At 40.8% G+C, this 72,089-nt stretch overlaps 1 protein-coding gene and 3 long non-coding RNA genes across 10 annotated transcripts in view; 2 read left to right on the top strand and 2 right to left on the bottom strand.

Annotated features, from left to right (window-relative positions):
* bahcc1b (BAH domain and coiled-coil containing 1b) overlaps window positions 1-14,472 on the bottom strand; it is a 248,555-nt gene extending 234,083 nt beyond the window's left edge. For 4 of the 6 annotated variants that reach the window (XM_043714775.1, XM_043714769.1, XM_043714772.1 and 1 more), the window contains exons 1-2: window positions 5,649-6,198; window positions 3,575-3,896 (exon numbers count right to left, since the gene is read on the bottom strand). In XM_043714775.1, coding sequence (XP_043570710.1) covers window positions 3,575-3,773 — 199 coding nt within the window. In that variant the 5' untranslated portion in view covers window positions 3,774-3,896; window positions 5,649-6,198. Of the gene's footprint in view, window positions 1-3,574; window positions 3,897-4,902; window positions 5,027-5,648; window positions 6,199-13,370 lie in introns of those variants that run through there. The other 2 variants (XM_043714770.1, XM_043714771.1) reach the window with 2 other exon arrangements.
* On the top strand, window positions 6,412-15,046 carry LOC122562164. 2 transcript variants are annotated; one of them, XR_006315255.1, is made up of 3 exons: window positions 6,412-6,740; window positions 6,932-10,610; window positions 14,838-15,046. It is a non-coding gene; the product is annotated as an uncharacterized LOC122562164 (long non-coding RNA). The 2 variants fall into 2 exon arrangements; XR_006315254.1 differs by lacking the exon at window positions 14,838-15,046 and adding an exon at window positions 12,805-12,862.
* Window positions 15,047-27,830: 12,784 nt separating this feature from the next.
* LOC122561926 lies at window positions 27,831-28,904 on the bottom strand. The gene is made up of 3 exons (XR_006315153.1): window positions 28,784-28,904; window positions 28,327-28,417; window positions 27,831-28,225 (listed from the first exon to the last, which is right to left on the bottom strand). It is a non-coding gene; the product is annotated as an uncharacterized LOC122561926 (long non-coding RNA).
* A 13,894-nt stretch (window positions 28,905-42,798) lies between these two features.
* LOC122561927 lies at window positions 42,799-70,596 on the top strand. The gene is made up of 2 exons (XR_006315154.1): window positions 42,799-42,917; window positions 70,394-70,596. It is a non-coding gene; the product is annotated as an uncharacterized LOC122561927 (long non-coding RNA).
* Window positions 70,597-72,089: the final 1,493 nt, after the last annotated feature.

Genomic DNA, 72,089 nt, shown 5'->3' with positions numbered 1-72,089 from the left:
TTTCTGCTGGATCTAAAAAAATGAATCGTTAGTGTTGTGTACATATCTCTCTGCTAAGTGCAACACACAGATCTAGCTGCATCTCGCCATTATCTGTTTCATCTGATAAACGTAATAAATCAACTCGTCTATCGACTTGTCTGTCCAATAAATCTATTTGACTAATAAAACTATCTAAATATTGATCTACTTTTCTATTGACAGGCAATTTCACAAATAAAGTAAGAAACCGGTGCAAGTGGGCAATGTGTTGTGGACCATTGAGAAACAGAAAGAGAATTCGACAACAGAGGTTAAAAAAAACCCCAGCAGGGTAACTGACTGAAGCAGACTGGAAATGCAAAACGCAGGAGAGAGGTGAAAAATGAGATTCTTTGTATCGACTGGCGGGGACATTAACAAAATAAAAGCACCGAAATCGTCAAAGACAGAAAGAGTGAAATTGTACTCGGATGAAGCAGACACGATCCAAGTTCTTTCTGTGATCTGTTTATCAAGGAAACGGGGGCTTGCCTGTTTTAACCGCCAGTCCCTTTGACACGGAATTCAAAAATGGGGCATTTGAACGTTTAGTTTAATTCTCGAAAAACTTCACTTGTGATCTTTAAATTGAACCAGTGATAGGAAAAATATACATTTCCAGCTTCAACCGGTGGTCCTTGTCTAACAGAAAGAAAGAAATTAAAGAAAGTGCCGTGAACGTCGGCCCGCCATCTAACCAGCGGACCGTCCCACTGTTTCCATTTTGGAAAGAGCTCCATGTGAAACTGTATCAGTATATTCACACAAAGCAAGTCTCTGAACTCAGCCATTACTACCATTGTACCAAATGTACACAAATGGCAAAATTTCTAGACCCTGGAAATCAGTCAGATACTCAGATCTGGGTTTCTGGGTGAATGCGGACACAGAACTGACCCCTTGAGCAGGTAGCTAGCTGCAAACAATTTCGACTAAGATAATCCAGTCATGGCATAACTTTTTTCTGCTGTTTCGCCCATTTATATTTTATTGGCTACATGAGCCCGTGGGCTGCAGGCCAGGATCAAATTCTAGGACATTCTGGGCCCATGGTACTGTACTTAATAGCCTTTAGTAAAGTATTTAAATAGGAAAACTACCATCGACATTAGTTGAGCTAAGCTCCCTGAGCAATTGGACAATAGGAATATCGCTTTCTAAGACAGTGTTCACTGTTATATTTTAACTGCCTTAAGTTTTAAAGCTGTGAAGACAGTACACCCATTCACATTAAGTCACTTTTGGATATATACATGACAACCTATTATGAGGCAATATGACACGAAAGATTTGTACATATAATTCAAATAAATTTGGTTAATTTTTATACAATAGCAGTTTGTTAAAATGGAAGAATGTGTTTACTCTAAGCGCTTTATTTGCTTTAATGTGATTATTGTTTATCAATACAAGGGTCAATTACTAGTTGAAAACCTGAACAAAGGGATATCTACAAATTCATAACTCTTTAACATTTTTGGTATACCTCGCGTATACAGAGCGTACATTGGCCAAAAAGGACAAAGCTGTTTGACTTTAATCAATGGCGAGCGCTGGGTCACTTCAGCAAAAATGTAGAGGCTGCCTGCTTCGATTGGTTTATATTGTAGTCAGATTAATAAAACGTCTTGACTCAGTGCCAAGTGCATCAAGCGAAACGTTAAAAAAACACACACACATTACAGTACTCGGTCTATTCAGAATGCGTGTCAGCGTTCTCAAACATGGTCGTGGTTTCAATCTTCTTCACAAACTTGTCATCTTGCTGGTCAAATCCCCTGATGAAAGTTGTTTTATTCGCAATTGGGATTTTAATCCACAAATTTGGCCATTTCCGAAGACAAATTTGCCGCCGCATTAGGTATAACTTGCATCCATCCATACGCTATTAAATATTGTTTAACACTGATATATCAATCCAAACATTACTAAGTAATAACCTTCCTTTCATTTGACTAATGCAATACCTGCTCACCATTTGCCTCCAAGCAAAACTAGCATGGGATCCAGAATGATTTGTTTTAATATATATCGTGTGGAAATGTATTTCTTGAAACCCATGTGGTTTACAGTAAGTCTGCAATTTACTGAGAGCCTCAGCGCAGTCGGTGACCGGGCTTTTAAGGCAGTATCTCAAAAATGGCAATTTAAGCGTTTTCCGGGTGTAACACGTGAAGAATCGCGCCCTCGTATTTTGCGCTTCGAAAACCCACCAAACGTGTTATTTATCTGCCCAACTTGTCAATGCACGCAGAGGTGTGCAGTTCTGAGGATTGGGGGGTGGGAGGGGAGAGAGAGAAGGGGGTGAGCGTCTGCTTGTTGAGGCGGGAGCTCACTGACTATTCTCGATGGTGACACTGAAGCGATATTGGATTTTTAAAACACCCCCTCCCTACCGAAATATCGCCCGGATCCGCCGATGCACTACGAGAAACGCGGCTGTGTGTGTGTGCGCGCTCCTCTTGTTTTAAGATGAAATTTGATCCAAACTATAGACTTAGAAACCATCGCTGAAAAAAAATCAGAAACACCGGCATTCACAACATCTGCTCTGACAAAAAAAAAGCCCATGAACTGACAAGCTCGATAATGTTGTTATTGCTGTGACTATAGGGGACTGCAGAGAATCCACTTTTGTGAAGGACCGTCAGGTTTGAATCTGAATGTACAGTTTAGATAAAGGAGTTTGGAAACTGCAATGGGAGCCTGTGCCTGGATAAGGCTGTGCCTTCCACAGTAATGTGGCAAATCTATGACGAAGTGTATTAAACCATATCTTCAGAGTGCGGTCTATTTCAGGGACATTGCGTGCGTTTGTACACCAAACTCAAGTGAACATTGGGCTCCTCTCTAAACCAGGCGGCAGAATAGTTTCTTTTCGCTCTAACGCCTGCGCTGTATTTGTTTAACAGAATACCAGAAACACTTGACCAAGGCTCTGAATGTCGAGTGAACCCATTTTCGCCCTCACACTTCGCAAACCATTTGAGAAGGCGGAATTTCGACCATTACACAGCCCGGAGACAGACACACTGCCACTCGGCCTCACACTAAACGTGATGGGTGAACTCTCCCGTCTTTCATTTTGAATGGTTCCATTCAGTATCGCTTTGCACGATTACATTTCTGCAGAATGTGCAGAAACGTAACGGTCAGAATTTTCCTATTGCCATACACTGTATCAAAATACACATCTCGTGTGAACAGTCCCAGTATTCAACGTGTCTCTCTATATTGTAGAACAGCATTGGAGTCTGAGATGTGCTCTCTACTCCTAGACAGCATGTAAGGTGCTTATCAGCATGTTTAGCGATATAAAGCAATGTTATTCAAACTAAGCATTATCCCGGGTCCATTTTAGATATTTTATGTTGAAAAAGCCTCGATTCCCTTTTTGTTAGTGCTACTTCCTGCGACATTAATGCATATTAACAAAAGACTATACGAGACCATCTTTTGCGTATATTTCCAAAGCGATTTGCAAAATTATTTATTGCGATTAAGCAGCTTGCATTTCCACCCACACACGCAGCTTGTGTAGGGTGACACTGACCTGAATGTGTAGCCATGGGGAGCGGAGATGGGAAGTATTTTGCAGGTTGAAAGTGAGCCGGGTGCGGTGCGGTGCTGTGGCCGGTCGAGGCGATCCGTCCGACGGCTCGGTGCGCCAAGGCGCCGCGCTCCCTCGCTGCCTCCACGCCGAGCGCATGAGACAGGAGGTGGGGAGGAGGAGCGAATTCCCTGCCGTCCATAACGGAGCCGAGATCACCCCCAGTGTAAAGATCCACAAAGCCGGGCGGGTCTCCGGGAGGGATTCAGGCTGATCTGAGCTCATCTGAGTGTCCGCTTGCACAGCCAGCCGAGCCTGCCATCCTCTAGAAAGAATGGGAGAAACATTGATCAGTCAAACGTCTTATTTCAGACCTGGGGCAGAGAAACTTTGCCGTGCTCGCTGAGCCGCCATACTGCAGTCACCAGTACAATAACAGCAGCGGAATAGTCCGAACAGCCTTGTTCATTCAAACCCCCTCCATTTCCAACTAATGACAGGGAACAGTGGATCCAAGATAAACTCAAAGTCACGGACCAGAAGAACCAACGCCCGAGACCATTTTAATAATACATATACCTGGGAAAAAAAACACTCTTATAAATCACACCAATTTACCTTAACACTTCGTAGCTTCAACAATGAGAGAAAAATTAAAGCAAATATCTACACTTACAGAGGCTGCATTTAGCACACGGCACCCGGGGACATAAATTACTCATGACATTCAGAGGATTAAACAATGAAATGTTTATTAAAGACGGCCCCGTTTCTAAGACGAATTGGTTTGTGCAACAGAACTTGTGCGGCATTTTTTTCCCCCTTTCTTTACCATTCTGTCCCCTTCGATGTCCGAGATGTATTGACACCCCCCGCTTTGGGGCGAGCGCGCACCCGGTCTGCACGAACAATTTAATGCAGGAGGCTATCGTTCATTCACTCGCCCGTCTTTGGTCTTTCATCCCTCTCCCCTATTTCTCAGCATTCCTCCCTCCCTTCCCTCCTCTCTTCCTCTACTTCCATCTGACATTAATTTTTGCCACAACACACTCGAATTTACAGAGAGTTATGAGGAATAGTTTAAAATACTAAACAGAGACGTTCATATGAAGGAAATCTACGGTAACAGCACCACCCCACCCTGCAATACCCCATTTCTCAATCAATTTCCTAATCTCAAAAGTCAGTTTTATTTATAAAACCACCGAATATATAGAAACCCACACAAAGTAGACTACAATGCGTCCTACAGTTGAAGCTATCGCATACTCTCACGCAGATCGCGATTAAAGTATTCTGCACGAAGATAGAGCAATTAATCGAGAGGCTACCATTAACATTTTGAAAATAGTTGGAATCCGATGAAGTAAAATACCCGTTTTTTCCCCTAATGTGCGGAGTCCGGTTATCAATTCACAGCACAATATGACTACCGTTTCCTTCTGTGCTCCGTCTCATTATCTAACACTGCTGTGCTTTCAAATTAAAATCCAGGCGTTTATTTTCTCGCCGACAACACACCGGTGGAATTATTACTCATCCTTATGGCTTTTAGGGTTTTCTGAGATGATACGCTCTTTCCAAATTCTGAACAGGAACGGGACATTTCGCCTCATTGCAGTGCAATAAGAGCTAAGACCGCTCCCTCTCAATGACGACTTGATAAAAGCAAACGGCATAGCGGCCGTTATAAATACTTCGCATTGTTATATAAATATATATATATAAATTTATATTGCAAATTAGGACGACATTTCAGAAGGTGTATTGAGTGGAAGTACATGAATGAGCGCACTGTCTTCAAGAAACCAACCGGGCGAGACAGCATAGAGAGCGGGCACATAAGCTCAGCCGTCCCGCTTGGGAGCTGGAGCTGCGGGTTTTTTGCACAGACGGAATTGGTATTTTACAGCAAAAAGAAGGAAGGGGGATAAAACGGTTTTTTGATTACATTTCTTTAATAACAAACAAAGACGGAAATACATTAATTTACACTGAAAAGTAACAAATATTTTAATTTTTATCATGTTTGTATTTTGACTTTTCTTGTATATATGTAGCAAAAATGTGTACTTACTGCAATTCCGAGTATACACTGCCTTATTGTGAAAAAAGCAAAAAAGAAAGACTAATTTTTAATTATCTGGACGCTATGTGACATGCTACACTTCTGAAAAGGTTGCAGTTGAGCACGAGCACTAAAAGATTTCTTTGCTTCAACAACTTGTCTGTACAATGAGGCACGCACAGCGAGCAATCCTGGGCTCTTGTCAATCAAACTGTGTAAACAAGACCCCCATTGGCTGGCGGCCCGCCAGATCCATGTCAATCAAACTGTGTAAACAAGCCTCTGATTGGCTGGCGGCCAGCCCGCGCCGGGCTGCATGAAAAGCAATTAGGGCGCGGCGACGGTTTCGGGGCACCCCTCGCGCCGAGTTGAAGGAGAGCTGGTATAAAGGGAAGTGACGGTTTCGCGGCCGCCTCCACAGAGACCCAAATGGCCTAGGAGCAGAAAAGGGAGAAGAGTGAAAGAGTGGAAGTTGTAAGTGCAGGAGGAAGGTGATCTTCGCAGAGAAATATTGAGTGAAGGGAGAACTGCAGTTGCACACAACAGAGAAAGAGAGAGAAAACAGAGGAAACGCCAGGCAGCAGAATTTGCAGAACAGAGCCAGAGAGAGAAAGCAACGTGGAAGAGCTGGACAGACTGGGACAGAACAATTGCAAGGCAAAAAGTAGTGCTGTGAAAGGAAACAGGAAGAGTGATGGAACAGACTTTTCCAACACCAGGAAGGAGCCACGAAGATCATTGCGACAGAACCAGAGAAGCAGCAAAGAGATTTTAAACTTATTTAACATGTGTAAGCGTGAGTGTCAGAAAGATAAAGCAGGGACAATTGTGTCCAAAGGGATAATTGTGATTTCAAAGTTTACTGAGGAAAAGAGTTCAAAAAGAAAGGGAAATATGTGAGATCCGAACAAGCTGGAAGAATAAGCAGTTGTACGCGATATGGGGTGAAGAAATTTAATGCACAATGCCTGGCGCGATGAGGAAGTTTGGAAAGCTCTGTGCTTTGCTGAAAACACATGGTGTGTGTGTGCTTACATCCGCCTAGGCAGACTTCATTCTGCAATGCAGCAGTTTCAAGAAAAGGGAAGAATACAGATCGAGGTGGGTTTAAAAATAATTTTTCTAATTCAATTTCTGCGTTGCCATGACTTCCAAAACTAGACCAGTCTCTTGTATATTTATACACGTGTGTGTGAACTTGCTCACCTCTAGATCTCCTACACTCTTTTCTCTAACTTGTAATTCTCTCCTTTTTCCCTTCTCTCTCTCTCTCTCTCATTTTACACCAACAGAGGAGGCCTGTTAAAGCCTGGAGGACCAGTGGATAGGATAATTAATGCAAAATGACTGATGGCTGTTGAAGAAGGCAAGTCCTGCAAAGAGGATTGTGCGTGATCAATGAAGCATCACTGACTGACAGTTTCCTTCGATCTTACACCCAGATCCAACTACCGGAACGAGGATTTGTCACCAGAGGCCGGAGGCTACTCCATGCATATTTGCAATGCAAGGCAAAAAGCTGAAAGGAAAAAGAAACAGGGGAAGAAAGAGAAACAAGACGTTTCTTTTTACAAAAAAAGTTAAATAAAAAAGCAGCTCGGGAAGAAAGGATAGGTATTAAAAAATCAGATAAATTTGAGAATGGAAATGATAGTTGCAGATGTATATAATGTGTCTATTTAAACTTTCCAATACCGTATAAATGTTTTGCCTCGGCTCTCGTTTTGTGAGCTCGTGTGCGGATTGACCACATAGGTCTGAGCTACAGAGGTAACTACGCATTAAACTTGTTAACATCTACAGTCTAGCATCAAGTCGTCGTTTCCCACCCCCCATCCCATTTCCGTCATGAATTGTCAATTTTAGGCCGGCTTCACAAATTCAAAACCAACCAACCAGTGGTCTTTGGGCTTTGGATCTTGATTCGGAAGCATGACCGTCAGAAAGCAGCTTCATGCAATAAAATGGCAATGTGTTTCAGAGAGGAAATAGCGCCTTTTTCTTTCTGAAGTGACTGAAATTCAAACAAGCAAGGCACCGGGCTGTTCCTTTGCTGTATGATTTCAGGATGGGTTGTAAAAGAGTCTCGGAAAGAGAGAGACTGTTACTTTAATCCACGGAGCTTTGAGCGAATGTGAGAAATCTCTCTAATAGGGCACTGCATCTGTGTTGCATTATAAGCTGTTGAGGTCACCCTCGTAAATGCAAGAAGCTATTGGCACGGCTGCTTCATTACGATGCATTTTATTGAAGAAAAACGTAAAAGTAAACGGGGCTCGAAAGGACTGAAAAGCAGTCTGCAGTCTGTGAATGTTTCAGTCCGTGTAATTTTTTTTGCGTTTTCTTAATCGGGTGTTGAAGAGAAATTTGCGAAGATATTATCTGGACAGATCACGTTTCAAACTGCAGCATTTTTTTGTGGGGAGGGTAGTGGAGTGGGAAAAAAGGATCTGGTTTTAGCTTTAATAAATTAGAACCTACCGATAGGCGTAACGGCTACTTTTAAACATCAATTAGGAGAAAGTGTTCCAAAGGTAAACTTAGTATGAACATTCTAAGTGACTGTAACGGCAAATCAAAGAAACGTATCAAAACCGAAATACCTCATAAGGTCAGACATTTCCTTCTTTAGGCTCGAACAGCTTTTATCAACAACAAAAAAATACATTTTGCACAAAGGGCCTTTATTGTGCGATGGCGCTCTCACACGGTATCACAAAGTTACTCATACTCACACACAATCCCATGAAGGAAACTTGCCAAAATGATTGAAAATAAAGATAGCAAATCTCCTTTCACGGCTGCGAAGCCTCTCTTCTGGCGTCTGTGAAGCCACTTTGTGCTAAACCTTTCTTTTTATTTATTTTACAAATGAATCTGTAACCACGCCACAATTTACTAAAACCGAAGGGGGGGTTTATTATCAACCATCTGACCAGCTAAATTTTAAAACAGACTGCTTCGACTAGGGAGGGAATCAAGGGGCCGGTGTGACCACACTGAATGAATTCCACTTGAACTCTGGTTTGTGTCCAGTTAACCTTTCTACCGCAATCTCTTCATTTTCTGCCTAGTTTTCACCAAAAGAAAAGTTACCACGTTAAAGAGCAGCGTATGTGGATGTGTGAATTATTTTATATATAATTCCCAATAGCTTGGGCATTACGTGATGTATTCCCCCGGCACGGGAATTTTTGTTGGTTGATTTGTTTTTGTTCTATAAAGTGCAGCACAGACGCTGGTTAGATGGTCTTTGAAAGTGCGAACTGAAGAGAGTTCGAGATGAACTCGACGGTAGAAAGCTTTCAAATCAACTGGAGAAGGAGAGATTCCCTTCCCAGCACGTTCTGGTTTATTTATGTACTGCAAACCAACAAGGAGATGCTGTGCTGACAATATCCAACTCGGTATCTGTGCTGGTGGGTTTTTAAAAATGATCTGGTTTCGAATCCCGATTCTCTCGCCACACGTTTAGAATATTATATGGAAAATTAAACAGATCTGATATGCACAGTCAGAACTCGCACCTTCACCAAAAAGTTTCATTATTGAGAATGTGCGGAGGGTGTGTTATGTGATAAATCGCGCTGCCTTCAGTTCGTCAATTAGACGCGGACCCCTCGAAACAAAATATCAGCTCTGCTTTAACGTCAGGATTGTACAGCAGCTCAGAAATGGTCAAGCTCCTAAGAACCAGCTTTTGTCACGCGTTTATACGATATACCCATTTACAATTGTTGATCACTTGAACAGGTTCCTTTTTTTAAAATGCCCATTTATAAATTTTCATATTCCACTAAATGAGAAGTGGGCGGCCCAGGAAATTCGAAAGAGTGCCCATCATTTTCGTGTTGTAAATATTAGTCGAGGGTTTTTTTTGAAAGAAATAGATTTGGCGTTTTCTAAATAAATCTTTGTATAACATACAGCAAGATTCGCCCTTTACCAATGTGTAGAGGAGGTGGGAATAAAATCTAGCTAGAGATGCACGCTTTTTTAAATGAATCCAAATTAAATATTGTTTTACAATTGAGCAACAATTTTCGGAGCTTATTTTTCTGACGGTCTGTCAATTTTTGATGTTGAAATGGACGTTAGACAAGCCCCTTTCTTTGCTTACGGTTTTCTACAACCGAGTGAGCCTGTCACATCAATAGTTTTAAAACAGGGAAAGTGAATTTGAGCGTTCATCACTCAAAACTTATCCAAGGGCTTAGTGCCCCTGCTACATGCATGTTGTGGATATTCATGGCTGTTAATTATCAATTTACTATTCAGCAACATGCTGAAAACACAAAAACGATGTTCACGATGTTAGGGTGGTTATTACCAATCGCTATCTGTGATGAATTTATGTATTGTAATGAATTTAATTACCGATGTAAATAAATGTTGTACGCTGTATGGAGATGGGCTGTTTTAATATTGTGTGGGGTGTCCACGCGTTGACTCTGCCTGCCCGAGGCTGCTGAAGCGTTTCGAAGAGGGAATGGTGGACGCAGTTCAAACTGCAGCCCGAGCTATCTGCTAGGGATAGGCTCCCTTCCTCCGCGCTTTCCCTGGAAGATTGAGGGGCGCCTCATGTTCGATGGTAGTCACCGTCAGTGTGTGTGTGTGGGGAGGGGGGGTTGTGAGCGCACGTTAGTTGAACCCTCCCTAAAGAGTGTGAAAATTAACGCTGTTGAAAATCTTTATCAACGGTCTCCTTGTCGAATTACAAACCCCTACTCCAACGAACACCACCCGGCTCGAGGAGTGATATCTCCCAAGAAATTGTAAATTGGGGATTTACAGGTCATTTTCGGATTCTCCCCACGGAAACTCGGTGGCGGCTGGGTGTAAATGTGCAGAACGGGACAGCGACGTTAAACTGCCGGGCGCAGGAACTGCCTCCGAGAGAATACTTTCGGTTTCATACCTCAGCAATGGGAAGCCCTACAGACTGTGGCTGGGAGTTTGCAATATATCAAAGTAAAATGCTTTTATTTGATACAATAGTCCGCAATGAGACTACGGGCCGGGGTGGGGGGCGGGGAGGGGTTCGACAGGGGACAAGGGCAAAAAGACAAAAGGAAAAACTAATTTACATCTGACAAAAAAAAGAGTCCAACGATTAAACTGGGACGAGCGATACTCAGACCGTTTTCTGCGCCGACAGCGGTAATTTAGCAAAAAAAAACATAGTGTCTCACTGAGCTATGAGGAGTTAATTTTTTTTGGTGGGTGGCGGAACGGGAATAAGATCCATGCATCTTTGGAGCTAATATTTCACCGAATGCAAGCTCATTTGCCTGCTAAGTAATACTATTGAGCCCGCTATTGGAGTGAAGATAAAAGTCAGCGCATCCACAGTGATCTCTCCCCCTCTCTCTCTCTCTCGCTGCGTGCTCTCTGCAACACTCGCTTTGCACATATTGAAACATTACACAACCCCCCGAGCTCAGTGCCTCAGTTTCTGTGTGGCGCTTGACATAGAAGTCTATTTTCTTTCCACAGTTGTCGAGGTTGGTGCCGATAGGCCGGAGCTTCTTTCATTGCCATCTATTTGGGAGAGTGAATGCAAAATGGCGCAAATGCAGCATTCCCTGTTTGCAGTCGATGAGCCCTCAGATTTACATTATAAGCAGATCCTCGTGATGTTTGATCTCAGAGAGCGGCGCTGGGGAAGATTTGAGGGTATTTGTGCTTCAGGCAACACACTGCAGACTCTGTCCGCTGCCAGTGTGATCCGAATCGGTTACTCACAGGAGAATTCACCCAACGTCACATGGAAAGAGCAGAAACCCTAGAATAAAACTGAAAACAGACACATGCACTCACACACTCGGCAAAACTCTGCTCTCTTCATTTCAAACACACACATACCTGAGATACTAATATTAAAGCCCCGGGACCGACCTGCAAGTGTTCTGGGAAACCCCCACACGTGTTGCAATGATTTTTTTTGTGTTCAAACTGTAATGATACTGAGGTGAAACTTATTGCACACATTTACCTCAAAGGCTTGCAGTGCACCTCATGCTAAAGTACTTCCATCGTTTACATCTGCAGAAATGCATCGAGTCCCCTTTCATACTCATGACGACACCGTCTTTTTAAAATAATTTCACCCAAATAGGCGCTAAAATGTTCGACCTTGCCTAGCAGAGCTACTCTTGTTTTGTTTTCACCTCCCCCTCCCACCCGACTGCATTTTAAGGAGATAATTAGCAACCTAGCCTTTAGTCAGCAGAGTACAATAAGATTATAACCAACCCCCCATCACAAACAGTTCCCCAACCGCGGGGTTCCCTTTCAAATTGCTTTTCTTCCTCCTCTTTTGTGGTTTAAAGACACAATACGCAGTAAAATAAATAATTGAAAAGCGTAAAGATGTTCTGCTGTTACACCCCGACCCTTTTCCCCAGTAATCAAGATTGGGTTTTATTCCATCAATGTTAGCCTTAAAAAGGGGGGGGGGGGGGGAATTCAGCAGATAGAAGAAGGGATTACAGCGTTCTGCATGATTTAACTTCCTCCATGCCAACAGAGACTATCTGTTCATCGCCAAAGAAAATACTCAAATTTCTGCTATAATTTGATTAAAAAACAATAGACGTTTGAGGTCCTAAATGTGCTGCAGCTGAAAAGAGTTTAATCTATTTGCTCTAAACCTGCAAAACAAGATCTAATTGGCAACGTATTAGTAATCCAGCAACTGAAGCTCTTGTCAGTTTTTTAAAAAAATAACTAAAACAGAAGGATTTATCAAACAGGGAAAAGAATGTGCTCGCTGAATGGAACGGTACCAAGTGACAACTTTGGACAGAACCTGAGTTAAAACAACATGCTGCTTGTCTTGTAAATGTGGCACAATTGTGTGAATCGTATTAACTACATTTTCGCCGGCTTCGGATTTATATTTATGAATACGATATAAATCACCAGACGTTGTGTGCTGCACCAATTTATTACGGGTCCATTTTCGCCTTGATTCCCGATGCATCAACCCCCCCCCCCCAATTAACAATCATGCAACGGCAGAAATATATATATATATGTCGCCGGTGGAACAATCCTTACAAATTAGCAAAACAACAAAATCACCCATAAATGAAAAATCGCGCATTTGCTTCAGAATTTCCCTAAACGAACAGTTGACACGTCCCTTCTTTTCTCTCCCCAGCACAACCCAAACCATCGCTCTGTGGATCTGAAGATGAATCGTAGGGAGCTCATGAAGCGAAAATAAAAATCCGCGGGTCTCCGCCATTCCACCCACACGCACCTCCCAAACCCTGATGGAAATCAAACCAACTTCTATATGAAATATAGCGTTCACTTCAAAACCCAGTTAAAATTGCACGTCTTTTTTTTGGTCTAGATTTCCAGGAAATTAAATATCTATCTTGTCCCCTTTCACCTGGGTTTGATTTGCCTGCTCGTTTTACACTATAGCACAGCTTTGAATTGGACAGCCAAAAAAAAGTTATTTTCAAATAAAATGAATCGCCGACCCCCACATTCCTTTGCAGTGTAAAAGGCGAGCCGAAGACTAAAGCTCAGCTTGTTTATTCTCTAGAAGACAGTGTGGACAATGGTTATAGGACATTCTTATCATTTAACTGTTCACATACACTGTGGTCCCTTTCTTTGCTGTTATAGTTCCCTTTCGCCCGCTTATACGTTGTGTATATTTATAAACCGCTGACGGGGGAGAAAAAAGATTTCTTTTTTTAAAAAATGACATACCAAGGCGGTCGATGCAGGCGGCAGATCGAGCCTGTTTCCTAGAGAAAGCCCAGTTGTAAATATCTGCACGGTTTGTATTTTGTCCCGGGTTGCCTCTGTTTTGTTAAGGATTGGTGTGCAAACAGGATTCTACCTGTCTCCATACAGTAAAAGAGGGAATGAACTCGGTCAAACAGATGCGTTCTGCGCTGCCACTCCGCTCTCAAATTTATGGCTGGCTGACGTGCCTCTTCTCCCACAATGGAGCCGCTTGACATTAACCATAAAATTGATGAGAGAGAAGCGAAATCTAATCTCTTTTCCAGATCCTCTCCGCTTTTTCCCGGTTCCAGTATCCCACTTTGAGCAGGCAGCCCCACTCCCTTTGTCTCAAACCCGGCGCTTCCGCCACTATTTTTTTTTGCTGCTGTTGGGAATTTTTTTTTAAACGGGAGGTGGGTGGGCGGAGAATTTCTTTTTTTTTGGTGGCGGGGGTGAAGGTAAAAATCCTAATAGTGCGAACGGAAAAAGAAAGGAGCTACAAATTCTGCGAACTTCCTAAACTCGGCTATTGTTGGGTCCACAGTGTTTGGAACTGTGCTCAAGGCACGACTCTTCAAGTGAACCTGGTCAACACAGCAATTTCCACCGCACCATCGCCCCCCCCCCCCCCGTGATATACGACTCAGCCCTTTTAAGAGAGAAACCGCACATTTAAAGAATGGAGTACACATATACACACTGAGCTACGACTTATTCTAATTGGGACTCACTATTGTTTTGCTTCTTATAAAAAAAGAAAAAAAGCTCATCTGTGACCTCTGCTTCTTTCATGTTGGTTAGATTGACGATAGCAATGCTTCCCGCATTGATATGTGATGGGGAGACAGAGAGAGAGAGAGAGAGAGAGACCAAAGGGGCCAGCGCGCTGGAGGAGACAGCTCTCCCCGGACCCAGAGATCCTTGTCCTGAACTGCCTGCTGAGGTCACAGCCCTGGGAAATACACTGACGTCATTCTGGGACCCCCAGATGACGCCACACAGGCAGGGCAACGTGACATCACACACATGACGTCACCGTCCATTGAACCCCCCCCCCCATCCGCCCTCCCTCTCCCACACCCAACCAGGAAATCGAATGGCCTGAATGTTTTAACCCCTTGCACGTTTTAAATTTGCAGTCCAACCTTTTCCCGGAAGCTCGTTGAGTGTAACTATCAAATGTCTCCACTGAAAGGCCGCCTGCATTTTCACTGCTTCGTTCTTCCCCTCTTGTTGTTGGCTCGTTGTTTATTGGCATCAACATCGACAGTCCACCCTCCGCGCCCCCCAACTCTAGCCTCCCTACGCTCGGTGACTGCATGGTTCCCATTTTCAAAGTCCCGGGATGACGCCAGCACAAGTGACATGATAGTGCAGGGTCTAGACAACCTAGACATTGACTTTCTTCTCTCTCTCTCTCTTTCCCCACCCAACCCTACATCATAGCCTGGATGAGCGAGAATGGTGGGAAATGGTGCTGCAAATGGGTACAGCTGTCAGTCAGCAACTACGCAGATACAGAGACAAGTGGAGTGCTGCTATGATAGACCCAAGCACCCTTAGCCTTTCCAGACATGTGACTTCAATTTGGATAAAAGCAAAATCGAAAGAAAGTACGCCAGTAGGACTACACGGGGATAATACATTGATCAACGTTTTCTTGAAGTTATCCTATAAATGCATCATTTCGTATTTATAGTCAATTATTAGCATACTTTTAAATTTCAATTAGTAAACTATTGATTCCTTAGATAACGTTTGTCAAATGAAAACAAAACAATTAAACATTTCTTCTTTTCTAACAACATTGTCCACCCATTTATCATACTGGTTCATTTGTGTTTGCGGAATGTGATATTCCCATCAAATTCATGAGCAATTAAACAAAAGTTTAATTTTTCCTGATTTTCTGCTTTCATTGACATATTCAAAATTAGATAAGAAACAATGCTATCCTACAAATAATTAATTATTTAAACTGTCATATTGTCACAATTAGAAAAAAAAACAAGTAATTGAGAACTTTTAAAAATTCTTAATGTACATACAACCTGAAGATTTTTTTGTTAGTTTTGCATTATCCTATTGGTTTGCTAACAGTTTGAGAGAATAACAATGGAAATAACTTTCTACATCACCAGGTTAAAAGTAACCTGGCAGGTTAAATCTCTTCCAGTTCTGTAAAGAACTTGGAACAAAAAAAAAACTGTCTGGACTGTATGGAACATGGACCATAAGTAGACTTTTTTTAACTTAACTCTTTCTCCAGACAGATGTTATTGCACAGTTAATTTAGCTATGGAATAATAGTTCACTCTGTATTTCTATCAAACCATTTTTTTTCAGTCTATAAATGTATTACTGAGTTTCTTCCTAATTTGAACAAGTGGGACAAGCAACATTTAAAACATCAGTTATCCAAAGTCTACTATATTAGCATTGTGCCTTCCTAACATTCACCCCCAATCCTATTCAGTAGTCATGCATATAGTGTCTAGGTACCAGATTGGTGGCTATCGGTATGGAGATCATCCAACAGCATAAATGTCTGAATTCCATGTGACTGTTGCAGGAAGACTATTTAGGGGCATCAGCCATATGTACCTAAATGACTGTAAACAGCAGTGTTACTGGCACTGTGGTATGTTTACACAACATTTCATATGTGGTCGTTCCAAAACATTGCCAAGATACATCTTGCACACTATAGCTCAAACTGAGACCGCATCAAAGCAATGAAAGCAATATACTGCCAGTTGCTTTGTGAGGTGGTTGTACAGACATTTTGGTTAAGATTTGAATTTCATGGTACTGCCTACTGGAGAAGTATTTCCATAACGCATTCCACACGAGGTGCAAATTAAGTGTGCTAGTAACTTTTCTTGTATGTATCATTTTTGTCTGACAGCAGATTTCTTAGATACCTTAAACTCCCCCTCAGATAATATTTGGTCATTCAAAATTCTTATTTCAGTGATTTTATTGGCTCAATATAGGAAATATTATCTGAAATCCTACGTGACAGTTTTTCCCAGTAGATGAATTTTCTAAATATATTTTAAAACTAAATAAGAGGCCCTCTTCTGTCAGCACACTATAGAGTAATTAAGAAGAAGGATGCTGTTGGATTACTTGGTGATTCAGCACATGCTGCACTCACAGATGGTACATTTCAAATTCATAAAAGGGACTGCCTACCAAACAAGATTTGCTATGTCAGTTGTCCAGTGTGGGATGTTACAAAGCAGAAGCCTGGAATTATCCAATTGGAAGGGAAAAGGGAAGATAACTCACTGTGGGCTACTTTTGACTGTCTTTTAGTAACAGGCTAATCAATAATAAACAAAAAGTGGACATCCCAAACATTTTGCAGCTAATAAATTTATTTGTAAGGTAGTGAAATGCAATGTCCAATTTGCATACCACAAGGTTCCACAAACTGACCACTTTGTCTACTGCAATGGTGTTGATTGAGAAATGTGCCGTACAGGACTTGTGGAGAACTCCCCTGCTCTTCTTCACATTATGCCATGGGAACATTTACATGTGAATAGCCAGATGGGTCTCTCTTTAAAATTTCATCTGAAAGATGGCAATTCTGGCAATGCAGCACTCCCTGCCCACTGCACTGATGTGTCAGCTTACATTGTGCGTCAAGGAGGGGGATTTGAAATCACAATTTTATGACAGAGATGAGAGTGCTTCAAACTGTGCCAAGCCAGTACATTAGCAGATGTCTGGGACCAAGAAGCAGACACTTTGCCTTAGGAGATTGTGAGAATACATACAATGCTTTCTTAATATAAATCAATGGAGGTATGGGATACTTTGCTTGCTTTCAAAATATGCTAAAGGCACTGTCTATCTAATCAAGAAATTCTCTTTTTGTGATTCAGCAATTCTACTTTCACACTACTATCAATTATCATGATTAAAATGCTGTTGACATTCATCACTGAAAAATTTCCAGAGTATGATCTTCATGTTACGTCACTATTGTGGAAATTGTCTCAAAATCACATTTTACCTGCCACCTTTGATCTTACTCAACAAAGACAATTCATAAATTAGCAAATGACTATAGTTACTTCCTGTGCCTCCACTTAAATTGAATGATGGAAGGGATATCACACAATCTACTAATCTCAACATGGACCAAGCTCTTTTGAAGAAAACAATTGCCTTCAAATCATGATTTCACCATTTATTTCTGACTTTTCTTTGAGAAGACCACACAGTTGCAAATAATCACTATAACGTTTATGAGAAAATAAACTATTGAAGGCAATAAAACTTGGGGAATGTCAGATCCTTTGGCATACCCAGTTGTCCTCACTAATATCTGACAACTGGCATATGATTTGACAGACCAGTTCAGAGATGCAGGATCATACTCACAGGATCATATCCAACATTCATCCAATACTATTCTTGGGTGTGCCCTCATGCACCATAAAGCATTGACTGCAATCAAATGAAGGACATTAGTGAACCATCTGGTAACATTACTGAATTATATTTCTGCTATTAGCCCACAATGATATATTTCCTACAAATTGTTATTATGGATTTAGAACTGATGATTTCCACCAGTATAAATATAGAATATGATTTTTGTATTATATACTTTCCTTAAGTGTGAAACAACATGACATCAAATTGCTTTAGACATTTTCTGTATAACTTGAGAAGGAGTGTAGCAGAAAAGACAGGACCACACCATGCTGACCAAGTCTGGGTAACATGAAAAGGCCAAATCTTCTTGTGGATGGAGTCCTCTGGAATTTTAAAACAGTTAAGACCACTCAGCTCAATAAGACCGAGCTTTATGAGTTAACCTCTTACAACTTACTATTGGATCTTGAGCTGCCACATTATCTAGATGAGAGTGAGAATCATGCAAACTTACATGTGAACACATGAACTTGGAGCGAAAGTTGCCTTTAGCCCCTCAAGGGTTCTTTACCATTCAAGAAGATAGTGGCTGATCTTTTTCTGTTCTGAATTCAAATTTCCATCTACCCCCTGTAATCTTTGATATCATTGTCTAACAAAATTCAATCTGCCTCATTAAAAATATTCAGAAACCTCACCCCCTTCAATGCCTTCTGAGGCAAAGTTGCCCAAGATTCATAAAACTCTTGAGAAAAAAAAAACATCTCTCCATGTCTGTCCAAAAAGGGTGATTCCTGACCTTATAACAGTGTAATAAAGTCTCTGTTGGAGTCTCCATTCTAGGCTCATCAACAAGAGAAAACATAATTTCCATGCCCACCATCTCAAGAACATGCAGGATCTTATATAGTTCAGTAAACTCACTCACCACTCTTCTAAATTCCAGTGGAAACAAACCAGTCTGTCCAATCTCTTTTCATAAGACAACCCACTTACTCCAGGTATCAATTTAGTAAATCTCCTCTGAACCACCTCCTACACATTTCCATCCTTCCTTAAATAAGGAGGCCAAAACTGTACATAGTATTCAAGATTTGTCTCAACAATGCCCTGCAAAACTGAAGCATAATATCATTATTATAAGACAAACCAAACAGAAAAGTAAAGGATAGTATTCCACTAGCCTCCATAATTATTTGTTATACCTATATATTACATTTTTGAGGCTTGTGTTCGAATGCATAAAGATATTTCTGCACTTTAGAATTCTGCGGTCATTTTCCATTCAGGTAATACTCTGCTTTTTTATTCTTCCTATAAAAGTGAACAATTTCACATGTTCCTACACTATTCTCCACTTGGCAGATTTTGTCCACTCACTCAACCTACCTATAACCATCTGCCACCTCCTTTTAGAGTCATACAGTATTTCAGCATAGAAACAGACTCTTCGGTCCATGCCGACCAGAATCCCAAATTAAAGTAGTCCATCTGCCTGCACTTGGCATTGAAATAGATATCAAAAATCATCCAGTTCAGAGATCTTCAGCTAATTCTACTTCTTGCTTTTTGCTTCATTACCATACGCTGTCACTTGCTGTATTTGCCAGTCAATCCCTTTGCCTCATTAATATTGGTGTGTGGTCTCTCTCTCTCTCTCTCTGTGCTCAACAGTGTCTGATGGACTTTTCCTTAACTTTCCCCGTCTCAGCCTTTGTGTGTTTGATGCTGAATTGTGGGACACAAGTTGTAGAAGGAGGAGGGATGGAGATTGGGGGGGGGATGGGGAGTGGAGATGTCCTGTTAACAACACAATTTCATACTTCTCTTCGTGTCATCTGCAAATTTTGCAAACATGGCTTCACTCCACTCATTTAAGTTATTGATATAAATTTTAAAAGGCCAAGGCCCTAGTACAGATCCCAGTCATCATATTCTACCAGGGAGAGAAAGGCCGATCTATGCATAACCTCTGCTGGCCAATCTCCTGTAGGTATGCTTAAATAATGTGTTCAGAGTTACTATTTCATACCTCTGGAATGGGTGAGATTGGAACCCAGACCTTCAGGTCCAAGCTAATCCCCTGTAGAAATTTTCCTAATCAATCTGCTCAGAGATGTTATGACACGCCCCGGAGCATGTGGGTCTTGAACCAGGCCTTATGCTCTGGAGATCGGAACACGACAACTGCACCACAAGAATCCTACTAATATTTGATATATACTATAGGTTACCCCTACATATGAGCTTATAACTACCAATTATTGTTTATGTTTTAAAGTCTTATCAATTACTTAACAAGTTGGTTAACCATTAATAGAGTAACAAAGTACTGCAGACCTAATTGGCTCAGTAATCTGGTTGTTAAGTTTCCCACAGAGTAATAATTCAGTTCTAATCTTCCATTATCTCCATGGAAGCATTGTGAGACTAACGGGTCTCTACTGAAAATCCACCCCAATAAAATAGTTAGTGATTGGCCTTTGGACAAGTTGACAAATCCAAATTTGAAAAAAAAGCAGAAGTTGATGGAAAAACTCAGACATCTGGTAGCATCTGTGGAGAGAAAGAGCTAAAAATGTGTTGCTGGAAAAGCACAGCAGGTCAGGCAGCATCCTGAAGAAGGGCTCATGCCCGAAACGTCGATTCTCCTGTTCCTTGGATGCTGCCTGATCTGCTGTGCTTTTCCAGCAACACATTTTCAGCTCTGATCTCCAGCATCTGCAGTCCTCGCTTTCTCCTCTGTGGAGAGAAAGCAAAGTTAACTTTTCAGATCCAGTGACATTTCTTCACAACCAGGTTAAATGTTAACTCTGCTTTCTCTCCACAAATCCTGCCAGACCTGTTGAGATTTTTCAGAAATTTCTGATATTTTTTCTGATTTCCAGCAAACGCAGTTCTTTGGATTTTTATTTTAACACAGATTTGAGCCTTTCTCAACTCTTATAAACATTCGATTCACCAATAGGAACCTCTCCAATGTCGATTTTAACTATTCTTACAGTCTTATAGTTTTTTGAGCCAGATTGTCAATTTATGTTGTAATGAGTTTTGCACTTTAGATCCACATCTAAAGTTGGTTGAAACTGCTTAAAATTCATTTCACTTTAGGAACCTTATGACTGGCAAAGAGAAGACACTTCTATCAGTTTTAGTTCATTGAAATTCCAGTCCCGTTCATGAATAAACAGTGAGTGGTGTACTTGGTAACACTATTATAATTTATTGACACTTTTGGAATATTTAGTAACCAGGCCCAACATCTTGATTTTTTAAAAAAAGGCTTGTTCTTCATTAACATCATCTAAAGGCAAATAAAGTTTCAGCAATGTGCATAGACGTGATATCCAAAAAAAATGATTCCACCAGTGGCAGCAAAACAGTGCCAACTAATCACAACCCACCTACAGTGATGATCTTATAACACTTGTTGAGCAACTAATGAGCCACTTAGCCACTATAATCCTAATGGGAAATATGACATTGTAACAGAAAAAGTCTAAATTTCAGCAGGAAAAATTTGATTTAGCAACAAGCTTCTGGAAGTGCCAGTAAGTAATGTAATGCAAACATGTGCTATATTTGGTGAGAAAAATTGGTCCCAGTGCACACAAAAAAAAGAAACAAGGCATGACTTGTAGGGTCAGCAATAGGGTATATTTGCATGTTCACCATCTGAGCTATAACTTAATGGACCAGATAAAACTCACCCAATACTCATTTCATTTATTTCAGATTATTACCCATATAGTGAATTGGAACATTTATCCCAACATGTTTGCAACATAAAAAACTAAAAGAGAATGTGTGAATAAGAGTGCAAAAGTGAGATTTATCTGATACTATAAAATAAGAACAAAGGATATGTGTCCAAATGATAGATAGCAAAATTTTGTTTGTAAATGATAGATGTAAAAGACAATGGTCTGACATCACGGAAATGTAAGAAAAGATCTAACTGCAAGTAAATAATATTTTATATATATATATATATTATATATATATATATATATATATACACCAGGAGGGGTGAGAAAATAAACTGCAGGTAGAAAAAAGATCTGTCAGCTTTGATATTATTTTTCAAATATCACTCCCACCCACACTATTGCTTTCAGATTTACAGAAATAAAGAGCCATAAAACTTATTTCCAATGTTCAAAGCTTTTGGACTCCAATACTTTAAGGAACTAAATTAATCCATGAAAACAATAACTCATTTATTTAGGAGGGAAAGTTTCGAAATTGCTGCCATTTAATAGAGATTAGAAAAGAGGATATCACCAGAACTACAATGATGACTTACAGAAAATGTTAAATCATTGTGCTCATAAACATAATTGTGAAAAAGGCACAGAATGGTGCTTGCAGTAACATTAAGGTACCCGAATAGATAAGGGTACTTATGCACTCATAACGCAACATCTCTCATCCCACTGATATAGCTTTCACCCCACTTGCAGCCAACATCAATACAGTAGATCCAGTACATGATAAGCAAGAAACACAAAGTGAAAAATGGAGCATTATTGAAGAAGAGGTAACAGTAGTTAATTATCGGTGAGATGTCAATTGCTACAAACTAGAGGTATGGAATTGCAACTGCTCCCATTTAGTTCCATCAGTAAACACATCCGAGTTAAAACTGAAACAACATCCAGATTATGACCAGGTGTTGCTTGTCTCCTTACCCATAACAAAATACAACAGTCCAGTTATTCTCAGCTGAAAAATCAAAACCTCAAACACTCACTGCCATCTCCTATATAAAGTGATGTGCAAGAGCATTGGCTTTTTCATTGCAATCTGCACATTATCTGCAATGGATCCATTATTTATGTATGCATTAAATACAGTAGAAGCATTCAATGAGAAATTCTCTTACTTATCATGAATGTTCCAACTGTTGCTAGGAATGCTTTGGTACACAAAATCAAATGCACAATCATGATCAGCTTCAACTCATTTGGAGAATTGCTTCAGGCAACCATTCATGGTACCTCATGAATGCCCACTGTTTAATGCTAACACATACAAAACATATGTAATATCACAGAAACAGTCTGTTGATACTTGTAAATGAAACCAAAAAATGCTGGAAAAGATGCAGCAATTTTATCAGTGTCTGAGATGAGACATCCAACATTTGCACTTTTTTCTTTTCTATCTCTATAACTGACATTCAGTTCAGCAACAAAACATACATTAAATAATGTTTCTGAAAACACAAGCACACAAGACTGCAACAAAAATGACCCTTGCCACGGATCTAGATCCATCAAGGTGAATCAGAGATGCATGTAGAAGTTCTGTATTCCCTATAGATCATGTATCTGCAATGCTATTCATTCAACTATGAGAGACTCATAGTAGGACACATGCACAACCAATGTAGAGAAGTTAATGATACACTGGAGGCAAATTCACCGGCAAAGCCCATTAAAAATCTACATCAGTAGCATCGCATAGATGAATAAAATTACTTCACTTTTAATAAGCCTTGCAGTTTGTTCTTCCTCTATTGCACAGAAAAATGTGCCGGTTGTCCAAAGCCAAACAAATAAAACATACTCAATAGAGAGCAAAAATTAAACATATAACTATGTGCAAAAGAATATGAGTGCTCATTTGTTGAATTGGCTGGAAGGGTCATGAAATACTTTCACTCAATCTGAAGTCTATTGCTGTTTCTGCTGCTCAGTACTTTTGCGATTCTGCACAGGTACTGTTTTGTGATTGATGTCATAAGACCCTTCCTTAATGGTAACATACAGGATAAAATGGTTGACACCTGAGATACACCGTATGGCTGTCTGTTAGGTTTGTTGTGCAGTGTTAGAGAGCAGACATTTCCTTCACTCTCCTGGTTGTGGAGTGTGAAGGAATGCGTAGTGCTTCAGATGTTCTTTGGCCAGCTCACAGATTTTAGACACTACTTCCAGTTTGAGTCTGAGCCTCCACATTCATTATTCTATTGCCATTCACAGGTAGCACGTTCTGCTGAGATATATTTCTCTGCTGCAATACCTCCATTGCCAAGTTTGCAAGTAAATTATCTAAATCCTTTGTGCTCATGAGCTGCCTTTCATAGATTTACACAACTTACCTTGTGAGGTGAAGGCAGAGGGTTCATCCCCCATAAGATCCTATAGAATCCATTGCTGAGGAACAATGTACCCAAATTCTGACTTGCTTGTAGACATTCTTTCTCCAGTGTTTGTGAATATGGAATTTTTGAGATAATGGGCAGACATTTTCTCATGTAACTTACAAAAATTATATTTAACTATTCATTGAAAAGATAGATTCAACCCAACTTGTTTTCTACTGAGTACTTTCTGGGGGACAAGAACAATTTGCTTTCAGTTTCATTTTACTGCTGGTTAAAAAAAATCCAGATTTAGTTTACAGCAAAAATGGGATGATGATGATGGATTGAAATCAGCTGGAATGTACAACTGCCAAGATTAGAGTGGTGCTGGAAAAGCACAGCAGGTCAGGCAGCATCCAAGAAGCAGGAAAATCAATGTTTTGGGCAAGAGCCCTTCATCAGGAATGAGGCTGGGAGCCCCCGGGATGGAGAGATAAATGGGAGGGGGGGTTAGGCTGGGGAGAAGGTAACTAAGAGTGCAATAGGTGGATGGAGGTGAGGATGAAGGTGATAGATCAGAGAGGAGGGTGGAGCGGATAGGTGGGAAGGACGATTGGCAAGTAGGACAGGTCATGAGGATGGTGCTGAGCTGGAAGGTTGGAACAGGGATAGAGTAAGGTGGGTGGAGGGGAAATGAGGAAACTGGCGAAGTCCACATTGATGCCATGGGGTTGAAGTGTTCCGAGGCAGAAGATGAGGCGTTCTTCCTCCAGGCGTCAGGTGGTGAGGGAACGGCATTGGAGAAGGCCCAGGACCTGCACGACCTCAGCAGAGTGGGAGGGGGAATTGAAATGTTCAGCCACGGGGTGGTGTGGTTGATTGGTGCGGGTGTCCCGGAGATGTTCCCTAAAGCGCTCTGCGAGAAGGCATCCAGCCTCCCCAATATAAAGGTGACCGCATCAGGAGCGATGGATGCAATAAATGATATTTGTGGAAGCACAGGTGAAACTTTGATGGATGACTCCTTTGGGGCCTTGGCTGGAGGTGATGAGGGAGGTGTGGACACAGGTTTTGCAATTCCTGCGGTGGTAGGGGAAGGTGCCAGGACGGGAGGGTGGGTTATTGGGGGGCATGGACCTGACCAGGTAGTCACGGAGGGAACAGTCTTTGTGAAAAGCGCATAGGGGTGGGGAGGGAAATATATCTCTGGTGGTGGGGTCTGTTCGTAGGTGGCGGAAATGTCAGCGGATGATGTGGTTTATGCGGAGCTGGGTGGGATGGAAGATGGAAGGTGAGGACTGGGTGGGGGGTGGTTCTGTCCTTATTGCGGTTGGAGGTGTGGGATTTGAGGGCGGAGGTGCATGACGTGGATGAGATGCACATGGGAGGGGAAATTACGGTCTTTAAAGAAGGAGGCCATCTTGTGTGTTCTGTGGTGGAACTGGTCCTCCTGGGAGTAGACACGGTGGAGGCTGAGGAATTGTAAATATGGCATAGCTTTTTTGCAGCACCACTCTAATCTTGTCTTTGATCTCCAGGCATCACTTTTGCTGTGTAGAACTGTGAACCTACCACTGCCAGCTGACTTTCAGTCTGTCTTTTAGGTGGATTTCAATGTAGGTGGTTCCTGCCTGAAACAGACAGGAATCTATTATTTGTTAATCTGGGCTAAATTACCTTATCAAGAACTCAACATAAGTTTTGTCTTTGTTCATAATGATACTGCCAGATTATCCCCCTGCCCACAAGCCATAGATGGCACAAATTTGGGATCTACCCATTATCAATGGGATTTAAACAAATCCTCAGCAGCTTTTAAGAGAAGTGCTGAAGAGGATTTGGGGATATTTTGTATTATTATGTTTTTTGGCTACTTCTACTTGTAAAAAGTGGCTGTAGAACATTTTCATCACTTATGGGAACTGGAAGTACACTTTCTACTTCATGGTGGTCCTCCTGGCAATTCCATTCTGGCTAGAGAAAGGAGATATAATTAGAGTTGCAGCTGTATGGTGAAAAAACAGAATCTTCCCCCTTCCCACACAGACTGTCGACCCAGGGCAACATACCTGGAGTTCCCTTAGAAGCAACGCAGGAGGAAAGGCTACTCTTCCCTGGGGACTCTGTTGTTGCACTTATTGTCAACAAGTTTTGTAGAAGCTGCCTGAGTCAAAACTGCATAAATTAAAGCAGCCACAACCACTGCAGACCAAAACTTCTTTGACAAACGCACCTTGCAGGTTGTAATAGAATATATAAATCACATCAGTCAACCTGCAGTTGCTGCTTGCATAACGGAAGTGATGGATGCATTTATGTTGGAGATATTCTTCATTTCTCACTCTTCATTCCTGTAGAGCAAGCGAGATGCTGACTGATTGAAGATAAGGATTATTAGAGTCCTTTCAGGAGCTCACACTCTACTGTACTACAGTCAGCTTCATGGCCTAACTGGAGCTCTCACTGCTCAGACCATCGGAGCTTCAAATAATCATAATGAATGGCAGGTATGGCCAATTTTGCAAAGAGTATTCCATAGGCTAAGTAGGTTTTGCTTTGCAATGGAGTCACCAAAAGAAAAACCCTTTCAGCGCAGTGAGGAAGAGGACATTATTGATTTAAAGGATGGGGTGGAAAGGAAGAGTTCAAAGTTTACAGTCAGAGTGCTTGACTGATTGAAGAATGCTTTGACTGAACAATCCTATCTCCCCTTCTTTAACAGTCATACCTTTAACTCTCCCAATTTTCCTGTCCTTATATTACCATTAGCATTTATATCAATTAACATTTGACAGCTATTAAAGAAAGACTTGCTGCCCAAAATGATTTCAAAATAGCTTGTAGCTTTAAAGGCTCAGAAAAAACCCAAACATTAATTATTATCCTGATGCGAGGTCCCACTATTTGCCGTAAGTGCTGTCCTACTTGTATATGTGCTTCCTAAAGTGGTACATCAGTGACGTCAGCATCAGTGATGGAAGACTGTTGTGGTTCACCCAAAGCTCCTCGAGCTGGCAATGGATATTGGTGAGACCTCTTCTGGAATACTGTGTTCAGTTCTGGTCACACAGTTATAGAAAAGATACTACCAAGCTGGAGAGTGGTCAGAAGAGACTTACCATGATGTTGTCAGGTATGGAAAGTTTGAGTAATAAAGCCAGGCCGGATAGACTAGGACTTTTCTCACTGGAGTGTGGGAGATTGAGAGGTGACCTGTTAGAAGTTTATAAAATAATGAGAGATATCGATAGTTGTCCTTTTCTGAGGAGGGGAGATTTCAAGACTGGGGGCATATTTTTAGGGTGAAAGGAGAGAAACTTTAAAAAGTCACAAGAGGCAAATTTTTTACACATGAACTTCCTGAGGATGTGGTGGATGTTGGTACAAAGTGGGTACAATGACATTTGAATAAGTACATGAATAGGAAAGATTTGAAGAGATATGGGCTAGGAACATCAGGTAGGACTGGTTTAATTTGGGATTATATTCAGAATGGACTGGTTGGGATGAAAGGTCTGTTTCTGTGCTATGACTTTATGACTATGGTGAGCAACGTGGAGTTGATAGGTCATGAGGCAAGTACAACTACAACTCAGTCATTGTCATTGATGCTGCTGGCTTTCTGAAACTAAACATGGGCTGTGGTTCTGATAAAATGAGTGTCCAGATGTGGTGTTATTTTGAGAGTCAGCAACAAGTTTCTTTCCAATTGCACAACTGCTCGTTCAGTTTATCTGTGAATTAGCACTATTTCCATTGATCACTGAGAAAGCAGACTGTAAGACTTATATGATCCAGTTTCATGTCCATATTGATTTGAACTTCCAGCCTATCCAAGGAGAAGAAGGGTAGTGGAATTTATAATCTATATGTTCCTGACAGACACATCTCAGAGATAAGATTACTTTTATCGTGTCTGTTGAGGTAATCACTCTCGTTCTGATTGGCGGAGTTTAGATGTAATATCTCAGAATCCCAAAGAGTGTGCTGCTCCAGAATATCCTACATAGTCTGTAAACTGCTCAGCAGATAGTCTAGCGCATTGAACAATTGTTGGCACACAAAACTTATTTTATTTTAAGGTTGGGTCTGCAAACAGTGTGTCATTGACTTGTTCTGCTAAGCTGGTGTATGAGGATGCTCCCTATGAGCTGTTTCCTGGGCCATCCTTTTCATCTGCTGTTACTTCAGTGAATGACCTAATGCACGTGACTCAAGCTATATCATGCAAATTGCTGATTCTATACAGTACTGATACGCGGGAGCATGAGACCAAGTGACGCTGCAATCTTGGAAGGATTCTTCTCCTCATTCCGTGATTCTAGAACTCCTGAGGCAATTGATTGTCCTAAACAGGAGAGGAACAAAGGTTAGGAGACATTGGCAAAGGTAGACAGTATCTGATCAGTGTAAGAATTGGTTTTCATGCAATGTATATGAGAATATTACTTAGAAATGCAAAATGAAGGGAAGTCTAACTTGCTGTTCGAACCACACGCTCCATTTTGTCAGAATGTACATAGTTCCTCGATTCTTCTTTCTACAAGAAAAATGTGTGCATATCCTATTGAAGAGTTTTGAAGACATCTGAAGCAGCTTATCACAGTATACACCTTCTTCCTGTCATTATGTAAGTGTAGTTAAAGAGAGAAGAGTTAACCAGGATTGTAGCAGCCATTCAGAGTGTAAGGGAAGAGAGTGGGGGATGGAAGGCTTCACAGTAGTGGGACTAAAGTCAGTGTGGCAGCACTACAGAGAAAGTAAGAGAAATATGAAGGAGAATGGGCTTGCACTTGGCAATTCTGCTGAGGTCATTATTTGCTATGGCTTGAGAACAGTGTTCATGCTATTGGTGTCCTCAGGCACCTCACTTCAGTATTACAAACAAGTCAGTTTTGGTACTTACATATGCCCTCTGAGCACCTACTTAGTAGCATTAGATGATCTTCAGGGTTCCCAAAGGAAGTTAGGAACGTAGGACACATAGGAACACAGGAACAGGAGTAGGCCATTCAGCCCCTAGAGTCTGTTCTGCCATTCAATAAGATCTTGGCTGATCTGTGGCCTAACATCACATACCTGCCTTTGGCCAATATCACTTAATACCTTTGTTAACAAAACATTACAGGAACATAAAGTTATACCGCCACTGCTTCAGAAGATTTCACTTGACTCACCATTGTTTAAAAATGCACCTCCCCTTTAAGAAGCAGCTAGGTACCTCCATGTAATGGCTATCTGCCAGATTTGTCACCCTCCCAATCAGTGAGCTGTCTATTGGAAGGCTAGTAAATGCTGGAAGCTCAGCAATTATACATTAATGAGGTCTGACCACAAGAATGGGGCCCCTGACAGGTGGAGCGTGCAGCTTATTCAAGCCCTGCCTGATGTATGCTTCACACCACCTTATGTTTTCTTTAGCTTTCATTCAATTGTTTACTTAACTGTGATAAAAGTTGGAATAAGATTTTTTTTGACGAACTACAAGTCTGTGAGTGATTGTTATCATCCAATCTGAACTCATACCAGCTGTTGTTATGAAAATAAGTCAGGTTGCAGGCATGAGTTGGCATATTTTCAATTATGTCAGTAAAATCTTGGAATAATTTGTGAATTCTAGTGAAGCACTTGTGTTGGTGTGCATAAGTAGTGAACTCAAATGTAGTCTCAGATCAAGTGAGGTTAGATGCCAATGTATATTCGGACTATTGAATGCAGATGTAATGTAGACCCTATTTTGAAATGATCTATTCTCATTGTACTTCTATATTCTATTTAAAAATTTCTATGGTCATGTTTAAGGTGGAAGTTGCCTATTTATACTGGTCACCCAGTAAATGGATCTGCTTGCCAGAAACAGCACTACAGTGCCTCTACTGACAGTAAAAGGAAATTACATCATGACACGTTTACATAGATTGTTTCTGTTATCAATGCAGTCATATAGATTCGTAATGAAAAAAATGGAGGAACACGATAGAGACAGCAGATCTTTAGGAGGTCACAGAAGACTAGATGTGATTTTAGTGACTTTGCATAAACAGGGAGTGTGAGAAAGTATGAGAGTGTGAATTAACTAGGAGTGAGAGTGAAACATAAGTGATGAGTTTGACAAAATCATTGCTGTTACCAGTATTAAGGGGTCCAGCTTCTTTTCACTGCTCAGCAGGCCTGGCAACATTTGTGGGGGAAAACAGAGTTAATGTTTTGAGTCTGGTTACTCTTCTTCAGACTCTTCTTCATTAACATTAACTCGGAATTTCTCTGTTTTTGTTTCAGATCTCCAGCTTTTTGTTTTAGTCCTTTCACTGCTTATCCATACTGACTGATTAATATCAGAAAGGGAGTGGGGTAATTTTCACCTTCACAGAGCGGATTGCTGGCTTGTTATAAAACCTGTCTAACTACATTCTTATTATATCTTGCACACTTCCACATGCATCACATGAAAAAAACCAGACTGCAATACATTGAGACTAAATCTTAAAGAACATAAAAGCTCTGATTTCTATCCTCCAACTTTTCTGCCAATCATCTCCTGAAATATAAGTAGACATACTCCCTGGACAGTAAGAACTAGTGAGTATCATATCAAAGTGTCGACTTTTCAAATGTGAGGCGACAGTACGTGGTGAGCAGCACCACCTCTGAATTTAATCTAGTCCACCCAACACCCACAAAGACACATTTCCTGCAGCAGTTAATGGACAGCAATCAGGAATGGAGGACTAAATTGACTTTTTATTTGCAATCAATTTTAGTGGCCTCACTATTGACCTGGCTGAAGCCAGATAACTCAGCATAAAGAGATGATTATACATGTGATCTTCGTGGTTTCCACAACTTTGTTTAATATTAAACAGCACATTTCATCAGAAGATCATGTGCAGAGTGACATAAATTGTCACTAACATAACACGACACAGATACAGCAAAATAGAAAGATCTTTCTTATTTATAAATACTATTAATCATTGGTCTCCTTAACCAACAGGTGGAAAAGGGTGCAAATTGACTATAAGTAAAATGTTTTGTATATCTCAGCAAAATTTGGTGGATAATGAACTTCCATTGACAATTATTAAAAGATATCTTTTAATTATCTTATTCATTCACTTCCTTCTCAAACTCCAGACCTACAAAATCCCTTGATAGTTGCAAGTCCGGCTCACCCAACTCAAATTATTTTCACAGATTGTATTCCTTGATGATTGCAGCAAGCAATATGTCGAATTTGGAAGCATTGCACAGACCTTCGACAGACTGTTATCTTTCATGGTTTGTGTTTATACTGGCAAAAAAAATAGAATCAGAACCAAGGGTCTCAGGGCAGTTTTATAGCTTTCAAATATTGTTTGATGTATTCTATACAACTGGCCCTTGACTGTTAGTTAGATAATGTTTATTTAGGCAAGGATTATGAAGGATTTCCAACTAATAATATTCTTTTTCAGTGATGTTCAGCATAAAGAGAAAGGCTAAGTTGAACCATGTATCTGAGACGAATATTTTGGTGTAGTTAAAAATTAAAATATTTGTGTATCTGATTGTTTTTATGATTGAATTAAAGGTTTCCTTTACATTCCTTTGGATTAATCATTGTCCTCCTCTCTTAAGCAAATGATTTGAGCTGGAGTGCAGAGGTGGTGATATCCTACATTCACCGGCTTAAAAGACATGGCTGCAGCCATAGTAGAGTTGAGAGTGTGGTGCTGGAAAAGCACAGCAAGTCAGGCAGCATCTGAGGAGCAGGAGAATCAACGTTTCAGGCAAAAACCCTTCATCAGTAATCCGAGAGGGTGGTGAGATAGATGGGAGGGTGGTGGGGCTGGGGGAAGGTAGTTGAGAGTGCGATAGATAGATGGAGTCAGGGTAATGGTGATAGGTTGGAGAGAAGGGTGGAGCAGATAGATGGGAAGGAAGATGAACAGGTCATGAGGGCAGTGTGAAATTGGAAAGTTGGAACTGGGATAAGATGAGGGGAGGGGAAATGAGGAAACTGGTGAAATCCACATTGATGCCATGTGGTTGGAGGGTCCTGAGATGGAAGATGATGCATTCTTCCTCCAAGCATCGGGTGGCAAGGGAGTGGCGATGGAGGCGGCCCAGAACCTGCATGTCCTTGGCGGAGTGGGAAGGGGAGTTGAAGTGTTCAGCCACGGGGCGGAGGGATTGGTTGGTGCAGGTGTCCCAGAGATGTACTCTGTAGCAAGTAGGTGTTCTGTCACCCCCAATGTAGAGGAGACCGCATCAGGAGCAACAGATTCAGTAAATGACATGTGTGGAAGAGCATGTGAAACTCTAATGGATGTGGAATGCTCCTTGGGGCCTTGGATGGAAGTGAAGGAGGAGGCGTGGACACAGATTTTACAATTCCTGTGGTGGCAGGGGAAGGTGCCAGAGGGGAGGGTGGGTTGGTGGGGGATGTGGATCTGTGGTGGGGCGGAAGGTGAGGACTGAGAGTTTCTGTCCTTGTTGCAGTTGGAGGGGTGGGGATTCGAGGGCAGAGGTGTGGGAAATGGGTGAGATGCTCTGGAGGGCATCATCAACCACATGGGAGGGAAACTGCGGTCTTTGAAAAAGGAGGCCGTCTGGTGTGTTCTGTGGTGGAACTGGTCTTCCTGGGAGCCGATGCAGCAGAGGTGGAGGAATTGGGAATAAGGGTTAACATTTTTACAGGAGGCAGGATGGAAGGAGGTGTAGCCCAGATAGCTGTGGGAGTCAGTGGGTTTGTAGAAGATGTCAGTGTTGAGCCATCACCATTGATGGAGATGGAGGGATCCAGGAGGGAGAAGGTGGTGTCTGAGATGGTCCAGATGAACTTAAGGTCGGGGTGGAATGTCCACGCACTTTAACTCTCCCTCCCACTCTGCCCACTTCCATTCCCCCTCCCACTCCACCAAGGACATGCAGGTCCTGGGCCTCCATCATCATCACTCCCTAACCACCCGATGCCTGAAGGAAGCAAGCCTCATCTTCCGCTCGGGACCCTCCAACCACAAGGCATCAATGTGGATTTCACTAGTTTCTTCATTTCTCCTTCCCCCACCTTAAGCTAGTTCTAACCTTCCAACTTGGCACCGCCCTCATGACCTGTCCTACCTGTCCATTTTCCTTCCCACCTCTCTGAAGGATCACCATTACACCCACTTCCATCTACCTATCGTACTCGCACCTACCTTCCCCCCAGCCCCATTCCTCCTCCCATTTATCTCTCCACCCCCGAGGCTCACAGCCTCATTCCTGATGAAGAGCTTTTGTCGAAATGTTGTCTCTCCTGCTCCTTGGACGTTGCCTGACCTGCTGTGCTTTTCCAGCACCACACTCTTAACTCTAATCTCCAGTCCTCGCTTTTGTCCAGTTGATTGCAGCCACAGTAGAGGCCATTAGTTGGAATATTCCAGAACTCACTGGATTCTTAAAGGTTTCCAGCAGATATGGCACCCCTGTTTAAGAAGGGATGGAGTCAGAAAGCAGGAAATGAGAAGCCAGTTAGTTGCATATTTGTCATTGAGAAAATGATAGAGTTCTTTAGAAAGAAATAACAGGACATTTCAAAAGGTTTTACACAATCAAACAGAGTCAATGTGACTTGTGAAAGGAAAATCACATTTGACAAATTTGCAGGAGTCCTTTGAGGATATAACAAGGAGAATTGATAATAAATGTGGTGTACTTGGATTTCCAGAAGGAATTCATTAAGATACATTATTATTGCACAAGATAGGAGCTCACAATTTTGGGGATAATGTACTCTCAAGGATTGAGGATTTGTTAACATACAGAAGACAGAGTTGGGATTAATGGATTTTTTTTTGCATTTGAAAGATATAACTGGTGGGGTGCCATAAACTTTATTTCGAGGGCCTCAATTATTTGCAATCTATATTAATGACATGGAGAAGGGTGCAGCATGAAATGTATCCATATTTGCTGTTGATACAAAAATAGGTGGGAGAGCATGTTGCGATGAGGATATAAGGAATCTACAAGGGAACATAGAGATGTTGAATGAGTGGGATAAAACTTAGCAGATAAGAATTTAATGTGGGAAAGTTTGAGGTCATGCACTTTGGTAAGAAGAAGCAAAAGGCAGACTATTATTTAAATGCAGCAACATTTTTGGGCAGCACAGTGGCACAGTGGTTAGCACTGCTGCCTCACAGCGCCAGAGACCCGGGTTCAATTCCCACCTCAGGCAACTGACTGTGTGGAGTTTGCACGTTCTCCCCGTGTCTGCGTGGGTTTCCTCCGGGTGTTCCGGTTTCCTCCCACAGTCCAAAGATATGCAGGTAGGTGAATTGGCCATGCTAAATTGCCCGTAGTGTTAGGTAAGGGGTAAATGTAGAGGTATGGGTGGGTTGCGCTTCAGCGGGGCGGTGTGGACTTGTTGGGCCGAAGGGCCTGTTTCCACACTGTAAGTAATCTAATCTAAACAAAAGAAGTGCAGCATAGAACAATTTGGATGTACTTATGCATGAAGTACATCCAGTTATCAAGTTCAGCAAGTAGTTCAGAAGGCAAATTGAATTTCATTGCTAGGGAGTTGGAGTTGAACAATAGGCAAGTCTTGGTACAGCTGTACAGGGTCTTGGTGAGGACATACCTAGAGTGCTTTGGACAGTTTTGTTCCCTATATTAAATAAAGGATATACTGGCTTTGGAGGTAATTCAGGAGACACTCAAGGCTGATTTCTGGAATGAAAGGGTTGACTTATCAAAAATGGCTAAACAGGCTAGGACTTTTTTTGTTAGTGTGTAAAAGAATGAAGGGTATCTTACTGAAACGTACATGAGGGGTTTTTCAAAGGTAGCTGTTCAGATGATGTTTCCACTAGCAGAGAAATCTCAAACAAGAGGATATTGTTATAGGATAAGTGGGCACTCATTTAAAGATGAAATAGTATTCCTATAGTGTGGAAACAGGCCTTTTGGCCCAACAAGTTCACACTGATTTCCTCTGGTGCTCTGGTTTCCTTCCACAGTCTAAAGATGTGCAGGTTAGGTGAATTGACCATGCTAAATTGTCCATAGTGTCCAGGGATGCATAGGTTAGGTTCCTCATGAAGGGCTTTTGCCTGAAACGTTGACTTTCCTGCTCCTCGGATGCTGCCTGACCTGCTGTGCTTTTCCAGCAGCACACTCTTGAATGTAATCTCCAGCATCTGCAGTCCTCCCTTTCGCCTAGGTTGGGTACATTAGTCAGGGCTGAAAATGTGTTGCTGGAAAGGCGCAGCAGGTCAGGCAGCATCCAAGGAACAGGAGAATCGACGTTTCGGGCATAAGCCCTTCTTCAGGAAGCCTTCCTGAAGGTGGGCTTATGCCCGAAACGTCGATTCTCCTGTTCCTTGGATGCTGCCTGACCTGCTGCGCCTTTCCAGCAACACATTTTCAGCCCTGACTAATGTACCCAACCTAGGCGAAAGGGAGGACTGCAGATGCTGGAGATTACATTCAAGAGTGTGCTGCTGGAAAAGCACAGCAGGTCAGGCAGCATCCGAGGAGCAGGAAAGTCAACGTTTCAGGCAAAAGCCCTTCATGAGGAACCTAACCTATGCATCCCTGGACACTATGGACAATTTAGCATGGTCAATTCACCTAACCTGCACATCTTTAGACTGTGGAAGGAAACCAGAGCACCAGAGGAAATCTACACAGACACAGAGAGAATGTGCAAACTCCACATAGACAGTTGTGGAGGCTGGAATCAAACCCAGGTCCCTGGTGCTGTGAGGCAACTGTACTAACTGCTGAGCCATTGTGCCGCACCTACAAAGGGAATTTCTTCTTTCAGAGAGCAGTGCATGTCTGAAATTCTCTCTCCAAAAAAGTTCTGGAGGCTAGATCACATTAAAGTGTTTAAAAGAGGCAGTGGATAGACTTTTGAAATATTTAGTAGTTGAGTGCTACAAGGAGCTGGTACAAAAGAGGAGTTGAGGCCTGAGTCCAATCAACCGTGATCTTATAAAAGCCTGAGAGGTCTCAATAACCTAATCCTGCTCTTATTTCTAACGTTCTTATATACTTGATCAAGTTTAAGCCTGCACAGGAAAGGCTGACAGGCCAATCATTCATACAACTGTATTAAGAACTTGTATCTATCTATACAGCACCTTTAACATATAAAACATCCCTATGATTTGCATATAGAGTTACAATGAGGATGAGGTGCCAGACTAAATGTCAGATAACCAAGGGTCAACTGTATCCTAATTACTGGGAAGGGTTTTAAAACAGAGGTTGAAAAAGGGAGCAAGTCTTAGAAAGGCAGATATATTAAGAATGCAAGAATGGGATAGTGCGAAAAAGTAAGATATCAAAAATGCCAGAATCAAAGATAAGGAAAATTCTAATTGAGGTGGTGGAACTGAACGTGCAGTGAAAATCCCACAAATGGAAAGTTGAGAGGGCATAGAAGGATTTAAACCAAAGGGTAAGAATTAAATTTGAAGAACAGTATTACAGGAAACCAGTCGAGGACAGGGCAGATAGGATTAATGGGCAAAGATAGTTGTTGTGGCATCGAATATAACAACAGATTTGTGAATGTGCTGAAGCTAATGGGAGAGTGGGAAACCATCCAAAATCGCACTGGAATAACTAAGACAGACATATAAATGCCAGCATGTCAACCTCAATCATGTCTCCTTTAAAATGACACAAATGAACAACTGAAGACATGAGAACATACGAGCAGCGATAGGCCATTCAGCCCCTCAAGCCTGCTCCGCCACTTTGGATCATGGGCTGATCGTCTATCTCAATACCATATTCCCAAACTATCCTAATATATCTTGGTGTTATTAGTAACTAGACATCACTCCCTTCCATATTGAGCTTCCACAGCACTCCAGGGTTGAGAATTCCAAAAAAAAATAATCACCAGCCTGACTGAAGAAGTTCCTCCTGACGTCATTCCTAAACATGCCTTTTATTAGAGTCATAGAGTACAGCATGGAAACAGACCCTTCGGTCCAACCCGTCCATGCCGACCAGATATCCCAACACAATCTAGTCCTACTTGCCAGCAACCGGCCCATATCCCTCCAAACCCTTCCTGTTCATATACCCATCCAAATGCCTCTTAAATGTTGCAATTGTACCAGCCTCCTCCACTTCCTCTGGCAACTCATTCCATACATGTACCACCCTCTGTGTGAAAAGGTTGCCCCAGAGGTCTCTTTTATATCTTTCCCCTCTCACCCTAAACCTATGCCCTCTAGTTCTGGACTCCTCGACCCCAGGGAAAAGACTTTGTCTATTTATCTTATCCATGCCCCTCATAATTTTGTAAACCTCTATAAGGTCACCCCTCAGCCTCTGATGCTTCAGGCAAAACAGCCTCAGCCTGTTCAGCCTGTCCCTATAGCTCAAATCCTCCAACCCTGGCAACATCCTTGTAAATCTTTTCTGAACCCTTTCAAATTTCACAGCATCTTTCCGATAGGAAGGAGACCAGAATTGCATGCAATATTCCAACAGTGGCCTAAATAATGTCCTGTACAACTGCAACATGATCTCCCAACTCCTGTACTCAATAGTCTGACCAATAAAGGAAAGCATACCAAACGCCTTCTTCATTATCCTATCGACCTGTGACTCCACTTTCAAGGAGCTATGAACCTGCACTCCAAGGTCTCTTTGTTCAACAACACTCCTTACCATTGAGCGTATAAGTCCTGCTAAGATTTGCTTTCCCAAAATGCAGCACCTTGTATTTATCTGAATTAAACTCCATCTGCCACTTCTCAGCCCATTGGCTCATCTGGTCCAGATCCTGTTGTAATCTGAGGTAACCCTCTTCGTTGTCCACTACACCTCCAATTTTGGTATCATCTGTAAACTTACTAACTGTACCTCTTATGCTCGCATCCAAATCATTTATATAAATGACAAAAAGTAGAGGACCCAGCACCTTGTGGCACTCCACTGGTTACAGGCCTCCAGTCTAAAAAACAACCCTCCCCACCACCCTCTGTCTTCTTCCTTGAGCCAGTTCTGTATCCAAATGGCTAGTTCTCCCTGTACTCCATGAGATCTAATCTTGCTAACCAGTCTCCCATGGGGAACCTTGTCAAATGCCTTACTGAAGTCCATATAGATTACATCTACTGCTCTTCCCTCATCAATCCTCTTTGTTACTTTTTTAAAAAAACTCAATCAAGTTTGTGAGACATGATTTCCCATGCACAAAGCCACGTTGACTATCCCTAATCAGTCCCTGCCTTTCCAAATACAAGTACATCCTGTCCCTCAGGGTTCCCTCCAACAACTTGCCCACCACCGAGGTCAGGCTCACCGGTCTATAACTCCCTGGCTTGTCTTTACCGGCCTTCTTAAACAGTGGCACCACGTTTGCCAACCTCCAGTCTTCCAGCACCTCACCTGTGACTATCGATGATACAAATATCTCAGCAAGAGGCCCAGCAATCACTTCTTTGGCTTCCCAGAGTTCTCAGGTACACCTGATCAGGTCCTGGGGATTTACCCACTTTTCCCCGTTTCAAGACATCCAGCACTTCCTCCTCTGTAATCTGGACATTCTTCAAGATGTCACCATCTATTTCCCTACATTCTGTATCTTCCATATCCTTTTCCACAGTAAATACTGATGCAAAATATTCATTTACTATGTCCCCCATTTTCTGTGGCTCCACACAAAGGCCAACTTGCTGGTCTTTGAGGGGCCCTATTCTCTCCCTAGTTACCCTTTTGTCCTTAATGTATTTGTAAAAACTCTTTGGATTCTCCTTAATTCTATTTGCCAAAGCTATCTCATGCCCCCTTTTTGTTCTCCTGATTTCCCTCTTAAGTACTCCTACTTCCTTTGTACTCTAAGGATTCACTCGATCTATTCTGTCTATACCTGACATATGTTTCCTTCTTTTTCTTAACCAAACCCTCAGTTTCTTTCTTAGACCTTGGTCTTCAACCACCCCCCAACCAGGTAAAAATCTTTTCCCATCTATTCTATAAATCCATTTAAGAATTTTGTAAGTTTCTATGAGATCACACCTCATTATTCTAAACTCCAGAGAATATAGGCCCAGTCTCCTCAAATTTTCTTCATTGGTATCCAACCATCCTAGAAATCAGTCCAATGAACGTTTGCTGCACTCTCCTTATGGCAAGTATATTCTCCTGCACACAATACTCCAGGTGTGGTCTCACCGGTATTCTATACAATTGAAGCATTACATCTTTGTCCCTGTCCCCAAATCTTCTTGTGATAAAGGCTAACATATCATTTGTCTCCAAATTGATTGTTGCACATGCATGCCAACATTCTATGACATGAACAAGGATACCATTTCCAATCTCTCACCATGTTAGAAATACATTGCAGCTCTGTTCCACCTACTGAGGAGGATAAACTCTCACTTGGCCACAAAATACTCCATCTGTCATGATCTTGACCATTCACTCCATTTCTCTAAATTCTCTTGAAACCTCTCTGTAACCTCCTCAACTCAAATCCTATCGAAAGTTATATCATCTGCAAACTTGGAAATGTGGATATATTGTAAATCAAGAGGTGGAGATGGCAGCATAATGGCAATGTCACTGGACTTTAAATCCAGAACCCTAGTTTAATGCTCACCCTATGAAATAACTGCACCAGAAGCTGGTATTCCATCACCAAATCACCCTTTTACTTGTGCACAGTACACTAACTATGCCCAGCCAGCTCAGAGTCACTCACCCAAAAGGAGGAGATTCTAATCTTCTGGTTATATCGGTCAGCCAGGGCTTCCTGATTGATTAGGGTTGTTAACCTGAGCCCACGATCCCATAGTCAATGAGGTCACCATGGTTCCAATCACTACAGCCCCCACCCACCCAAGTTTGGAAATATAGCCTGGTATTTGACTTGTGGCTTTACGTGCAATGTTTTTGCCCCAAGTCTGTCACCACCTTGCCTTCCTTTAGTAGTCAAAGCAGGGGTTTGCGATCTGTTACTATAACCAATTCCTGTCTGTATAGGTACTGGTGGAACTTCCTCACACCAAAGATGGGCCTACTTGCCCTCCACATTAACCAAAGTTCAGGAAGCAGATGCTATCGGGCATTTTTCTCCTTTGGGCCACCAGTGAGCCAATGCCTCCCCAGTACCATGGGGAGACATCGCACGTCAGCACTATCTCCCATTTCAGATCGTACTGGGCAACATCTTAGATGATGATAGCTGCTTTTTCACTCGCTTAAAGGCTATTTCTTGGCTACGCCAACATTTCCAAGGCTGACCCTTTTTCAATAGGTGCAATGGTGCCTAGATGGAGGCCAGATTATGTATGAAATTGTTATAATAATTCACTAAGCTCCAGTATAGACGTGGGAGCCGGAGCTTCTTTTATCGCCCTCTCTTCCAACGAGTGTAACACAATCTTATTGATTCTATAACCCATATGTCATTTGGAATGCCTGGAATACACATTTTTCCATCGGTAAGGCATGCCCCCACCTGGGAGCAACTTTTAAGGACCATATCCAAGATCTCCAAGTGCTCTTTATTGGTCTTCCCTGTTATTAGTAAGTCATCCAGATAAATGGCAACCTGTGGTAGCCCTTGTAAAATGTTCTCCATAACCCACTGGAAAGGGTGCAGGCTGACCATACCCCAAATGGCAGTCTTGTATATTCATATAAACCTTTAGGAGTATTAATTGTAGTGTACGTCTGGGATTCCTCATCCAATCGCAATTTCAGGTAGGTGTAGCTCTTGTCCAAATTTGTAAAGGACAGTCACCTCAGCCAACTTTGCATATGAGTCCTCTGTGCAAGGGTACTTAGCGAGCTGTGAGAAGCAGTTTACCGTTTGCTTAAAATCTCTGCAAAGTTGAACTGAGCTGTCAGGTTTCACTGTTGGTATGATAGGTGCTGCCATTCTGCAAACTATTGATTTGATGATTCCTTTGCTCTCCAGCCTCCTAATTTCCACCTCTGTTGCAAAATCTTGGAATTACTTCCTGGTCAACATGTAAAGTAACTTTGGCCTCTTTTAGTCCCAAGTTCTTCCTGAAATACTCCTGGCTATTTCACTAGGACTTCACTGAGGTAGCTATTCTCTAATCAAAAAATGTTGAGTCAATCCAGGTAAATCTTTCTCAACCAATTTGGCCCCGATAGCTTGGTCCTTGGCCTTTCACTACCATCAGTGGTAACTGCACCAACTGCTTCTCATAGCAAACTGGAACCGAAGTCGTACCCTTAATCTGTAACAGTTCCTCAGTGTATGTTCTCAGTTTGGCTGAGGTCTTGTGCAAACTTAAGGGTAGAGTCCTGAGTGAATCTTGTTAAAGACACATTCTGTAACCACAGATACAGCTGTACCAGTATCAGCCTCCGTAGGGACTGGGTGACCACGTAACTAAACATGGTTCTGATTTGGATGTTGCTAAGCAATTTACTTGTTCTAACTCATGTTGGGAGAAATTCCAGAGTATGCCCTGTCCGGGGTACTGACCTATAAGTTTTCTTACTCAAGACAGGCCTTGGAGTACTTCATTGCTGTCTCGAGTCCACATCCCAACAGCAACAACAATGGTTTGCTGGCCCAGATCCTGAAGAACTTTGTAGCCATTTGGCCAAGGCTCAGCTTTGTTCTGGGGTTCTGCTGTGTGCTGGCCTTGGGTCCCTCTAGTCAGGATATGTCCTGCGTGAGGCTCTGTGATTGCCTGCACTCAAGTGTGTTGCCCAAGCTCAGTTGGAAAGGTGAGACATGGTGGGTTTAGTGAGCTGTGAGAACAAATTTTACCATATACATCATTAGACATCCCATTTCCATTGGGATGTCCTGTAGCTCCCATGCTCCAAATGCCACGTTTTCTAATGACAACGCCAGTTATAGTGCCTGTTCGAAGTCCAGTTGGGCTTCAGCCAATAGGTGCGTCTGCATGGTTACATCATTAATCCCACATACCAAACAGAGTTTTAGCATCTCATTCAGGGTTGATCCGAAATCACAGGCCTCTGCCAGTTGTCTCACTCTCATCAAAAATCCTGATACAGATTCTCCTGGTTCTGTAATAGTCGAATAAAACCAACATTGTCTCAGAATTAGAGGCTGTTTTGAGTCATAATATTCCTTAACCAAGTCCATCAACTCTTGGAAGGTTTCAGTTTCTGGTGCCTCTGCAAAAGGTAAGCCTCCTATAACTGAAAATGCTCAGGTCCGGTTGCAGTCTGAAGGATTACTTGTTGCTTTTCATCTGCCCCAATGTCATTTTCCCAGAAAAAATATTGCATTCTTTTCGCACACTGGGCCCAGTCTTTGACAGCAGGATCAAATGCATCAAACTTCCTAAATAAAGGCATGATGCCAGAAATGCTTACTCCAACTTCAAGATGACAGTTGCAAACGAATGTTCCTCAGGCATGAAATATTTTCACCCATTACCAATATCCCATCACCAAGACACCCTTTATTTACTTGTGTACAGTATATTAGCTGTGGCCAGCCAGCTCACAGTCAGTCAACTGAACTAAGGAGATTCTAATCCCATGTTTATAAGCCAGGGCTTTGCTGATTGGTCCAGGTTAACAACCCCAATCAACTACCTCATAGTCAAAGAGGTCAACCTGCTTCCAATCACTACACCCTGAAATGTTGTTTCAATAATAAAATGTCTAGAATTAAAACCATGTCTAATGAGGACCAAATAACCATTGTCAGTTATTCTAAAAGCCAATTTAATTCACTCGTATACTTTTAGGGAGCAAATCTGCCATCCTTACCCAGTCTAACTACACATGACTCCAATTTAAAGGTAAAGTAGCTAACTCTTAGTCCTCTGTAATGGCCTGGTGAGCCAATCGGTCCATGGCAAAAGAGTGAGTAAAAATGTCTGTCTTGCTAGTGATGCCTACATCCTATATAAGAACATAGAAACATCCAAACCATCAACATAGATGGAGAACAGTTGATGCACAAGCAGTACTCTGATCCTTGCAGTACTTGACTGGTCACAGCCTGTCAACCTAAAAATGACCCATTTATCCTGACTGTTTGCTTTCTGCCTGTTAACCACTCCTCATTCAATGTGAGTATGCCCATGAGCCATGATGGAGGTTATGCGGAAGGAAGGAATTGCTGAGTCTCAGCAACAACCATGTAATGTATTTACTTGTTGAATTAATGGAAAGGGCAAAATATTTATCATTAAAATTATATTTCCAAGAGTATTGCCAATTTTCATCAGTCTTGGGCTCTTGTTAGGTAGACTTTAGATTGTTTCTTTATCTTTCATAGAGGAACTTTATGTTGTGCTACATTTTGCATTCTATTTTCATTCTTTTGAATTTTATATTGTGATGGCTGGGAGCCATTCTTGCATTTATTTTCAAGCTCTAGCAGTGGAACTTTCAGACTCTAGACTAATACCATAGCTATCACAATGCCATCTATCTAAAGCAAAATGTTTATACGTTGCTCTCTATAGCCCTCATGGGAAGTTATACCAACTGCCCATCAATCTTTTGTCTGATTTTTATTCTCTTGGTAGAAAATTAATTGAGCTACAAGTACAACATGGGCCAATATTGTGGATAGAAAGGAGAAATGCATTTTACCTAAAGTAGCCTGTTATAGAAGAGGATTAAAAAATGTAATCAAATGCAAAATTACAATAACTCATGTGTTAACTCCACCCACTAAAATGAAACAAGTGTTTGGCAAGGTTCTAATATTAGCTAATAGTGGTTAGTGACTATTGAGGTGTTACAGTGATGCTTCTAGATAAACAATAAAAAGATGAGCATTAATAAGAAGCTAGTTACAAATTCTGCTGAGGAAGCTGTCTACAATTGATGACATGTTTATAGCTCTGGTTGTATTGCATTTAGTAATCAGGCCATTGGTTCCTGATGATTATGCTGGGTCTCACCAGTTGCTGACCATAGGAAATTCAACACATTTACTTCACCACTTAAATAATTGAAATATAAAAGCAACTTATTCTACAAAATGCTTTCAGCCAAATTGGTTCTGGGACAATTTGGGCTGGATTTGCCCTTGGGCTTCTTGTCCATGATGCCAGATCCAAATGTGACTGTCAGGCCAGCACTTTCTGACAGAGTGACGAATGGCCCAATATTTCCAAAAGCAAAGCATTGTTAGTGCTGGAAAACTGAAGCCAAAGTGAAATAATGCTATAAATAGTCGACAAGCCAGGCAGCGTTTATGGAGACAGAAACAGAGTTAACATTTCAGGTTTGTCAGTGGTATGGGCTCAGTCTTTCCAGTTCTGCACTCATTCAGAACTATGTTTGTCCCATAACAAAGGATGGGTGGGGTATTTATTACCCCCTTTCTAAAAAAACATTTATTTTTATTCATATTGGTATTATACACGGTGTTTATTCTTTTCTGCTTGTGTTTGTGGTGCAGCTCTAGCTGAGAGAAGTGAAGGTGGTTGGGATGGTTAGATGTCTACTTATGGGCAGTTTGGGATGGGTAATTTCCCCCTCTGGGTAGTGAGTGAATTCCCCTACTCAGCGCTGTTTGTGCTTTATATATTAGTTTGTTTTTTTGTTTTTGTTTTTTAAATTCGTAATAGTTTTGTAGGTTTGTTAAATATAGTTGTTTTTATATTTGGTGGATCATATGACACTAAGGCTCAACAGGTTGTGGTTCAGGTTCCTACTCTCTGGAACTTAAATGTTGTTGCAGAAGATTATGGCTAATGATTTGATTAAATGGTGTACCTGGAATATCAAGGGAAGTCACTCACCAATCAAGAGGAAGAAGGTACTCTTGAGTCTTAGAAAGAAGAAGGTGGATATTGCTTTGTTACAGGAGACACGTTTGGATGACAAGGAGCATCTGAAAGCAGAATAGCTTTGACCAAGTTTATTTTTCATCATTTAATATCCAAAGTAGGGGAGTGGCTATATTGGTTAGGAAGAATCGCCCATTTAAGTTGTTGGAGTATGTTAAAGACACACATGGAGGTTTGTAATTCTTAAAGCCTTGATAAATGGGGAAGAATACAGTGTTTTAAATGTTTATTGCCCTCCAGCTTATCTCCTTAAAGTTTTGGTAGACATTTTTCTAAACTGATAAGTCTTGAGTCCTGGCACATCATTATAGGGGGAGATTTTAACTGTCTCATGGATCCCACAGTAGACAGGTTGCCCAAAGTCCCTCGATAACCTCTGTACAAACTAACCAGTTAGTGGGTCTGTGTGGGGAGTTAGGGTTGGTGGATGTCTGGGGGCATCTCTACCCTACAGGTAGGGATTTTACATTTTTTTCTCCAATCCGCACAGATGTCACACCAGGATTGATTTTTTTTCTGACCCCTGTGGCACCCTTGGATTTGGTGGCATTTTGTACAATTGGTAATATTACCATCTCTGATCATGCTCCAGTGTACCTTGTTGTTAAGATTAAGGGTTCAAGGTACTGGTGAATGGATCCCTTTATCTTCAAGGAGAATGAGTTTGTGGAGTATTTTGGGTGTTCCTAGACATCAACATAAGCTCGGTTGATAGCTCATCCGTTCTCTGGGAAAATGCCAAAGCCTATGCTAGGTGGTTAGTTATTTCATATTCCACCAGTAGGAAGTGGCAGAAGGGTGAGCAGCAGCGTCTCCTTGAAGCACGGTTGAAGGCAGCCGAGAAAGCCTATTTTGACAGACCCTCGGTGGTCAAACTACAGAGGATTATGGCACTGCGGTCTCCATTAAATTCCATGCTCCTGCAGACGGCACAGAAGGAGCTGGCTTTTACAAAGCAAAGGTTATACGAGCATGGTGACAAGCCAGGCAAATACTTAGCAAACCTTGACAGAAAGAGAAGTGCCCCACAAACCATTACAGTGATTAGGGAACGGTCTGGGAACCTAATATGTGATTCCGAAAAGATTAATATGGCGTTCTAGAGATTTTACTCTAAATTATACCAATCTGAGGATTGTGAGGAGGGGCAGGCCAAAATGGAATCCTTTTTTAGGGATCTGAAGCTCCCGGGTGTGACTCCTGAACAAGAGTCCTTTCTCAATGCCCCATTATCAGAGCATGAAGTGCAGGAAGCTGTGAGGCAGCTTCAGAGTGGAAAGGTGCCTGGTCCTGACAGACTTCCCAGTGAATTCTATCAGGAATTTATAAGTATACTGCCAGGCCTGATGCTCAATATATTTAATGATTCATACAGTTATGATTGTCTCCCACCATCTCTGAGAGAGGCCATTATTTCACTTATCCTTAAAAAAGGGAAGGACCCGGAAGACTGTGTTTCACACAGGCCCATCTCGCTCTTGAATGTGGGCTTTAAAATCCTCTCTAAGACTTTCCCGTTCAGGTTGGAGACTGTGTTACCTTCTATTATTAAAGAGAATCAGATGGCTTTGTAAAGGGTCGCAGATCCTCCAATAACATTAGGAGGCTGCTTAATGTAATTCAAGCATGCCGACAGCAGTCAATACAGGGAGTGGTGATTTCTCTAGATGCAGAGAAGGCATTTGACCGAGTTGAGTGGCTGTACATTTTCTATACTCTAGAGAGGTTTGGTTTGGGTGTAGTCTTCAAAAGATGGGTAAAGGGTCTCTATGGTGGCCCTCTTGCGGCAGTCATCACCAACGGGGTATGATCAAGCAATTTTAATATTTTTAGGAGCAGCCGGCAGGGCTATCCCATTTCACCACTGCCTTTTATATTGGTGATTGAACGTATGGAGGAGGCCATTCGTGGGGATCCCAATATATCAGCTCCAGAAGTGGGGTCAAAATTACATAAGATTTTGTTGTAGCAGATGATGTCCTAATTTCTTTTGACAAATCCAGCAGTTTCAGTGCCTCACCTGATAAAATGCATTTGCACGTTTGGCATTTTTTTCAGGATACAAGATTAATTTTGTGAATCAAAGGTTATGCCTATGGGTGGTCTTACGAAGGAGCTAGGTGTTGAGGGCGACTATAGATTCCCATTTAGGTGGTCACAGGGGGGTTTTGTGTATTTGGGCATATTCATTATTCCAGTTCTGGATTGGATGTTCAAAGCCAATTTTATCCAATTATTTGGAAAAATTAAAAGATATTCAAAGATGGGAGGCACTTCCGGTCTTATGGTTGGGTCAGATAGCGCTTATTAAGATGAATATTCTCCCCCGTTTGCTATACCCTATACAGATGCTCCCCCTCATTTTCAGAAGCAAACACTCAGGAGGCTGAACGGTTGGTTCAGCTCCTTTATTTGGCATCGTAAGTGGCCCCTCATTTAACTAGCCAAACTGCAACTGCCTCACAGACAGGGGGGATAGAACCTTCCAGACATTAAAAATTACCAATTAAGCTCGCTTTTGTCCTACGTGAGTGATTGGGTTTGTGGAGATCCTCTTTCAATATGGCCAGATATCGAAGCCTCCCAGGCAAGGGGCCCCCTTACCAGTTTGTTGTTTTTGGACAAGGTGAGGACAGTTAGGGAGTATTGCCATAACCCAAAAGTCATCAATACTGTTAAAGCATAGAGGGCAATTCAGCAGAGGGAAGGCAATATTAGCAAAGCATCTTTGTTTACAACTTTAGTGGGTATGCCAGGTTTTCAACCAGGTATGATAGATTCAGGATTTAAACGTTGGGCAGCTAGGAGTTTTGCATGGGCGATTTATTTGAGGGAGACATAATGACGTCCTTTGATCAGTTAGTATGGAAATACAAGTTATCCAATAGAGGCCTCTTTCATTTCTTTTCAAGTTAGGGATTGTATTCAAAAAAAGACCACACTTTTGACTGATCCTGCAAATCCGACAGTGGTGGGGGATGGGTGCTAAGTGTTAAGAGTGCACTCTCTGTCAATACTTTATATCATCAATTCAGGGAGTGCCACCTCAGATGAGTTTGATCGACTCTGCAGGATGTGGGAGAGAGAGCTGGGTGTTGAGGTTTCCTCAGAGGCATGGGAGGATATTTGGAAGAATGCAAGAAAGATATCAACTTGCAATAGGACCCATGCTTTACAGTTGAAGATTCACCACAGGGTCCACTTGGCTCCGGACTGTTTGTCAAAATTTAAACATGTCTTCAGCGTGTCCCAAGTGCAAGATCTGCACTGGCACTCTTACCCATTGTCTTTGGTCTTGCGAAAGGCTTCAAACATATTGGAATGTTGTGGTGGGCGCAATGGAGAGAATTTTGGTTGTAACGGTGGAGAACGACCCTATCTCTCTCTTTTTGGGCCTGCCCACTGTATTTCCAGCAGACGTACATAAGAAAAAACTTTTCAATATCCTCCTATTCTGTGCAAGAAAGAATACCTTGCTAGGTTGGATATCCAAAAACTCCTGGGCCTGTCAGGTTGTCAGAAGATTGTAATGGAGCATATTCCCCTGGATTTTCTCACAAATATGGTACACCACAAAATGAGACTTTTTATAAGACATGGCAGCCCTCTTCGGAATACCTTGACACAGATTTATCTGCCACACCAACAAGGGCTTTTATATAGCCATAACGATTGAGTTTTACGAGTCCAAAATCCAGGGAGGAGGAACTGTGAATGTATGAGCGTTTTGTTTGGCTGGGCTGAGTTATTACTATTTATGAGTTTGTTGTTGGTTATTTAGTTAAATAGCCAGTTTGAGTTTTTCCTATACATGTTTATGCATTTGTTTATGAGAATGGTTTGGGGATTTTTTTTATTTGGGGTTTTTTTTGCACTGTTTTAAATAGTATTGTTTTGTACTTGTAATATTTAAAAAATCTATCTTTTCAATTAAAATATATTTAAACAGTTTTAAAAAAAAAGCACCCTTGACAACAAACATGTTGTTCTTACATTTCTCCCTGGTCTGCTTACATATCTGTTCCTCTGTCTCCTGCTGGCTATTGGGAGGCCTATAGTATAACTTCATTGTAGTTATTACATGCTAGTGATTACATGATCTCTCTGATACTATCTATTATAAATTTGGGTTTCTGGTTTTTGACTTATAAACTAATGTGTTGTCTGAGTGTCTTAAGTTAATGACTATCTTATCAGCATTTCTGTGGCTATGGTGATTTTTTTTGCAAACAGTTTTGAGACCTGACTTTAGAGTGAATTGGTTTTGTTCACCACTACTGGATATTTTAGATGTGTTGCTACTGAGAAAGGTAAATAATGGGGCCTCAAGGTTTGTCAGAGATATCTGAAGATTATTTTTAATTTTAAGAAAAACACCCAGAGCTAAGAGGAAAGCTTTTATTTTTACCTATTTATTTTGAGTTTAGAATGGTCATCTGAAGTCCTTAGAATGAGCTGACTGTATAGGTAGGTGCTACCAAGAAAGAGAGGATCCATAATGAAGTAGGTTACCTTTGAGTGAAGAGTTAGTGTTTGTCCCAGATCAAAAATGTTGGGAAAAAGTCCTGAAGAGGTTACTTAAATCTGAGTACATTTCAACAGCTGCATGATAGCTCCAGGGGAAAAAAAATCTGTAGTACAAGTCCAAAAGTTGAAATAGGTACTAAAGAGCAACACTCTGTTTTGTTTCCTTTCAATTTATAAAGGAGGATTTCAGATTAACAAGGTTTTCTTGATGTAAGTAGATAGTTTGGTTTATTCTGTTTGATTTTAATTTGTCTTGTTTCATTATTAAAGCAAAACCCTCAGTTTTGCATGCCGTGTTTCAGTGACAGACCTCTTCAAGAAAATCAAAGTAGAGTAAAATATGATCTGTCAAAACTGACTTTAGTCGAGGATCTTATTTGTCCATTAATAACATTGTCTGGTATCATAACACTTCACAGAAAGTCCAGACCAAACAGCAAGTAAATAATATGGGGATAAAGGGTTTAAGAATCAAGGTTAAAAGAAGACCTGCATTCCAATACTGACTCCTGAAAAATGAATTAACTTTAGTTATTGGCAATTGCCTTTAACTGTTACTATTGCTCACTTTATGCATTCTTGTAATTTATGACATAAGAATGTTTTGCCAAGTTGCTAAAACATGCTTGGAATGGCTTTTATTTGTAACTGACATGAAAAGTTTCATAATGTTCTTTGATGAATAAATTTAAAGTACATCAAATATGTATTAAGCAATGTGCTAATTTGCAGAAAGTATTAAGACTTACTCAAAGGAATCATGGTCTCGTAATACATGCATATAAAAGACTCTTGTAACAGAATGCATTTATGTTGAATCCATAATAATGAATCTTTGACAGCCAAAATGTCTGAAGGCTTGGTCGTACTTGATAGGGTTTATTACTGAAGGAGTCCTAGTAATTCATTTAAAATCATACAAGTTTGTAACATGGAGGGAAGCTTTGTGACCCATCAACTTTGTGGTGTTTTCTTACTGAGCAATGTAAAACAACTCCAACTGTCCTATTCTCTTCTCATAGTGTTATAAATTTCTATGTTTCAAATATTTATCATATTTTTCTTTAGATCTAGCAGTACCTGCTTTGACCATTCCCTGTGTTAAAATGTTCCCTCTGCCAGCAACAATGTTTTAGGAAGCGCATCCTCATATTCTCTGAAACAATTTTAAATTGATGACAATCTATCAGTTCTCCTTAGCCAGAAGCAATTGCCTGTCCCTATTCACTCTATCAAACTCTTCAAAATTAGAAAAAAACTCCACCTAGCCTCGTTACCTCTATTTACTGCATTGGAAGCAATGTCAGTATGTCACATGTCTTCTCATAATTATTGTTTCCCATCCACGCTATCATCCTGGTGAATCAACATTGTACTATTGTTTTAATGCATTTTCTACAATGGAATGCCCAAATCTGCATGGATTACTGTAATTGTGGTTGAATCAATGTTTTCTACAAATTCATCAATATAACCTTTCGCATACTTTCTATACTTTCGCATGTAAGAACAAATTTCTCTCATTATGTGTGTTGGTTTTATTTATCTGCAGTCACTTTCACAGACAATGATGTGTTTGAACTCCTGGTTTCTCTATTAATCAACATTTTCATTGTCTTTCGATTGAAAGCATACACAGTGGTTGATATTTTTCCCTTGTACCTAACCACATTAAATTGCAACTAAAACCTTTCTGGCCCGTCTTCTAAACAGCCAATGGCTTCCTTGACCTTACCAATTGCCTTTGCTATTTAGCACCAAATTTCAAGAGTTCTGCTACTTTTACCTATTAATTCTGTTATATGAAGAATCAAAGCTGACTCAGCATTGACTCCTGCATTATAGCAATTCCAGCATTTACTGGAATTGAGCATTTAGAACAATGCTCATTTACTTGAATGCTTCCTGACGATTGGTCATGCTGCTATATTTGCTTTTTCACCAGTTTCCATTCTTTTTTAACAAGTATTTTGTGATTCATCTTCTTGAAAGCCTTCAGAAAATCCATGCACACTATCAACCATATTCCCTTTGTCTAATCGCCACTCACTTCTTCAAACAACTCTATCAAGTTAGTCGAATAAATTATACTGAAGGTTGTCTTTTTCAGAAGGTCACTATAGAAGTAAGAAAAATCCAACTTTGGCTGAAAGAAAACCATGATTTTTGCTTTTAAATCTGTGTTAGGAAGGACACTGTTATACTTTCTACACAACACAAATAAAATCTCATAAATATAAAACAATTTGTGACAAAATAAAATTAAAAATTCACACTCTGGAGTATAGTATTCATGCTCAAATCCACATTATGAGGGAGGCAAAACAAAAACCTGAAATTGTTGGAAAAAAATTCAGCAGGTCTAGCAGCATTAGTGGAGAGAAAGCAGAGTTAGCTTTGAGTCCAGTGACCCTTCTTCAGAATCAGGTTCACAACACAGCTGCTGCCAAACCTGCTGAGCTTTTCCAGCATTTTCTGTTTTTGTTTCTCATTTCCAGCGTCCACAGTTCTGTTTTTTTTAATGAGGGAGAAGCATAGGTTTGATCTGCAATCAGTTCCCAGTTTTAACTAAATAGAGCAGAGCAGCGCTGGACAGAGATTGTCGATTCTCCTTCTGGAAAGGAGATAGAAGAGTCATCCTTGGTGCTATCTAACACATCCTTTGTCAAGAAATTTATGATGGTTTGAGTCTACTTTACTTGAACTAAGTGGAAGTTATCTCAGTCACTGACTGGAGTCAGCAGCTGTCAATGTTCCTTTAAGTACACCTTCAATATCACAACAAAATGTAGTCCAATCAAACTAAGATATCTTCAACATAAAGCAGCAAGGTCTAAAATGCACTAAAAAAGAAGATGCGTAACTACTAAATCTATTCTCTGGAGTGCCTATTGGTTGCAGAAGGCCTCAACTTTACCAGACTGCACCAAACACTTACAAGATTTTGACCAAGTTATAAAGTTTCTGCTATAAACTTGATCAAGGCGTGATACTCTTCTTGCTGAGAAACCTTTTGCATAAATATGATGCAAACAATATGTCTTCAATGACTTTACGTTTTTAAAATGGTCACTTGATTTCTCTGAAGGAAATTCATACGAAACCATTTCTTTGGGATGACAAAACATTTCACAAAACCTGTACAAAGTCTCGGAGTATTCAAATTCAGCAAAACTGCAGATTTGAAAGACTCAATAGTTCAGAGCCTAAGAGTGAGTATTAAAAGTCAGTGATTAAAAGTCTTATTCAGTATTGTACATGCACACATTCCTTTCTATTCTGATTATATAACAGAACCAAACAGGGTCACAAAGCGCTGCTACATTTGCTAAAATGTTACTTTTGATATATGTGGAAATGTACAGTGGCAATTAAGCTACCTAATAATTCCATGATAAAACTACTATGAAACTAGATCTGCGTCATAACATCAAAAAGAAGTTTAAAGTTAAGGCATGCTACTCAACAGCAGTGTTATTCAATAGTATGTATTGGCATGTCATAAAGTACATCTGTCTGCATATAAGAGGTAATAATTTCTTTGCCTGACAAATACCTTCTCCAAGCCGGTGTTGTGTTGTGTTGTCATCATGCCACTGGCATGTAGCTATTTATAAGACTCTGGTTCCCATTCATCATTTGAACAGGAAACAGGGACTATTTATCTGAAATGTGACTATAACCAAAAGTAATTTGCACACTTGGAACCTAATATGGTGATTAAGAAATTTTATGTCATAACCCTGCTGTTCTAGGTTTGCATTCATCCCGCTCTGCCTACACAAATGTACTGGCCACACTTTTTTTTGTTAATTGTTAGCCAGATGTTAAAGGAAACTAACAGTGAAGTTGGCGCTCTTGATCATGGATAATTATGATTTTTATTGGTGCCTTGTTGTCATTGTATTTGTACCTTGGAGCAACTAAAGGAGGTAGAGCTCATTATGAAGCAAAGAAAATGTTAACTTTTAAAAGAATACCTAATTATCTGTATTCATTTTCAGAGATGGACAGGACACCCACTAGAGTACATACCTTGACCACGTTGTGTTAATTCAACATTATTGCAAATATGGAACTCTTCCATAAGTCTATTTTCCCTTACTGACTAATATACAAGTATAAAACTGATAATATAGAGATTGATTTTAAGAGCTTCTATGTCCCTGAGGAAGCTTCAGGCTAATCTACATCCAACAACCTGACCTGAAAATTCTGTTCACATTTTAAGAGCCACATTCCATCACATCAGCTAAGGCAACCTATAATAATCTCAAATAATTGACTATATTCTAACTGAAACAATACCTGCCAACAATCCTAAAAAAAGGTCCAGTGTTATTACAAATATGAATAAATTTAATCACATTCTCCAAAGTCCTCAATTCACCTGCCTGACAAACTCAGGTTAAAAGAAAATGTCCTTAAGTTTTCTGTACTTACCAAAATAAATGACAATTTACTACAAAATATGAATTGCTAATGCTGTAACTTAAACTTTACGGTTTCTTCAACACCCCCTTCACAAACAGACTGACACACAATGACAGAGAAGACACGGATATTAAGAATGGACTTTTTTTTTAAAAAGGGAAACATTGTCACCAGCAACAGTCTGGATGCAAGGATTAATTGTTTCTTTGGTTGCTTCCAATTCCTTCTAACTTTTTTCTGTTGTATACTAACTAGTGGGCGGCACGGTGGCACAGTGGTTAGCACTGCTGCCTCACAGCACCAGAGACCCGGGTTCAATTCCCGACTCAGGCGACTGACTGTGTGGAGTTTGCACGTTCTCCCCGTGTCTGTGTGGGTTTCCTCCGGGTGCTCCGGTTTCCTCCCACAGTCCAAAGATGTGCAGGTCAGGTGAATTGGCCATGCTAAATTGCCCGTAGTGTTAGGTAAGGGGTAAATGTAGGGGTATGGGTGGGTTGCGCTTCGGCGGGGCTGTGTGGACTTGTTGGGCCGAAGGGCCTGTTTCCACACTGTAAGTAATCTAATCTAATCTAGTCAAGAATTAATCCTTTCAATGTTTTTGGAGACATTGTATTAGTCCTTCAAAATAGTTTTGCAGAGAAATGTAATTGGAAGCCACATAGCTGTTACTGGAGACTTTCTGGTGTCTCCGCTTAAGAAGAAGAGAGAACACGGAGTATTTTTTGATTCTTTCTCATTAAGAGCTATGTATTTCTGCTACATGAGCCCTATACAAGCCATGGTCAAGTGGATAGAAGCCAATCAAACATAGTGTCTAACTGTTCTCCCTACATTCACAAGGTATCAGACCCACACTCTGCTTCTGTTCTCAACATTCCAGGAGAAGACAACATTATAGACATCTCACAACGTGTTCCAGTAAACATGATTTCAAAATTCTGCACAGGAGTCCCTTGGGATTGGGCCCCATGCAGGTCCAAATCCCTGGCCAACTCTGTCTCTGCCACTGAAGTAGCAGAGCCTTCAGAGTCTGAGGTGAGGGGGGCCCGGAGCTAGGACCCCAGCGACCGATGACCAGTGGCGATGGTGGTTGTGGAAATGATGGCAATGATGTAGGTGGTCCAATAACAGAGACCCCAGCCAATGTTAAGCAGCGAACGGAGGAGTAGCAAAGGTTAACAAGAAGAAGAGTGAAAGATGAACTTTTTCACAGGAAAATGTTGTATTATGTTCAGTGTTTCAAGATGGTACCAGAACAAGTTGACACTTTGCATTTTGAATACAATAAAGCACTGTTCACTCTATTTTTATGTACATGTGTCAATAAATCTATATCTAATCTAATCTATCACTTTGTACAGATTCCTTGATATTTTCCTTTCTTCACTTTGTACTTCCGGTATGCACAAATGTGTGAAACTCAAAGCCCAAGTGACTACTAAATTGATTCAGTGTAATTTTCTGCACACTTAAGATTATCCAGCAAATGTTGCTCAAATGCAGAATCACATCTAATGTTGAACATGGCATTGCAAATTTTGCAAATGCAAGCTAGCGCGTTAATAGGAGAACGTGAGGACTGCAGATGCTGGAAAGCAGAGTTGAGTGTGGTGCTGGAAAAGCACAGCAGGTCTGGCAGCATCCAAGAAGCAGGAGAATCGACATTTCAGGCATCAGCCCTGCATCAGGAATGAGGCTTGCGGGCCGGGGGTCTTAAAAATTAATTGGGAGGGAAGGTAGTTGAGAAAGTGATGGGTAGATGAAGGTGATAGGTCGGACAGGTGGTTAGAATGGATAGATGGGAAAGGTGATGGACAGGTCAGGAGGACGGTGCTGAGTTAGTGGCTTGGGACTGGGATAATGTAGTGGGAGGGGAAATGTGGAAACTGTCGAAATCCACATTGATCCCGTATGGTTGCAAGTTCCCAATGCGGAAGATGGTGTTCATCCTCTAGGCGTTGGCTGGTAAGGGTTTGGCGATGGGGGAGGCCCAGCATATGGATTTCCTTGATGGAGTGGGAGGGGAAGTTCAGCCACGGGGCAGTGGGGTTGGTTAGTGCAAGTGTCCCAGAAATGTTCTCTGAAACGATCCGCAAGTTGGCGTCCTGTCTCCCTGATATAGAGGAGACCACATCAGGTGCAACAGATACAGTAGATGACATTAGTGGAAGTACAGGTAAATTTATGTCAGATGTGAAAGGATCCTTTAGGGCCTTGGACGGAGGTGAGGGGAATGGTGTGGGTGCAGGGTTTGCACTTCCTGCAGTAGCAGGGGAAGGTGCCGGGAGTGGAGTGTGGGCTAGTGGGGGGTGTGGACCTGATGAGGGAGTCGCAGAAGGAATTGTCTCTCCAGAACACTGAAAGGGGTGGGGAGGGAAATATGTCTTCGGTGGTGGGGTCCATTTGTAGGTGGTGGAAGTGACGGAAGATGATGCAATATATGCAGAGGTTGGTGGGATGGAAGGTGAGGCCCGGGTGTGGTTCTGTCCTTGTTGTGTTGGGAGGGATGGGGTTCAAGGGTGGTGGTGCGGAAGTGGAGGAGGTGCGCTGGAGGGCATTGTCGACTACGTGGGAAGGGAAATTACGATCTTGGAAGAAGGAAGCCATCTGAGATTTTCTAAGGTGGAATTGATCATTCTGGGAATAGATGCAGCAGAGGCCAAGGAGTTGGGAATAATGGATGGCATTTTTACAGGAGGTAGGGTGGGAGGAAGTGTAATCTAGGTAGCTGTGGGAGTTGGTGGGCTTGTAGTAGATGTCCGTGGTTAGTCAGTCACCGGAGATGGAGATGGAGAGGGAGGTGTCCGAGATGGTCCAGGTGAATTTGAGGTTGGGGAGAAAGGTGTTGGTGAGATTATAATCATAGAGATGTACAGCATGGAAACAGACCCTTCGGTCCAACCCGTCCATGCCGACCAGACATCCCAACCCAATCTAGTCCTACCTGCTAGCACCCAGCCCATATCCCTCCAAACCCTTCCTATTCATATACCCATCCAAATGCCTCTTAAATGTTGCAATTATACCAGCCTCCACCACTTTCTCTGGCAGCTCATTCCATACACGTACCACCCTCTGCGTGAAAATGTTGCCCCTTAGGTCTCTTTTATATCTTTCCCCTCTTACCCTAAACCTATGCCCTCTAAGCTCTGGACTCCCCAACCCCAGGGAAAAGACTTTGTCTATTTATCCTATCCATGCCCCTCATAATTCCTTTTGTTGCAAACAGCCAAAAGGCTGATACGATCAGCCAAAAGGCTGATATGTTGTCTGATACGATCCACCAATCTTTGGGAAATACAGCCAACATACTTAATATCACATTAGCACTGAAATACACACCACATTATTCATTTGTGTGATAGACAGGAAATCATTTTGGTTTGATGGGAGCAGCCTCTTAGTGGCAAATATCACTTGTATTGCCACTGCATATTGGGAGCATGAAACTGCATCATTTGTTGCTCAGTTTTTTTTTATGGTCTTTTGCCTTCCAGGCTAACCTGAGAGAGACTGGCCACTTTTCAACATCAAGTGTCCTTCGGGCCTTTGATGAGTTTGCATGATATACAACAAATTATCTGATCAGGATAGCTCCCCATTATCCTGCAGGTTAGTTTTGATGTGCCCTGTTTTAGCATCAAGCTCACTTTGTGAACAAATGGTTCAGGCCCTATTTATGAGGTTGCTAATGAGGCCAATCTTCTATTGTGGAGAATCCCAATGAGACCAGTGAAGGTAGGCTTGTGGTAGACACTACAAGAGACCTCCCCTGCTGATTTCCCAATGAGGATATGGAACATAGGGAACTCCTTTGTTGCATTTCACTGACAACAAATTTAGGATTGTCAGTCAGCTTTGCACTTTGGTGTGTTGTGTGTTGGAAGCTATACACATTAATACACAATGCCCTATATTTTGCAGACCGAAAGCATGTGACCACATGCAGAACCCGCTTTGACTCTACAAAATAGGGACAGTCATTTGTTGGTTCATTTCTCAGGGCAACATGCTGATCAATCAGAGTCAACTTATCTGGTTTGAATCTAAACAAAGCTTGGCAGTTAGCGGTCAGTCATCATTAACTGGTGTATTCTCCACTGTAATGCCTCTATCGGTCAGAGTCCACTTCTCAACCAATTAGCACCCTCCTCTCATGCCGTATAACTATTGTTTTCTCCTTATTTTATTCTGATGAGCAAGCAATGATCTTTGATAAAATCTATCTTTTTTTCAGCAATAATCAGATCATCTTTGAGCCTTATCCTAACTATTTATCAAGTTGAATTGAAATTTGCTCATTGGCTATTGAGATATATTATTTGTTGACAAAGAGAGAAATGGTATACAGATGACAACATTACTGCTGTCCACTTTCAGTGGTGGAGCTGATTAGACTGTAACAGATATCGAAGGATGTAACTTGTCTCATCAAAAATTCACATTCATTGTCAATGCAAATTTATTAATATTCTTGGTCATTTACCAAAATATCACCTTTATAGCATGGTTGACATTTTATTCATTAAGAATAGGTAATTAATCTAAAATAGTTGACCAGAAACATAATCACAATATAAATCACTCTGGCTTGATCCAATGAACTAAGGCGATAAAATGAATAGAAAAGAAAATATTTACATTGTATCATAACAATTGATCATAACCCCATTTTATTTATCGACATATTGAACATTTAATTACAGCACTGGAATGTCACACCTGATGGCTTGTCAAGAAACTTTCCACAGATTGGACTTAATGTTCTACAATCTGAACTGTAATCTCCTAATAATTATCTCAGACTGTGAACATGACAGGAGAAAAGACAGGAGGCTGAATGAGAGATTTATTTTGTGTCTTCTCCTTTTACAATACACAAGAACAGGGATTAAAGGCCTAATCAGCTCTGGTCTGTAGCTGTTAATGGAAGAAGCCATGTTAGGATGCTGTGGTGCTCACATGTGCCATGGGCTGAGGTACCTCTGTATGCGAGTTTAGTTCAAACCTTGGTGTGTTGTGAAGGTCTTAGTTCAAGACCACCCACTAATCACCCTGCGTTACTGGTGAGGGACTATTTCATTCAAAGCCAGTTATACAATCAAATTAAAATAGGACACTCTTTTGAAATGTGTTCTGTCAGCCAGCCATGATCAAAAGAAACAGGGCTGTTTTCCCTGGACCGTCAAAGGTTGAGAGGTGACTTAATAGAAGTTTACAAAATCGTGAGGGGCATAGATAAGATAAATAGTCGAAGTCTCTTCCCTGGGGTGAGGGGGTCAAGAACTCAAGGGCATAGGTTTAGGGTGAGAGGGGAATGATTTCAAAGGGACCTAAGGGGCAACATTTTCACACAGAGGATGGTGCGTGTGTGGAATGAGCTGCCAGAGGAAGTGGTGGATGCTATTACAATTGCAACACTTAAGGGGCATCTGGATGGGTATATGAATGGGAAGGGTTTGGAAGGATATGGGCCAAGTGCTGGCAAATGTGACGAGGTTGGGTTGGGATGCCTGGTTGGCATGGATGAGTTGGACCGAAGGGTCTGTTTCCATGCTGTACATCTCTGATTCTATGACTATGACTCTATCAATGCTCACTATCTACTCTTCATGAATGACCCCGGGATTGATGTATATACAATTTAACTTTTTCTTTGGACCTCCTTCTCCTTTATAATGTTTGTATACGTGTGTTGTATTATTCTTTCTTCTCAAACAGAAATTAAGAAACTCACTCCTTATTAACTCAAAATCTGATTGAATTGGCTATTTTTAAAACATGAATTATTTTTGCTCAAGGAGAAAGAATCTTTTATAAATTAACTTTATTATGAGATGCTTCAGTATGAGTCAATAAAGACAAGGAATCAGTTTATCCCTCCTCACCAATAGGTTTGAAAGTTTTATGTTTTCTATTATGTTCTGTTATTTATATTATGTGGAACTATGGGAATCCTCACCTGGGTCTGGTCATAACAATTGATATATAACATCTTGTTGCATCTCAAACATTTTTCAACCTGCTCACCTTGTAAACTAATGCTCAAGCAACTTAAGTTATGCAGACAAAGCATCAGCTAATTTCTGTAAAGATGTATCCAAAACTAATGAATTTTGTTGAGGCCCAAAACACCATACGAATTAATTGATGTTCTTGAAATGGTGCCATGGAATCTCTAAAATTTGCCTGATGCTCTGGAAGATACTAACATCCACAATTCCTCCATTTAATATCTTAACTGTAAGAAGGTAAATCTCAGTACTTTATCAGAGTATTAACTTTGTTTCAGTGGTCAAGTTTAGGAAGCTTAGGTTTTTGATTCTGGAGCGAGCTGTTACCTGAGCTAAACTGAACAACAAAACACTGACATTATGGTAATTTTGAGCCTTTAGTTATACTGTTGTTATTTGATTGTGGTTGATTCATTGGAATTTGTAAAAAAAAAAGTAACCAGTTAGAACACAGAACAAAACAAACCTAACAGCCCTATTTGAGAATATGACAAAAGCCTAATGTTTGAACTGATAATTTCTTGCCCTAGATTACAATGTCACTCCTATCTTTTTTCACGCTCCTCATCTGCCATTCATCTGTTGCATTCGCTTCCATCCAACAAGTTGGAATCTGCTTTATTCCCACTTTAGAAGGATGGATCCTGTAAATTTCATCAAGTTAACTGGATGACAACATGACTAATTTGTTTCATTCAGTCACTTCAAAGCCAATTTTAAACAGAAGGCAGGTTGAAATATTTCATGCAATTTGCAAAGAAATAGAACACAGTTATTCTCCCATTCAGAGGAGATAGACTTGGGGTTTGCCTACTCACTGTTCCTGAGATTGTAAGTCAACGGCATACCATCACTGAAAAGCCTACCAAAGAAAACAGCTCAGAATTAAGTACCAGCAGATGATGAGACAAGAACCTCAACAAATTGAAAATGAACTAAGAATAAAGATATACCCAACAGCTTTATATAAGTCTCTCACTTTATCTTATTGCAATTGACATTAAAAGCTTAGAAAATTATTTTATCAACAACAAAAGACAGGAAAAATTTTTTTGTTAGTGGCAAAGTGCATTCTGTTCTGAAAAGGTTAAAAATATTATTAATATTCTATGCAGAAATACTAAATAGCAATAACATGTGAGTCTGCATTTATAAATCATGGCAATAAAAGCACTGAAGTATAGAAAAACCTCTCTATAATGGCCACCCAAGGGACTATCCAGAAATGATCTTTATAGACAACTAGCCATACAGATAAGATTTGTTTCTACATACAAAAATGGCATTGGAGCTGAAGCATAGTGATGCTTATAAGCTTTTTTTCTCTAATAAAACATTGTTTACAGCACAGCTTTCAATTTCCTATTAAGTGTTAATGCTTGGATAGATTTAACTTCAACTGGAATTTTTATTGGTGAAGCAGGGTAAATCAGGAAGTGGCAAAATTATCTGAATATTTAAGAGACAATTCACTCAATAATTAATGCAATGGGAATAATTGGAAAATTCCGATATTATTTATGGAAACGTCAATCTCGTCCTAATACTTATCATCTGTACCTGACAAAAGTGGACAGAAACATTTTCACATGTTCAAATGTTCACACACATAAACTCTGCAAAAGAAGAAGACGTATTCTTACCAGGTCTGCCTAATCTTGATTATTTTGCAGAGAGACTCACTATTTGTTGGGAAAACATGTCACTTGTTTTGTATTTCTTGAGGGAAGCAAAATGTACGTAAATTAATTTAATGTGCTTTGCTACTTAATCTGTCACAATTGTTCAGTTTTAATCAAAGAGGAGGCACACTCTGAGCTTATCAAAAAACATATGTGTCCCAGTAATGATTAGATACTGACAGGAAATTCTCAACACTTTTTGGGTTCAATAGGTATTTACAACATTACAGCATTTTCATGATGACAGTAACTACACTTCCAAAGTACTTCATTGGTTTGTTGAAGCACACTGGGTCATCCTGAGGCTGTGAAATGCGTGATACAAATACAAATTTTTCTCTCTTTCTTGGTTGAGTTATTTTATGAAATGTAAAGTGGGCTATAGACATATTGCAGTCATTTCTTTCATATATATTTTTCATGGTACATTGAAATCACACCAATGTGAATGCCACAGTGTAAATTTGGATTCTGTTAACCCCTCCTCCCAATCACTTTTTGAGATTTGTGCAAATGTTCTGAGATCAGGGATTCTTACTTCCTCTTTCTCTAAACATTTATATTTCTAACTGTTGGGAGAAAGCTCAGCACGTGTAACAGGACCCAATGTGACTGCAAATAAACAGTGATAAAAATTGCTGCGTAATGGTGCTGTGTGCCACTTCCCCCTATTTATTGCAATGAGATAGATGAGGCCCAATTACACTTCAAGTAAAAGTACAGTACATGTACCGTGAAGCACTTCACAGTCTAGCATACCTCTCAAGAATAGAGATTATTTTAAGCATGTCAGAAAGTGATATAAAACAGCTGAAGAAACAAATGCCAAAATTTATGAAAAGGTAATATCCTTAAGCAAAAATAACCATTTAGTAAAAACATGCTATTTTTCTTGATCACTGCCATTAGTGGACTCTTTTTAGGTGAGTTCTATGTTGAGATACCTGTGCCAGAAACTCCCAAAAGCAGTCAAATTATAAAAGGTGCCACTCAGATCAACTGAGTCCATCCTCTTCCTTTGTACCATCATTGATTGCTAAGTTTTCAGAGGGCAAGAACTTGTTTTCTATTCTTAACCCATTCCACTGCCCTGCTTCTGTTATCTTGGTTAAAAACCTTCTTAACTATTCGCCCAAACCTTTGGTTACCCCTCCAAATACATATCCCAACACAGAAATCTGTTATTTTGCAATTATATAAATTGCATCAAAAATGTTGCATATTGAAGACGATATATAGATATTGATGATGCTACTGCTGCTGCCACTGTTATTGTTGTTAATTATTGGTATTTTCTGAGCTGTAGACTGAGTTTGTATTTGCTTTGCATAGTGTTCTGCGCAAGTGGCATTTCTGTGCCTCCCTGGGTATACAACTGCAACTTTTCGACATTTAAAAATTTACAAGCAGGAGTTATTATTTGGTCATATAATTGATGTCAGGTAATTAAAAAAATGTATTCCAGTGTTGTAGAGTCATAGAGATGGACAGCACAGAAACAGACCTTTCAGTCCACCTCATCCATGCCGACCAGATATCCTAATTAAGTCCAGTTCCATTTGCCAACATTCGGCCTACATGCTTCTAAACCCTTCCAATTCCAATACCCATCCAGATGCCTTTTAAATGTTGTAATTGTATTAGCCTCCTTCACTTCCTCTGGCAGTTCATTCCATATATACACCCACCCTCTGTGTGAAAATGTTGCACCTTAGGTTCCTTTTAAATCTTTCCACTCTTTTCTGGTGAGTTTTGATTTTTTTTGATAAAAAATGCACCTTGCAGTGCTGCCAAATGTACAGAGTGGCTAAGCGACTGTGTTGTTTCCACTGATCCTACAGTTTGGTATCCTTGGTCTCAGCCAAACCTTGATGGCAGTAATCTCCAACATATCTGAAGTTAAGTGCTGTCACACTACATGTGTAGATTTGCTCATTAATTAATACTGCATGCAAGGTTCAGTGATCTTGATCTTCTTATGTTTCTGGCTCAAGATGCTATTCATTTGGATGTTAGCAATCAAGATATTATACTTTGTTTCCTTTATCCATAAAAATCAGGTCATTCTTTACTGAGCTCAATGTAGAAATCCTTCCAATCTATGGGTGCAGTAGGTAGTTTCATTCTGCTTTTTAGCTGAATAGTGATAAAGTGGGGCTTCTAGGCAAGTAATCCAGAACCTTAGACATAGTTCCAATCCCACCATGGCAGATGGTGAAATTTGAATCCACTATATAGAAAAGCCATGACTATCTGAACATCAATTATCTTAATTTCGGATTATCTGAACAAGATCTCCAGGTCCAGTAAATACACTATCTGTAATCCGAACAATCATTTATCTGAACAAAATACTCCCCATCCGTCTCGTTCGGATAATCAAGGATGTTCTGTAAATCTGGAATTGAGTTGGCCTAATTACCATTAAATTACTGCTGACAACTGAAAACCCCATCTGGTTCACTAATGCCCTTTAGGGAAGGAAATCTGATGTTCTTACCTGATCAGGTCTATAAATGACTCCATAGCCACATCCTTGATTGACTGTTAACTGCCCATTGGAATTCTAACTAAGGATGGGCATTGATGACAACCATCAAATCCCATGACTAAATTTAACCAAAAAAACCATGTAATTTATAAGGTAAACCCATGTTCTGAATCATCTTGAAAACTTGCCACTCCCACAATCTATGTCAAACCGTAGCTACTTCTGTACATCTATAACGTGAATGCATTTGAATTGTGATCTTGAATTTGATCGACAGAAGATATGTTGGAGAAAGGATCATCTGATGATCTAAGTGCCTGTGTGAGTTAGTTTAAAGATCCTATGTGGGCTGTTGTATGAATAATGATTTTATCTGAGTAGTTACGTTTGAAGTGAGTCTTGTGAAATGATTGTGGGTAAGGGCGTTTGTAAAAAGGTTGCAAACTTGTTGGCTGAAATCAAATCTGAATTAACGGTGATGACCCACTAAATTATACAGATGAGTGCATTGCTCCCAAATAGAAGGTCATGCATTTGAGTCTTAAGGCTGTCTGGCACAGTGTTAACTTGTATGAATTCAGCTGAAGCAGTGACAAAAGGTTTGCTGTAAAGTAGGTGGGAATAATAGCAGAATAATAGCAGTGATGAAGACATTAGAAAGCACTCAAGGTCATTTCAGTTCACGGATACTAGTAGAGTTTTCTTCTAATGGTGTAGGCTTCCATTGTGTTTAACAAATACTATAACAAATTATTAAATATACCTTGGGCAGAAATATGAGAGTAAGTTAAGTAATACCCTATTTATATTTACAATCATGTGAATATCACACTAACTATAGGTCAGGACCTGAACTTAAAGTGATCTCCCAGGGCATGTAATTAGGGCTGCCCCAATTCTGTTCTGAGGCATAATTAAGTGAATAACAGTATTGTTTATACTTGGCTGTGGAGCATGATCTAACTGCAAATTCACAAAGCATTTGGAATTTTCAACTCAGTATTTGTTGGAAGGCTCATGTTTCTATAGTGATATTGATTAATTTCAAATAGACAAACATAAATATAATAAAGTGGAACACAATAGAGTATAATTTACTCTGGTAGCATCCTGGATTAAAAAAATTCATAAAATTCATATGTGAACTGTTTTAATAGAACAGTCAATGTGCTTATTTCAGGAGCATGCACCTCTGAGGTATTGGATGAATGGATACCCATGTTGTGAAAAGTGACAGTGTGTATTAAGTTCAGAGCTCAAGATAACATGGAGCATGGGGATATTTAAATTTCTTAAGTACCCGTTGAAGTGAGAATTATTTTAAATGGATCAGGATTGTTGTACAAGAAATGTTACTTTCAAGACTAGAAGCTATAAGTAAAGCAAAAGTTTAAAAGGCACACCTAATCACATATGATATATTTAAAATTCCATAGTCTTGTATTGCATATACAACACAGAAATGGGCCATTCAGTGCAACAGATATATACTGCTGTTTATGCTTTATAGATACCTATTCACACCCAGCTTCATCTAACCTTGCCAACCAAACCCTTTCACACCATGACCCCATTTTGAGATTTGAAAATTGTCATGACCCCTCTGTCAAAACAGTGAGATTTTTGTGGGGGAGAGGGATTGAGGTGGAGATGGGAGTGGAAAGCTATTATAGCTGTTATAACTTCACATGATCCCATGTGGCCAATGCTGCCTCAAAGTCTGTGATACCAAAGTTTCAACTTGCAACCAAACTGGTGTCCTGATCCCCGCTTTAGGAAGCCCTGATCTAACCCCAGTAATTATCTTTCCATCCCTTTCTCCTTTATGTAGTTATCTCATGAATTTCCTTTATGTCCATCAATGCTAATCACCCAAACACTTCCCTATGGTTGCAAGCTCCTCATTCTAGCCACTCTATGGGACTTGCCATGTTTTTTCAGCTTGAGAAACTACCTTAAACACCTATTCTTTGTTTTCAGTTTTATAGTCAAGTTGCTACTTGTTCTACTACTTGTCCCCTGATTTGACGTGTTCGAACTTTACTCAGGAATTTAATGTGTGGCACTTTATTGAGGGCTTTATGAAAATCTAAATATATTACTTCCACTGCATTGCCCTTATCTGCAGTTTCTATTTGCTCTTTTAAAAGATAAATAATGCTGGTTAAACCTTACATTCACTTTTAAAATCAAGACTGATAATATTTTATTATATTTGTAATGAATTTGCTGAATACCATCTTGAATGGTTCCCATTGGTATTCTATTCCTTGGTTTGTCAGAAATATTTTACACCTTATTTTCTGAGGTTCTCATATCCCACAAAAAAAAACACTTTTACCAATTTTTTATTTTTGTCTTTGTCTTCCTTCTCAATCTTTATCTTAAACCTTGGTGTGTTTTGATTATCAGAGCCTGGTTGTTCTCCTTTGCGTATTTTTCCTTTTGATTCTGGCTCAGTCCTCAATACCTGGTATAGCAGCATCCTTGTTGATGGCTTTTATACATTTATGATAAAGAAGAAGTCCCATGCATTATGAAAACTATTTCTTCTAAGCTTCTTGGTATTTCTTCTTGTCAGTCATTTGGCGTAGTTAAAATAATCCCATGTTCTTAACACACTGCACGTGTTTCCTAATATATCATATTCCCTATCTTCTTTAGGTGAGCTGTAGTATACCCCTCGAAGAATGACTGTTCCCTTCTTATCTATTATTTCAATCAAATGGCTTCTGTTTTGAAGCTGTTGGTGATGACCAAGGAAAAAATATTTAATTTAAAACATTCACTGTTTCTGTCCTCAAGTGCAAACAGGCCAGTTGAGCTTTTCCAGCATTTCCTGTCTTTGTTTCTGTTTCTAAGCTGTTGGTTGTGTTCGTTTTGACCACTGTCATTATGTCATGTCTAGTCAGGTCAGCCCCTTCTTGCTTCCCTTTACATTTGCATCATATTATATAACCAGCAGTGTTTAGCTGACAGTCTACTATTTATGGGGTAACCTGTAGCCATGTTTTAGTTATTCCCATTTCATCACATTCCCTACTGTACGCTATTGCCTCCAGCTTCTCCATTTAATTTTAAGTGCTGTGTACAGTCAATTTAATTCACATGCACATGATTTTAGTGCCATCCACCACACAATACAATCAATATCCTGCAGACTTTCGAAAGTAATCTGGACGTACTTTTGTTGGAATAGTGTAGTTCAACTATAAGACAAAGGATGAACAGTTGTCAAGATTTCTTTGATTGTCATTTTGGTGTTTCTTTTATACAAATTTTCTTGCTTGCATCCTGTCTTGATGCTAGTAATCCCTGGGAAGGAAAATCCTTCCTGTGTCTCTCACATCCTCAGATGCTTCATCACAAATGAACATTCCTTATGTGAATTCCTTGATAAAAAGTAGATGAAGGATATTTGATTGCGGAGAAATTCCAACTTAGCCTGATCATGCTCTGAGCATTTACTGCATGTACATTTGGAGTCATAACGTCATAGAGATGTACAGTACAGGAACAGACTCTTTGGTCCATGCCGACCAGATATCCCAACACAATTTAGTTCCACCTGGCAGCAGCTGGCCCACATCCCTCTAAACCCTTCCTCATCATATACCCATCCAGATGACTTTTAAATTTTGCAATTGTACCAGGCTTCACCACTTCCTCCGGCAGCTTATTCCATACACGTACCACTCTCTGCCTGAAAAAGTTGCCCCTTAGGTCTCTTTTATATCTTTCCCATCTCACCCTAAACCTATGCCCTGTAGTTCTGGATTCCCCCACCTCAGGGGAGACTTTGTCTATTTATCCTATCCAAGCCCCTCATGATTTTATAGACCTCTATAAGGTCACCCCTCAGCCTCTGATGCTCCAGGGAAAACAGCCTATTTAACCTCTCCCTGTAGCTCAGATCCTCCAACCCTGGCAACATCCTTGTAGATCTTTTCTGAACCCTTTCAAGTTTCAAAACATCCTTCCATTAGGAAGGAGAGCAGAATTATACACAATATTCCAAAAGTGGTCTAACCAATGTCCTGTACAGTTGCAACATGACCTCCCAACTCCTGTACTCTATACTCTGACCAATAAAGGAAAGCATACCAAACACCACCTTCACTATCCTATCTACCTGCAACTCCAATTTCAAGGAGCTATAAACCTGGTCTCTTTGTTCAGCAGTTCCAGCGAGGGCAATTGTGGAGGTGCAGCATAAGCCCCTGCATTCTTGACAACAGAAGAGAAAATTGGCCACCTTTCCAGATTTCAGTTGGAACAATACTTGAGGAAAAACAAAGGAGAGGAAGAGAGGATGATTAATAGTTGCGGAAAAGTGAACTAGAGGGGATTGCCTTTGCTCCCACATGAACACACAATAGGTTGTGCAGAGTAATAATTTATTAATCAGAATATTTTATTCTGTCATGTCCCATCACATTATAAAATTTCAGTTATTTATTTTATATTTTAAAACCAGATACAAAAATCCAGAAAAGATGGAACAACCAAAGACCACCTGATTCTTTTGGGGGATTGAAACCATTCCCTATCTTAAAATGGAACAAAGAGAACATTCCAAACTGATGTGAATTCCTGAAACTAATTAAATGGATATTATCATCAGATTGAATGTGTCATTCAAAAACAAAGATGTTGACTGTCTGAAACACTTAAACTGTGAACTTCCAACATGAACACCACCGTGTTTCAAAAAGTACATTGAACTTGTAAAAAAGTCGCATGGTGAAGCAACCATGTTTTCTCCCGATTTTAAAGTGATTTGCTGATTTTAAATCCAGCAAAAGAGGCTGAAAGACAGTTCAAAGAAAGCGATCAAACTCTCAACAAATAATTAAAGCAATCAGGAAAACTAATAAGATTTAATTAAAAGCAGAGGATCACAACAGAGACACAGATTCTCCCAGCCAGTTGCAATTATAAGTTCACCTGAGAACAAACGTCTTGGAAATTTAACTGACAAACAGCAGAGAGCCTTTTGCTTTACAAGTCCTTCACTTCAAACTTAAAGTCTCAAAATCATCAAGAAACTACAGTATCAAAGCCATTTCAGAAACTGCAGACTTTCTATCAAGGATACTGGGGATAGTAAATCAATGATTTGAGATAATTATAATTTTTAACTGTATGAATTACCTTTGCCCACATATTCTATATGCGTGAAATCATTTTATGTGCGAATGTATGGGTGAAATAATTTGTTTAGGTTAGTGCATATTTGAGAATAAATAGCTTTCTCTATTTTTGAACTCACAAAAACTTGCTGCTAATATTATTTAACAGAACTCCACCCTCTGAGGATAACAAAACACTCAAATCGTACATACAAAAACATGCAGATCATGGTAGAATAGGAAACATCAAATTTGTCCACAATAACTCCCTTTTTAAAAAATACTTTTCTACTTTGATCCCTCCTTTATCTTCCACAAGAACTCATGCCAACCATGGTCACAAAAGTAGCACATGCGCTTCTATATCTGAGCCAAGCAACACACTTTTTCAGCAAGAACCAGATAGGTATGTCAGCCATCCATTTGAACATGGGGTTGGGCTGTTATGGGTTATTCATAGTCAAGCCTAATTTTATCTTTGTCAAATAACAACAATAGACAATGAGAAAATTCACTGGACATTGAATAGGAGCAAGAACCTGAGCAGACTTTTCTGTTCCTTAGCCTAACTGCTGGAAAGTAATCTTGGATTGAGTGCAAAACAGGCTGCCAGTTTTCCAGCATTTGTTTTAGATTCATTCCATAACAACTTCGACTCGATGAATTTCTTTGAAGATTCTCAATGTGCGGTAGCCGATGTACTTATGACTGGAGAGCCTGGTGAAGCAAGTCTGGGCAGATTTGGAGGTGTTGATAAAATTGCTAAGGAATGTTACAGATGCTACCTATCAAAGAAATGCCATCTCAGCCAAATCATCCCAGCAGCATGAATACAGAAATTAGCTATTTTAACCCACAAACACCAGAGACTGACCAGTTTAATGTTTCTTAAGAAATAACAAGAAGCTCTGACAGCTGCAACTCAAACTTAGTCAAACAAATGGAAGAATCTGTTTATAGATTTTGTCTCTGAAGTCTTGCCCAAAGGAGTGGCCAGTTTTTTGAGCAAGACATCAGAGACAAAATCTATAAACTGATTCTTCCATTTGTTTGACTAAGTTTGAGTTGCACTGAGTTTTGATTTGGAGGAATTTTCACCGCAAGGTCTAATATGTTTTCTCATAGTATCTTCCTGAACTCACCTTGTTAACTAGTTATCCCACCCACAAACAATTCCAGCCTCATCTCACTATGCCATGTAACCAGATCAAGGACTGCAAGAGGAAGTGGTGGAGACTGGTACAATTATAACATTTTAAAAGACATCTGGATGAACAGGAAGGATTTAGAGGGATATGGGCCAAGTGCTGGCAAATGCAACTGGATTGACGTTGGATATCTGGTCAGCATGGAAAAGTTGGACTGAACAGTCTGTTTCCACGTTGTACACCTCTATGACTCTATAACTCATTATTCAGTGGATATTTACCATCGCTTGTGTCTGTACCATTGTTCATAGGCGCTGTGACCCAGTTGAATGGCATTCCAAAACCGGCCTGCTCAGTTGTGAACCTTTACAGTTTCCACCCCCAGAAGCCAGATCCTGAACCTCTGAAGATGAGAGTACTAAGGCAAAGCTGCCTCCTGCAATCTCCCACCAGCTCAGGGACTGACACCTCACTGGCAATGTTAATCTTCGAAAATGTGGGACAGCAATCTGGTGAGCACTTCTCTATGTAAGATGTAAAACACTGTGCAGAATTAATGTTTCAAGTCCAGCCTTTTCTCCACAGCTGCTGCCTGAATTGCTGAGTTTCTCCAGCAATTTCTGTTTTTTGTTTGTTTCAGCATCTGCAGTTCCTTGCTATATTTTAACTGGAATCCAAGTTGGGGGAGGGGGCACTTCAATTATTCTCTAGACTCCTATGACCCTCACGATGCAATGACCAGGTGAGCCTACAAATGGCTCATAATGCTGCGGCCTGCTTCCTGCTAAATGATGTCAATCAGGTTTGCCTATGAAAAAGGGTGAAACGTGTAGCACACATGTCCCAGCTATTTCTACCGGTTGAGCAGCCTAACCTAAAGGAAGTTGACCGACTCTAAAGGAGTCACCGACTCCCACTCCAGAACTAGAGGAAACATTTCTTAGGCAGAATTTTTGTGGGGTGAGGGGCAAATGTCAGTTAATGTATTTCCTTATGGTTGGTTACACAGCTGCCTGAGGAAGCAATGCCAGGTCACTTGCACTCAGGGGGACTGTGGACACTAGATGCCTTCTCTGGCCATGGCTAGAGAGGGCTGTGCAGTGTCAGGTACTTTATCCACATGTACAGGAGGAATGAGACCATGAGACAGGTATGTAGGGTACAACACACTTTTTGGCCAGAAGCTGCAACAATGTAGTGAATCATGCAGCCCTCTGTCTGCCTCCATTGACAGGTTAGTGGTTGCCATGGGGATGGCAGGCTTGGTGTATCCTGGAGAGGTGCTCAAGCCTACACTCCATTGACCCAGGAATGAACAAATGGCAGCAGGAGTTTGGGGAACCTTGAGCACCCTCCAGGTGCCCCTTCCTCACAAGGAGACAGGACATTGCCAGGGGCACCCAGCCAGAGAAAAAACATCTCCATCAGGACACTCCAGAGGTGGCTCTGCCCTCTGTCTCCACCCTGCCTGCCCCGCTCTTACTACATGGAAGTTCACAGTGAGGGGGTCCGCTTGCCTCTGGCATAAAGACCCTTGGCACATCAGGCCTGTCCAGACACAAGCATCCTGAGGGTTACCCCACCACACCTCCAGGGCCAATGGGCTCCATTGCTGAGCTGCTTCCTCCATCCAATGTTGCAACACCAGGGATACGTTGAGATGTAGTGGGAGGGAAAGTAAAAGTCAAACTTATTGAGGGCATTTGGGAGGCAGATGTGACAATGTATTGTGTGTTATTTGGCACTCCTGTTATAAATGACATTAAATTCACCTTAAATCTGATGGATTCTGTCTCTTTGTAACCCTGAATGTAACTGCTCCAGCATGAGGTGTAACTTCATGGCCACACAAGACCGTTCAATGTGCTGAGAACTTGCTGCAGCATCTGGAAACAAGAGGAATGGAGATATAGAGGTCAATGGGTCCAACTGAAAACTGTAGTCCTCGTCCTACAACATGTCTGTTCTTTACATGGCATCTGCATCCAAAAGCAGTAGTGTGAATGA

This window comes from Chiloscyllium plagiosum, chromosome 24 (assembly GCF_004010195.1).
Source record: "Chiloscyllium plagiosum isolate BGI_BamShark_2017 chromosome 24, ASM401019v2, whole genome shotgun sequence".
Taxonomy (NCBI): Eukaryota; Metazoa; Chordata; class Chondrichthyes; order Orectolobiformes; family Hemiscylliidae; genus Chiloscyllium; species Chiloscyllium plagiosum.
This window is presented reverse-complemented; position numbering and strand designations above follow the sequence as displayed.